Source organism: Rosa chinensis, chromosome 6, assembly GCF_002994745.2.
Source record: "Rosa chinensis cultivar Old Blush chromosome 6, RchiOBHm-V2, whole genome shotgun sequence".
NCBI lineage: Eukaryota > Viridiplantae > Streptophyta > Magnoliopsida > Rosales > Rosaceae > Rosa > Rosa chinensis.
The window spans coordinates 37,317,429-37,389,517 of NC_037093.1; the positions used below are offsets into that span (position 1 = coordinate 37,317,429).

Sequence of the window (72,089 nt, forward strand, 5' to 3'; positions counted from 1 at the left end):
TATCGTACAATTATTTGGATATCTACGAAGATAGCTCCAATAATATCTATAAGACTAACTCTATTACAACTCAGACAAGTAACTAGAGTTTGGGACGGACACACAATTCAGATATACTTGAACAATTATTTATTTATTTATTTTAATCCGAAAGAGCTTATTGAGATTACGTTGTTGACGCATCTTTTGACAGAAAATCTAATTTGGAACTCTTAATTATGTCAGTAATTTTATATTTTCACATATAAAGTACTGTAGGAGTAAAAATTCTTCCAGGTCCACAACAACATGAAAACTGCGAAGTTTCAACAACTTTATACTGTTGTTCGAAGAACTAAAATGACCGACGTACAAATGCGATCAATTTCTTTCGCAAATTATATGTACGATCCTTAAATAGAAAAACAGAACAGTTTTACAAATTAAAGCTGCACGTTAAATGCTTGTCCTTGCATGCATTCTCAGCCCGATTTTCTTGACTAGAGGGCATGCTCTTCACATATCAATGTAAAACATATAAATACCACTTCAGAAAAAACCGTCATATATGGCCTGCATATTACATAATGCACAGATACATAAATACTATATGGTCCCCTGGAATTCAAATAATTCATACGAGTTATTATTACAGTTTCATTCCATTCATATCAATTGTATGTGGTTGGTTTGAAACCTAACCCGTTACAGGTCAATTCTTTCTCTCATAAATGGCTATGCCCTAGCTAGCTAATACCATATATCCAACTTGTTTGTATAATGAGTAATGCTAGTTAATTACATCACTTATAAATTGAGATCATCTTTCAGATGAGGACTTATCTATAGAGATAGGAAAGGTTTTGTCAATATTGGTAGACTTCTGCCTGGTCCTATAGTCTACGTGGCCTAAGGATCGCCAAAAATTTTCTGTAACACAATCTGAGGGTGAACGGGTTGTGTTCATAATGGAAGGCCACTTACACGTTTAATCTTATTGGATTTGATAATTAAGACCTTGGAGGACTCAGCATAAGACTGATTTTGAAACCGGTATTTGCCTATTATACGAAGAAAAACAATAATAATTTTTAATGTTCAAAATTCTAAGATTAAGATTTTGCAATTCACATTGTATAATATGTCTTTTTGGCTTTCAAGCTTGCTTTGGGGGATTTGGATGTGGTGGATCTCCCTCAAACTTGGATTGATTTAATTTTCCCAAATCGTTTCTACTTGATTTGCAAGATTTTTCCTTATGGCGGCCTTAAAGCGTCAATACGAGAAAGTTCTTTTCTTGGTGCAATTTGCTGATCACGGTATTAGGGTAAAAATTATTTTTAGCGGCCCATGATTGTATGAAATAGTGATAGTTCTTACGACGGGAGTAATTATCATCCGATCCGGATTACCAGATGTCCGTGGTTTTATCAATACAAGGCCAACACATGCATGTAAGGAGAAAAAAAAAATGGTTGAACCGATCATTATTTTATTGAGGTTATATGAACCAATCAAATTATCTCAAACTATAGACACTTGGTAATTAATCCGGAACTATTCCTATAGTGGTACCTATATCTCTGGTTTCTCCATGTTCGATTACGTTTGGCCACAACTGTTATCAGAGGTAGATTTCCGAGTGGGTGGTTAGGGTTGAAGATGAAGATCCTGTGAGTGGGTGGCCGACTGTCAACTTGATCGAATTACAGATATCATGATCACAGTGACAGCAATAATTAGGTCATCTTCCCAACAAAATAAATATTTATTAGCTTAATCAGTCTGCATGATTAAGAGGTCAATTTGGGGATAGTTTAGTGATTGCAGGCTCGAACGACCCCCCGCTAAGAGGTAAAAATAGCAATTAGCATGACCGACCTAAACAATAATACGGGGGCCAACTTATTATCCTCTACTCTCGTCACTATCTCTGCTCACAGCTGTTGCCACTATTTCCAGATAGTGTATTATACACCAATCATAATACTATTATTAATTATACACTAGCACTTATGTATTTTATTTTTCATTTTATTACATAGGTTCAATTAGAAGCACTTTTAATAATTAGGGACACATTTCTGCAGAGGGAGTCAGACGATTCTGTGGCGTTTATGTTTTACACTTTTACTAACAACAGAAATAACTGCAGATTCCACAGTGAAAAAAAAAAAAAATACTTTACTAGTGACATTTAAAAATTCACTTCTTCTATGAAATTTATGTTTATAACAATATTTGTATTTTTCTTTTCAATAATATGCTTGTACGGATACAAAAATTATTAATTTGTTTATTAAACCAAAATTTGACGGTAATTATTCTTTATTGATTCTGAAACATAGAATAGTTTGGTTCACGAACTCGCTCGGTTTATTTTTCGTATCACCTCTTGATTGATTAATTATGTTCTGAGTGATTTACCTAAAATTATTTCCACTTCTCGATTAAATTTACATAGCTCGATATGGAGATATTGTGCAATTTAAGTAAATTACGAAGAAAATTAAGTGTAAAATCATTCAGAGGAAGAGAGTATGATTTACTAATGCTGTGAATGAGTTGTGTCGAGTTGGGTTCGTGTAGGGTCAAGGTATTTGTCGTATTGCAAGAGACAAACCCAAACCCAACCCATTTAATAATCGTGTCAAAAATTTAAATCCAAACCTAACATATTTATTAAACGTGCTACCCGTTTCTAACCTGCTTAACTCATTTAATAAATAGATCGTGTCGTGTTAGATAAAATGACTCATTTAAGGGTTAACAATGCGACCTATTTAACTTAAAAATGCATAAATTGATTTAATTCACTAAAAACTCCACAAGACGAAGAATAAAAATAATTATGTATAATTCATAAATAATTAAATCCAATAATTAAAAAGCAAAATATTTCAAATTGACTAATCCTATGATCAAATGCTCCCAACATTCAAAATTTCAAGAAAAAGTATAGCATAATTGGGTTATACGGGTTCACTTCATGTTGGCGGGTTGACCCATGGCAGAACCATTTATTAAATGGGTCATGGCGGGTTGACCCACGGCCGTCCTCCTTTTTAATCGTGCGGGTTCAACCCATTTTATTTTGTGCAGGTTTTGAGTCATATTATCGGGTCGTGTCGGAATTGACAACCCTATGATTTACTACGATGAGAAAATACAATAAAATAAAATACTACTTACATGTAAGAGGGAAAAATACTAAAATAGTGTCTATTTTCTAATGGGAAAGAAAAAAAGGGACTGAGAATGACAGGGAAAACCCACCCATATTCACAGTTAATAATTGTAAAATGATTACAGAGATATTATATAATCTGAGACTCATAAAAACCCAAAAGAATTACACATACACCATTCTCTCTCAGCTGTTGGGGAAACTCAACAAACATGTTAGGGAGCTCCGGCGAAGCCATGATGGTGACAGAACCAGCAGTACTACTTCATGAAGGCAGCAGTACTACTACTGAAACCGCGGCCGCCCTTTTGTCGAATTCAGGTGAAGAAGATCATCACAAGCATACTTCTGGTGACGTTGATCATGAGGGTGGTCATGATGACGACCACCGGAGCTATGGAGGAGGAGGAGGAGGAAACCGGTGGCCGCGCCAAGAAACTTTGTCACTCCTGAAGATAAGGTCTCAAATGGATGCTGCTTTTCGCGACTCCAGTCTCAAAGCTCCATTGTGGGAAGATATTTCAAGGTGAACTATTGTTCTTCAGATCGATCTCTGAAGCTAGTAAACAACTTCATACTCTTCTACCTCTTATTAATCTAATAGTTTTCTTGGTTTTTAGCATATGGATTATGTTATGAATTTTACTAATTTTGTGATAATTAATCAAGCACTAGTGAATATTCTTTGCTACCTTTTACAGTGGCATGCAAACATATATATGAAGATGGATATGTGTTTTCAAACAGATTGATGGTTCCAAATCGTAATTGGTGTAGTTAGTAAATTTGATTCCCCTTGTTGATTTTATTTTGGGGTTTTGGAGTTAGTTAATTTAATTAATTATCTATATTAATATGTGCAGGAAACTAGGGGAGCTTGGTTATTACAGAAGTGCCAAGAAATGCAAGGAGAAATTCGAGAACGTGTACAAGTACCACAGAAGAACCAAAGAAGGCCGATCTGGAAAGCCAGAAGGAAAGACTTATCGGTTTTTTGACGAACTTGAAGCTTTTGATCGTCATCAGAATAGTCATCATCCATCAATAATACCACCAAAACCGCCAGTGGTGCTGTGGACCAACAACAACCACCACCATCCAAACCAAACTGTCCCTCCTGTCGTCACTGTTCCGCAAAACGGCGTCACTCCAGCCACAGATCCAATCATTCATTCATCAACAAACAATTTTTCACGGCCACAGCAAATTCAAGCATCACAAGATAATACTAATGGATTCCGACTATTAAATCCGACCAATCTGCTCTCTAGCTCTACATCTTCTACTACTGCCTCAGACGAAGAGTTTCAGCAACGAAACAAGAGGAAAAGGAAATGGAAATACTTCTTCAGAAGACTGACAAAGCAAGTTCTCGAGAAGCAGGAGAAGCTGCAAGAAACGTTCTTGGAAGCCATTACCAAATGCGATCAAGAACGAATGGTGAAAGAAGAAGCTTTGAGAATGCAAGAGATGGCAAGAATCGATCGGGAACACGAGATTTTAGTCCAAGAGAGATCGACAGCGGCAGCTAAAGACACAGCCCTCATACAATTCTTGCAGAAGGTTTCGTTGCAACATAACTCGAATGATAATCGATCACTCGAAATCACTGATGCCGCAATACTAGTAGTACCACCAACAAATGTGCCTCGGCCATTGCCAGCACTACCGGTGTCTTGGGCAACGGACCAACGTGGCCTCACTACTAGTTCTGATTTAGCACCGAGAACTTTGGAGGCTAAGAAAGTGTATAGTAACGGCGAAAGCAATTCTGTTCTAGCTGCTGTTGGGTCCTCAAGATGGCCGAAAACGGAAGTTCAAGCATTGATAAATCTTAGGACAAGTCTTGATGTCAAGTATCATGAAGCTGGGCCAAAAGGGTCTCTGTGGGAGGAGATATCGGCCGGGATGAGGAGGCTCGGCTACAATCGGAGCTCGAAGAGGTGCAAGGAGAAATGGGAGAACATCAACAAATACTTCAAGAAGGTCAAGGAGAGCAGCAAAACGAGACCCGAAGATTCAAAAACATGTCCTTACTTTCACCAGCTTGAAGCCTTGTACAAAAAGAAGAACAAGAAGATTGAATATCACAAGTCGTGCATTGACGATCGTAGTGTTGAGAAGCTCCAAATAATGCAGCCACTGAGGGAAAATGTGGATCCAAATCAAGAGGAAGATGAACATGATCATGGTGAAGATGGAGAAAGTACGGAGGAAGATCAAGAACATGATCATGATCATGGCCAGGTATATAGGGATAGTAACAAATTACAAACCGTAATCAATGGACATGGTTGAGTCATGAAGAGTGATCGGGACAGCCAAGACAACGATAACGAATTAAGTTTCTTAGTTTTCATCATCAGATCCAGTTGACGTAAAATGTCAATTCCAAAAATGTCCCAACACATGACTGTAAACTGTAAAGGCATATAAAAATGGATATGTATTATTTCAGGTTCAACTCTGACTCTCTCTCCCCCCTCTTTCACAAATGATATTTATTACAAAGTTTTTTTTATTTTGGAATCAAAAGAGGTTAGCCAATTTTATATTTCAGCAAGCATTCCAAGCAATACCAAAAACGACACACCCCTGAGGGGCCGACAGAAAGAGCCGTCCTTTAAGACATACAAAGGACCTATTATAAAAAATAAAACCTCGCACTCCCGGATACACTCACATTTTAAGGAAGTTTATGCACCTTTATTCTAACAAAACCTAGAAACTCAGAAGCAAGTTAAATAAATGAAACAACCGAGCAAACTCAATTTTGCGACCCAAAAGAAAATTAAAAATTACTAGTTGAGGATGCTGCACCTACATCCCCAACATCTCCACCAAGAGTTAGGCAACTTCCACCCCTAAAAAGCCCTAAGCCCCAACCAAGAGCCCAAAAACCATAACCTGAAAAACGCTTGACAACCGCAGACCTTGCAAAGCCGCCACCACCGACCTCACCTCCTTGGTCAATTCCAGCAGCAAATCCGGCATGACAACCGACTCCCACATCCATAACAGCCCAGTTGGAAGCCCAATTAGGTAAAACCCTAGTAGATGACAATGTATAGCCGCCGTCGAATTTCTTGCTGCATCCGCTAGCAACCTTACCTCCACCGGCGACCACCTTAGTAATCCGAGACCAGCCCACAACATCAATCCCAGAAGGCCCAATCAAGTCTTCACTTCCACCACTAGTTCTCCAAATCATGACACAATCATGAACCCGAATCAGACATGCAGATTTGATCCTGCTAATCTCGATCCCGACCCTAACATACCAGCCGTCAAGGACAGAAGTCACTTCTGAACCCAAAGTCGACAGTTGGAGTCGATCCCGATCCGATGCTCAAGAGACGATCCCAATCCCAAACCCGACATCGGGGATAAGGACTTCGCCGTGGTGGTCCTTTGACCCGAAACTGAATCAATAATACATCTATCTACCCCCACCCTAGTAACTAAAGAAGACAGCTTCTGAACCGGCATCGGAAGCAAAGTAGCCCATCCAGAGATTAGTGCAACACCGAACAAGAGGAACAAATAGTACCAATAATTCAAGAAAACACGTCGATAGAAAACACCACCGCCACAGTCCTCAGGCCAACTAGAAAAGATAAAGGAGAAGATCTCTGCTCTCCTAGCCGCAAATCACCAAGAGCCGTGATGAAGAATTTGTCGAAGACGGAAGTCGTTGAGTAAACCCTAGCAGAGATAGGTCAAGAGACATTTTTTTTTTTTATTTATTACAAAAGTTAAATTTAAAGAATCCCAATCAAACTTAAATTGAGAATGGTAAAGAATTCCATGCTTCCATTCTCCTTGCCATTTCAAGTAGGATTGCTTCAAGTAATATAATACTTGTAGGCTAAGTGTTTTTTTTGGTTACTTTTTAGGTCGCTTTATTCAGTACAATTTAGTTGTTGAGATGAAATATGTCCTACTAATTATGTAAAAAAATCAAAAATGTGGAGATATAGTTGGGTATATTAATGTAAATAGGAGAATGGAGAAAACGGAAATAGAAGAACAAGTTTAAATTATGATTTGAATCATTTCCTTAAAGTGTTATTTTCCCCCATGCCACTAGATGAGTTTGCTAAAGGTTTTTTGGCAAATCACTTCCAGGATACAATAGAGTTTGGAATTTGCAATATATCAAAATTGAAGATGTCCCTTAGAAATGCTAGAAGGAAATTGTATGGTTATAAGAGAAGAATGGGAGAACAAAGGAGTTGATTGCAGAATGTTTTCGATGATTAAACTGGGAAAGTTTCAATTCATACATCTAAAATTAGCATTTGGACCTTCCTATTTTTCCAAGTTATAGTTGACTTTGTCAACTCATGTTAAATTACCAATAAGGACACGAGAGAGAGAGAGAGAGAGAGAGAGAGAGAGAGAGAGAGAGAGAGAGAGAGAGAGAAGCATCTTCTTACCTCAACGAACAGTACGTAGTCCTTAGCTTGGAGAAAACCTTCTCCTCGAACATAAAACCTAAAATATTCATCAAACTCTGTGAAAGAAAGTGATGATTCAGTAATTGAGCAAAGCACCATTTTGGAGTCTTCATACAAGGCATGGGTTTAGAAGTAAATGACTGTTATCTGGGACAACACCACACATGACTATTATTTTTGAGTTACCACCAATTTATTCCTGAAGTAAATGTGTTAAGCAAGAAGACTAGTAAGATGCATCTTCAGATTTTCAAGAATGAAGTGCTTTTGCCAGAGTATTTACCAAAAGTCTACACCAAATTAACATCAACCATTAAAAAGTCACATCAATGGCCTAAGGGTAACTGATCTCAGCAAAGTCTATATATACTTTGATATATTAGAATGTACAATTGATCAAAGAAATTGTTTCTCTCGTATCTTCTTTAAAAATGCATCTCTCATATCATATCAATACCACCGCAAGTTGTCTACAATCTGGCATTTGATGGAATCAGTATCAAATACAATGGTTATAGAATCTTACCAAAACCGTGACAAGGACTTCTTTACATATTTGCCTTTCCTTTCAGATTGTCTGCCCACGTCCTTGTCTATATTCATTTCCAAACCAGCAAGATCAACAAAGCTTATTCTGCTTGTTTTTGAACTACCAAAACACTTGGGATAAGGTCTCCCGTGGAATCAAGTAATAAATCACTGAATGAAGAGACAGGCAAAAAAATCATACAACTATTAAACCACCTTCTATCCTAGAAAAATTAATATTCATAGTAAACATTACTACTTAAGACAACAATAAAATATATATATATATATATATATATATATATATATAAAGTCCAACTATCTATTTTGGAGATATGAATAGAACCTTAAAACAAAAAAAACAAAAAAAAGGTTTTTATTGATTTTATTAGACGATGGGTATTGTGGAAAAATTAGGGAGGTGTAGATAGCAAATTGGTTATTTGTGAAAGTAATTAAGTTGGAGATCTATTAAATGGGGAGGCTCAAATGCAAATTTTAGATATATGAATAGAAACTTCCTTAAACTAGTAGCATGTATTGGTGTTTATGTAGAGATGAAGAGGTGCCATATGCACCCTTTCAATATAAACACAATTGTTCAATATTAACTATTATTATATAGTTAGCCTTTCTCTAAGAGGTATGTACATTTTCATAGACAAAGAACAAGTTTTATCTCTTTAACACATGTTTGTTTACTATAATCATAAATCTGATTATGTATAATTCAACAAAAAGGCAAAACCTTCTCTGAGCAACATCACTGCTCATGTACCTCTTCAAGAAAAAGAACGTGCCTTGCGCATGGTAGCATTAGAAGCCTAGGGTTTCTTGCAGGCGGTGGTGTCATGTTTGAGCAGCGATAGTCATGTTTCCCGGTGGTGCATGGTAGAATGTTGGGCGAGGTGTTTAGGTGCTCTCCTCCTCAGATTGGCCTCGTCTTGGCAAGGTTGGTTTGGTGGAAACAGTTTCGGCGGTGATTGATCGCTGTGATCTTAAGATCCCGGTGGCTCGATGTTGGTGAAGTTGTTCAGCGATTTGTGGATGAAGGTTGCTTGCACCTGCTTTGATCGGTTAAGGCTCGTCAGTGCGGAGGCGGTTTCAAAAAAGATAGAGGCTTCACTCCTCCTTGCAGATGGGGGTTTAGGTGTTGTGGTAGCGGGTTTAGAAGCCATGTTTTCTCAATTGGGGAGGCCATCGGATTGAGTCGGCGGCTGCAGTAGCTCCGGCGAATTCACTAGGGATCTAGTTCATGTTGGTCTGGGTGTAGGGATGAGAGTAGTGGGAGTGGGCTAAGGTTTTGGCTGCAGCCCATTTTCCTTCATCTCTCTTGCTTGGGTTGGGCTTCTTGGTGAGCTCATTGTGGGTTGGACTCAACATGATTCTAATTGAGGCTATTCATTGCAGTGACTGGTGGAGGGGTATATAACAAGAGGGTCGTTAGACACCAAGCTAGTTAAGGCAGATGCAGAGAGTTAGAGTTGTGTAAGAATAAATTTATTTGTAGTTGTTCTTCCTTGCATTTTTCTTTCGGATTTTAGTTTTTGCATTCTCCTTTTAGATTTTAGTCTGAATAGTTGAGCAGCGAATGTAATGTGAGGAGACTTCTCTTGCTTGACTTAGTATGGTTGTATGATTATTATCCATGGAATTATCTTCTGTTCCCCTTAAAAAAAAAAATCGCACCTCTTTAATCAATTATGTAATATATATTATATAAATATATTTATATATTTGAAATCTCAAACAAATATGAGTTCGAATCTCACTAGTATATGAGGATGGGTAAATGAGAAAAAAAAAAAAAAAGGTGTGTAGCCTAGTTTAGATGGTTTGAAGGGTATTATTTTAATTTAGACTCTCTTCCAGTTAGGCCAAATGTGACATAAGCAAATTATTGCTTCTGGAGCTTAGACTCTAGCATACGTAACACTTTGACATTGATCTAGAACATTCATTTGAATATACATTTAGAGAAGTTTTAATACACTTTACACTGTGACGTACTCGGTGCTAGTGAGGTTGTTAGAAAGAGACAATAATCAGTACCATTGAACAATTTTCTTCTTTTTATTTATTTGAAGATGAACTAAGAATTATAAAATTAATAAATTGTATACAATCTATTTTTAAAACGTGTAAAATGATAAAATCCTAAATAAGGTTCTTGGTGAATCTAAGTTTGCTGCTCCAAACATTACCAAACTAGTACGTACATGTATCATTTAGTAACTCAAGTGCTTTTGTTGATACAATTAAATCCCATAGTAAAAATCCTAGTTGTTGCATGCATGCGTTCCCTTATGTGAGAGAGGCAAAACCCTAGTTTTTTCTACACTAGTTTTCTGAGATCATGGATGCCATAGACGAGATGGCTGTGAGGTTGGGATTGGTTGATGGTAGGAAGCCAGTTGACTTTTGGCCATCGGGAGGATAAGGTGTACGGTGTTCACAGACGTATCTGGTAGGTAAGCTGCTGAAAATTAGGGCTATTAACAAACAGTTGTTCACAGGAATATTCCGTCACGCTTGGAGATTGAATGGCAGGTACACGGTGCAGGATCATGATGATCGCTTCCTTTTTACATTATCGGACCCTTTGGATCAAAACCGTATACTCCGTGGAGGTCCTTAAGGTTTTGACCTAGCACTGGTAGTATTGGTGTCATATGATGGGGTTGGCCAAATAAGTGTTGTGCCTTTGAATATATACTCTTGTTTTCTGCATGAAGGTCAAATGATGCAGAATGGATGGCAGCCCAATTCGAAGAACAGTTAGATCGTGCTAAAGGAGGAAAACGAAAAGTGACTAGTAGACACGAAATAGCTTGGTGTCCGATATGGACGTACCTTACCTTTCCGAAAAGGGAATCACGCCAGAAACAAGATTCATTGCCTAGCTATGAGCTGTGGCCTTTTTCGGGCTTTCAGAGTCGTTTAGGGCCTCAAAACTGCATTTTTCTATTTTCGGAGTTTTGGTTTTCCTAGTTATTTTTGGGTTGTTTTCGTTTTACCCATGGGCTTTAGGGTTTCATTGTTAGTCGCCCTAGGGTTACTTTTCTCTTATTTAAGCAGCTGCAAGCGGTTGTAGAACCTATCTTTTCAACTTTTAATCAATGAAATAGAGAATTTTCTCTTTTATCTCTGGTGGACTCCATAACCCTTTTGTTAGGTTTATTACTGGTAAACCTAGTTATCAATCCGATTGTGTCATCAAAGGTCTTCCTCCTGCCTTTTCATTTGAACTGGTGTCTCAGTCGTCTTAGCTGCGCCCTAGGGCGGTATTAACAGAGCACACGGTAGAGTTTGAGGCGGACCGGATCCGGATCAAAGTAGAGATGGACTTGATGCAACCAATGTCGTATAGGCGGTGTTTCACTGTGGAAGATGGGTTAGATGTCGATTTGGACTTCTTTTATAAGAACATGTAAGGCCGGTGCCGTGATTATGGAAGACTTACCTATGTCAGACTGCCATACTAGGGTCTACAGCTAGCGGAGGCTTTAAGCGATTCAGTCTCTCCGACATGGCGTAACCTAGAGCGATTCTTGGCTAGGGTCGATAACACACCTACTGCTGGTCCATCAATGATTTTTAAAGCATAGATGGGACGGGACGGTTAGACTGGGTTAACTTGGTTCATGCCTACGGCGACGCGAAAGCCCCAGGCTCTTTGGATTATCCATTTAAGGAATACAACAACTAGATAGGGCACTTCTGACAATACTGCAAGGATTGAGGTGAATAGCGAGGCTGGCCAAGATGATGTCAGTTCTTTTGAAGGGTTGGAGTCCAGTGGAGAAGGCTGTAGTTTTGCGCTATCCTCCGGTGAGGAGATTCTAGAAAATGGAACATCACAGGTCGTTGGTTTGCGGAGGAAGCAAATAATGTGGTCGGGGTCTCCATGAAGATACCGAGCTTAGCCTAGTGGTGGGCAGAACTGATCTTAAAAATGTGACCATGGGGCTGGTAGTCCTGGACTCATCACAGGAGGGTGCCAAGAAACGAGGTCATCCTCTAGATGCCAAGAACAATCAAGGCAGATTGTAAAGTGGTGAAGACCTCTCCTATGAAATGAAGCAAGAGTTCCAAGAAAGTGGAAAAGTTGGTGAATGGACTTCATGAGTTCACTTTGCATGTGAAAGTAGGTACCCCAAAATCCTCCAAAGGGAAAGAGGAAGCCTTTGTTTAATTTGTTTTTGTTAAATAAGGTATATGCTAGTAGAAGCTTTTATAGAAGTCTTTGTGGAAGTATCATGCTCTCTCATATCATAATGGTGTACTTGGCGTAGTAGGATTAGATAGAATAATTTGCCTATAAGGCAAGTTGATTTTGTTAGCATACACTAGTTGGAGCTTACATCGTCTATCTAGACTAGTCTATTTTGTACTATTTTTTAACCAAGATCAAGGTTTATATTAATTTATGTACTCTTTACCTCAAAAAAAATATGTAAATCTTGTAGTGGATAATATATATATATATATATATATATTCAAATCTGTAATCGACTCTATAGCTTCTTCAGTAAAAATTTGGTTCTTTGATCAAGCTTTGAATGACTTTTGAGTGATATCATTCCCACAATTTAGATATGAAGTCTCATGCATTCGAAGGTTTAGACAAAGGTGGAATTTAGATATTGGGCCCTTATTGTATCTCGTACATATTTTGATCAATTCCACTTATTGAGTGAAGCTTAATATATTTATTTTAAGATCAATGAGTCATATGCTTGACGATATTGATTCCAATAAAGTTTTGAAATTGAAAATCAAAACAAAAATAATTTCTCAGATCCTAAAATTTTAAACTAGCTCTTAATTTTATAGAATTGTACTTACAATGTTAATATGTCTTCTTCTTCTTTTTGTATCAAGGGAAGACAACAATAGACTGAAGATTACACATGATGTCATATCTTTTTTGAGTCATGATAATAAAATTCATCACTTAAGTAACTTCAACTATTCTCTAATGAGTCTAATACATGAGTCATGTTCACCTACTCAATTAATTACATGCTTAGTTATGCTTAATTGTCGTCTGATCTAAGTCACATGGTGGATAATAATAAGGTGGTTGGAATTCATTTATTTTCCTCAATATCCTATCCTCCATAGTTAGATCAAACGGCAATTGAGCACAACTGAGTAAGTGAAATTATATAGAAGATCTAGAACCCTAATACTATTGTTGTCACTTGACTTAATAGTTGGTTCTAGCTTTAGATGCAAGAGTTTTCTTCTTTCTAGCTTCTATAGTTGGTTCACCTTTCTTCTCTTCCCTGTGCCTACCATGATACCTTAATTTTAACAAAGGATTTTAACCCAAAGTCAAATCCTCTAAGAGTAAGAACTGGTACCGATAACTTAAGCTAAAAGAAAATGTTTCGTCATAAGGCAAGGATTGGTGTTAGTAGCTTGAGCCCAAAGGAAAAGATTCATCCAAGATTAAGGATCGATGCCAGAAAGTGACTCTCACACCAGCAAAGACACCTGCCTCCAGACCTTTATCACTATAGATAGGAAACTAGCAATGTTGGGTCTAAACCTTAGAAAGTGCCATTTTAAAATCAGTCATTGAAGCACCTTGTCAAGGTTTCTTCTTAGATGATTCACCCTTATAGATTCAAGCCTCGAAACCTTATATAAGTCTATTAGTAGTAGAGTCGCCACCACCATATCTACCAACAGTCAATTTGCAAACTACACCCTTAAAACCTTCGAATCGCTCGAATGATCAAGCCTCTAGTTAAACAACTCTCTTATCCACCAAGGTCACTACTGTTACATCTCGTACCTCAATTTACCCATTTACTGGTCATTCGAATGTCAAATGATAATTACTTTCACTTTTAGCTTCATTTCGAGACTTTTAAGGACACCAAAAAGTTTACTTTTGTTTCGTTCCTTATTTGAGAAAATTTTCTTCATGAAAGTTGTAGAGCACATCAAACCAAGTTCGTGGACATGCGGCACGCTCAAATTGGAGTTTGTATGTGAAAGTGATGGTGAGAAAACTAAAGTTACTGTTTTGAAAAACTTACTATAAATAGCCAACTACCTTTGGTAATTTCCATTTCCGGAAAAATTACTGCAACCTTAACTTACCTAATTCTCTCCAGCCGCCTAGGTTTTCTCGTCCATACCCGAAACAAAACCCGGCGGGTTCTGCCGCCTGACCAGTCGCTTTCGGCGCGCCTCTCCACTCAATCACCAACTTCAATTCGCACGAAGAAGGAAGAATCGACGATCAGAAGGAATTTTTGGGATTTTTGGGTTTCGAGGTAATTTATGAGCTATACACCTAAAATTGATCAATGTTGTAGTTTAGAAAGTTGTTGTGGATGTTTTAAGGAACATTTCAATGTAGGTGGTACCCCACGCGCCACCACTATTGGTGGCACGTGGAGGTGTGTAGGGCCGATTCTGGCCTCCTAATTTGGTTGGTTGGGTTCCTTGTATCGTGTAGAACTTGTAGGTATGAGTTTGGTGGAAATTGGAGGAACTTTAGTAATGATTGGGAATTTACAAAGTTTTAGAGTTTCAGGTGTTGATTTCTAGAGATCTGACCGTTGGATTTCCTTCGTTTCTATTCTGCAATGCTAGAATTGATGAAACAATGTTGTTGGTGAAGTTTGGTTTGATTATGAGGAGTTTTGAACTTTTAGGTTTCGGAGGGTTGGCGACATCAAGTTTTCGGCGTAATTATAGTACTTTATTATGAAACTTCTGTTCCGTTATTTAAGATGTATTGTTGTGTATAGGACGGCGTATCGAGCCACTGCTCGATGAGGAAATTCTTACACGTGATCGCCTAAGTCGTATTGTGACTGGACTTTTGATTTCAAATGATACATGCAATTATTTTTCAAAATCAATGATTTATTTAATTATTGTTTTGTTTATTGAGCATTTGATTGGTTTCGGATATTACTTGGTTTGGATTATATTTCGAGCGTATGATTTGATTTCAGAATTTGATTTTGATTTATCTCATGAATTGCTTTAGATGATGATTTCAAAGAATTAATTGTGATTTATTTCGATGTTGACTTTCGGGAAAGATTTTGCTTTACCATTTGTTTGACTTTGAGCTTTCGATGATTTATCTCCGATAAGTGATTATTATTTGAATTTATGATTTGTAATTTGATCTCTCTATTTATTATAGATATTAATTTATTTTAACACGTGGGACACGTCGTTGATTTATTTGAATTATGACACGGCTAAGAGCAAGCGCGCAATTTAACCTTATAAAATGTAGTTGTCAGTAGAGAATAAGTAGGGATCGTTCAAGCCGGGGATTGAGGGTACACTTGTAATTGCAAAAATAAATAAAGAATTAAAATAAGTAAAAAGTATTATTGACAAAAAAAAAACAAAGAATAGAAATATACGAGTAAACACAAATAGGGGGATTTAGATTTTAAAATTTAAAAAAAAATTAAAAGAAACAAAAATAAAAATGTAAAATACATATACAAGGGGTGAAACGCAAGGAATAAAGATCAAAACCACAATCATATGCATGAAATCCAATTACAATTCCTATAGTTGATTATCTTTGTCATGAGAAAAAAGTTGACCATGTGAAACGTTAGTAAGCAAACGATTTCCCATATTTTACTTTCCTTGAATAATTGATCTACATGAAAGCACCTAAATCAATCCTATTGAACATGCAATCATAGTCTAGAAAGCTAACTACTCAAAAACACATTCAACGCATGAAGAACAAAGAAAGGATGTCAACCAAAGTGCACAACCTAGTATGAGAAAGTTCATCTATTTGCAATCCTCCTTAATTGATTTTGACTTCTGTCCAAAGCCTTTACTACTTATGAAATAGGTTCACAAAACTATTAGGTGAATTGTTTACCTAAATCTAGCTCCAATTACATGCATATATCCTAAGTTGGCCACCAAAGAACACATACATATAAAAGTTTTCTATAATCCAAAATCAATTAAGCAATCTCACATAAGCAACATAGAAATCACAACTTTATTTCAAAACATGTAAACGGGCTTTAAACTTTGCCCTTAACGTCATGTTAACTAGAATTCATAACTCTACGAATTAAACAAAGGAAAACAAAAGAAAGTATGAAATACACCGTGAAAGATAGATGACAAGCCTTGAGACAAAGAACTTGAAGATCCTTGAAAGCAAGCAATCTTCTAGGGACGACACAAGGGTGGATGGCGGCTAGGATCTTGATGTATTGCATGACTTCTTCTCCTCCTTGGTTAAAGACACAGAGCTTCTGAAGACTAAAGAATGGAGAGAATTTTTGGTGTTTAGAATTGTGGGAGAAGTAGTGTGTTGTGGTGCGGTCCTTGGCTTCAAGAATTGCTGCTATTTATAGTGGAATCCTCCTCTCTTGTGATGCAATCATAGCCAATCATCTAGAGGTGATTTCTCCTCCAAATTTCCTTGATTTTCTCATGATAGAGTCTTGAATTTTCTGATCTCTTTTCCCCTTAATGACTCATGGTATATTCCTTGAATAGTGACCAGATACATCCCTTATTCCTCTCCTTTGAATTGCACTAATTTGTTGCAAGATTTATGCTCACAATGAACTCCTATAATCAAGAAAAATCAGAAATTAATTGGAGTCTATAATCAATAAGAAATAAGATAATTAGGAATAAATATTAACTATGAACACTCCCCTTTTATCTCCACAAAATAAGAAGAATTTATGTGAATGAAAACTCCTTGATTTCCTCTTTATTTTTGTGCTTCATCTTATCCTTTATGTTTCCTTGATTTCTGTTGACACCCAAATTTCCAGCTAACTAGCCCAATTCATGCTTTAAGCTCAACTCATATTTCGAGGCAAATTACACCCGCAAACATCACGCCACGCACGTGGACCCAAGCCACATTCATGCACTTGGGACTTACAAGAATGGGTGTGGTGTGGAAGGTAACGGAATTGCATGAGGCTCGTTATTAGTTTTAGGCATGTTGATAATTTTGGACTTGAGACCAAAATTCATGCCCAACAGCCTAACTCTTAATACGGGTAAGTGAAGAAGAGAGAGAGTCCAAAAACCCAAGCCCAAATCCTTTAGAACCAAACAAAATAGTAAATGCTAAACATAGGATTCTTGATCCTAGCCGCATAACATAATCCCATAATCCCAGCAGCACATAATCCCAGCAACACAGCAGAAATCTTGGGATTGCAATCCCAGCAGCAGATTTCACGGCAAAAAATCTGCCAAACCTATTCCATAATCTTCTTTAGACAAAACCTGACAGATCAAGAGGCAATACAAAATCCAGTACATGCATTTAACCCAAGCCATCTCTTTACCCAGCAGTAGAAAACTTCCACCGAGATTCCTTTGGCTGTTGGAATTGCATATAAATAGCTACTGCTATAACCAAGGGGGGAGATCAGAATGGGGTATGCTAGCAAGCTCTCTAGCATTCTTCTTCTGCCATGCTTCATCTCTCCCAAATCCACCTTTAGTTTTCCATCCTTTCCAATTCATATCCTACCCAAATCTCTTATTCTATCTACCTAAACCAATATGCCATCACTGCTAAGATCTCTTCTTCTGAAACTCATGCTTTTCTAGCTCCCACGCCACATGAATCTTGCCAAGCCTCTTTTGAAATGATCAACTCACTGCCGTGCATATACAAGGAGCTGCCGGGAAGAACGCAACAGCAAGCTTCCTAGGATTCTCAGGCCTTTCGAAGTTTGTTGGGCCTAGTCTTCGCTAACTCAAACAAAGGGGACAAGATTTTAGGTTCGGCCATGGTGATTTCACTGCCGTACAGCCTTGATCAAAAATGCCCCTATATTTTTGGCGACTCCGCTGGGGACTAGGCTGTGTTTCCACCTCAGCTTCCTTAACAGCAGCATTTTTCTCTAGAAATTTACCATGCTCACTTCAAACCAGTCATGCTTTATCACTGACAATATGTATCAGATGCAATCAAGGGGAGCTCTCTTGATGAACATGCCAATACTCATTGAAACACAAGCTTGTTGCTTATTGTATTGAATATGAGACTTCAATCCATGAGTTTCTGTAACAGGAATCATGAAAGCTGTCAAAATCAAATTTATTCACTCATTATTCAAGCTTCAATATTGAGTGAACAAATTAAGAGTCCTATTATAAAAGCTATCTCACCTTGAGACTTCAACAAAACCAAACAAGCCACCACAAATAACCTCATCACCAGTTGATGCATTTCTTCTAGATCTGATAAGGTTTGAACCTTCTGCCTGGAAATTAGGCCATGATTCCAGCAGCTAACTTCTTCCTTGCTGAACATATGTCACGCCGGATCTTGAGTACCACTGCTGGGAGCGATATATAAACATCCTGCAAGCATCACAACCATCAATGCCACAAAACTACCTTACCTTTGTTTAGCCATTTTTCAAGCATTTTGAGCCTATTTACCAGGTTTTTCATAAACTTTCCCAACAACATGAAAACAAAAAAAATATCAGTCCTTATTTGTGTCAATACCATGTCTAAATCAACTCAGTATACTCAAACTCAAAGCTATCCTTTTTCTACACAAGTAATTTCATGTATCATGCAAGAATACTTGGGGCTTTGCTTAATGAATTTCAAAAAAACATGTTGTGATTTAACCATGGCTCCTTCCATTTCATAGCAGTGCTGTATGCTTCAAAAAAAAAAAATCATGCTCTTATTCCATGGTAGGATGACAATTTTCTTCAAACTATCTATGCTTTTGTTGTCACAACACAGCCAGATACAGTCAAGCAAAACAGCAACAAAGTTCAAAGTGATGCAAACAAACTTATGGCCGTAAGCACAAGCCCCTCACTTCTCAAGCGATATTCATTGCCGGAGAACATGCAAGCAAAACTTAAATCTTGTACTTTTAATCAAGCTACTGCACTTGGGGGCTGATGATTTGGTTTATGTTGATTACCTTAACAACAGCTCATCCATCCTGAACTTTTGAGCCTCATATTCATGCATCAAGTAGATCCATCTGAAAGCAAAAATATTCAAATCAGGCAAAATCATTCCCTTTACATACCATAACCAGCACCAAATTACATTGATATCCAAATCTTGACAACACCTCAAGCAAATCCACTCCACAATTAGTCATACCATTTCAATTTATTGTATAACTCAAGCGTACTGATTTAAAACAGAATCAATACATCACCAAACCAACCAACAACAAACAAGTTTGAAGAAAAGAAGAACTACTATATTATTGACGGATCTCATGCATATTCGTATCAGGCACACACTTTCAAAATTTACAATCTTATTTTGAAAATAAAGTCTTTCAAGCATACAGAAGAAGTGAAAAGAAACTTCAAGCGCAACATTCATTCTGTTCAAAAAAAAAAAAATTCATGCATGAAGACGGGAGCAACCACGCAAAATGGATTGAGCATCATGCAACTCAAGCAATGTCCCAAGAAATTTAAGCTGTTCAAGGTGCTCAAATGCCCTGACAACTTCAAGAGAAAAAGAAAGTTCATTACTGTAACGTTGCTTATTCATGATCAAGTTGCTAGTAAATCATGCAAGTCACCACTCACCGCCATGCTAAAAGGAGCTCGGAAAAAAAAAAAAAAACAAGCCATTATAACTCAAATATTCTAAGCTGTTCCAGTGCCGATATTAAGGTATTCACTACCTTGCAGGCCCGAATCTCTGAGATCAACAACTCGACCCATTTTACTGCTGGGAATAAAGATGACGTTCAAATACATCCACGAAGAAACTGAACTTTTAGCATGCTAATCCTATCTGACCACAGAAGAAAAACAATTCAATTCAAAGAATTTGAGCAAGCAAGGTATCATTCAAACTCAAAGATCAACAAGCACTTATTCAAGATTCAAGCTTCCATGTGCTACTGATTTCAGACGATCAAGCATACATGCATACTCTTAAAACCAAACTTTGCACCACAATCCTTTCAATATCTGAGTCTACCCCCTGACTAAAATGCCATCCCCTTCATTTTCTTAGATGAAGAAAATAAACACTTCTAACCATTTTTTCATCACCCATTGTCTTAATTCCCTCTAAGACAAAACAGCTTATCATCGTAATCAACCAAGCATACACACAAGTCATTAAAGCTGTACTAAAGCAATTCCAACAAAAGTTCATGCAGTGGCTGCAATTCCTACTAAATCCTGATTCAACAATTCCAAGCCATGCCAAACCAGCGATTATTCAACAAGTGATAGACATGAGAGTATAGTCGGAACATGCTAGCTATATCAAATTAGACCTGAGCTTAAAATATCTATTATGTAACTCAAGCATGAATCACGACCTGCGAGCAAACATGACAGCCTTTATGCATGCATATCTGTGGTATTGTGTCACTGCTGTGTTACATGCAAAAAATTGGTTTTGCTGGAAGTAAGGTATACTTGGGGGCTTCATGATGAAAAGCACAGGCCTATAGTCTATTGATTCATTGGAAAATACAAACTAGAATTTAAGGCTTCCAAGCACGCTACTGCTGGATCAGTTCTAATCACTTTCTGCCCATTCAAGGCATCATGACTTTGAAAAGAAAAAAGAAAAAACAGAAAGAGTCAAAGTTCTTATGATGTTCGAATAATCAAAAATTCATCTACACAATGCCAAACTCATGCCCATGCCACTCATACATCATGCCAAACTCATGCCCATGCCACTCATACATCATGCCAAACTTATGCTCATGCCAAGCTTATTGTCAAGCCAAGCGGATCCATGACCAAGAGTAAAAAGCCAATACTTAAACAAGCCTATGCCAAGCAAAAATATTTTTCAAGCATATAAGCATAGAAACACCAATCATGCCAAGCTTCTCTCTGAGGTCGTGCATCCAACAACGAACTAACATGCATACAAAGGCAAGTCATTCCAAGCTCGTATCTTGCAAGATCCTATATGCATCGAAAACCAAGTGAGAATCACGCCAAGCCATTACATCCAAGCACATGCTTTCCAACACTAATGCACTCTCATTTGACCATTGAAGAAACTTGAGGAAGTCACAAGCTTATACCATCAAGCACATGCCTACGACGTGCCCAAGCATAATGGTCACTAATTGAATCTATTCAAACCAAAACAAGCAAGGCAAACATCATACAAGCTCATGCTCTTACCAAGCCAAATTCCTTACATGATAGCAAATTAATCAAGACATGTATACTTGGAGAGTCAAGCAAGACAATGCGAAAAACCAAATTGCCAAACGCTGCTGTAAAAGCAACACGAACCACTGCCATGCCATATAATTCAAATCAATAGTTTTGTCCAAACCATTTTGTGATAATCTTACTTCGTTAAACCAACATGCTAACCTATTTTTAACCTTATCCATACCAAATTTTTTCTAAACAATCTCTTGCTGTTGTGACAACCTCTTATCATGCTAGCTAGACCAAATCTCGATTCTTCACCAGACTTAGTTTAATAACCAAAAGCACCTTCCTATCAAGCAACAAATACTTCTAACCCTTTAAACAACCATCATGCCAACCTAATACCTAGAACACCTCATGCATATGTCAATCAGATCATAACCAAGACAGCCATGCCAAGCATACAAACTTCTCTCTTTCAAACGAGTGCGTCCACCAAGTAACCATGTGAGAACCATGCAAAACAACTGAACTCATTCTTTTCAATGCCAATGTGCTCTCCCTTGATATATAACTGAAATAATCATGCATCTGCTAGCTCAAGCCATCAAAAGCTCATGCCTAGAATATGCCCAAGCATGACTATCACAAGTTCAATTGAAACAAAAGTCAAGCCAAGCAAAGATATTTTTTGTTTTACAATATCAAAGCTAATCAAGCAAGACCATGCCATGCAAACCAACGCAAATTCAAGCCAAGCAAATTACTGATATAAGTGTCAGTAACATGATCAGGCCAAGCTAAGAAAGTTACATATACCAAGCCAAGCAACGCTAAGCTATATCATTCATTTTCACAATTATAGCAGCAAAATAGGAAAGGCTCTCAAACGGCTAGCAAAAAAGGGCTTACAAATGCAGGTTACATCACAATCCCAGCAACAAAACAAAGTATGTTATGTGATAACTGCAACAATTAAAACAAGCCACAGCAAAACATGCCATGCAAATTCATGCTATATCACTGTTAACTTCAATTCTTGACAAGCAATATCCATATTCATATACTATCAATCAATCGTTGTGATTATTGAGCAAATTCAAATCCCAACAGCAAGCATAAAGAGTTCACCACCAGAGAAAAGATCGACCGATGTTTCAATTGCATTCAAGAATACAACTTCGAATAATCAAATGCAAGCATATTTCACGAGAAGATTCTTGTATTGATGCTCACCTAGATATCGTGACGACCACAATGCAGTGATTTAGCCCAGTAAGCTAATTCCCAGCAGCCAATCAAAGCAACGACAAAGCTAGCACCACAGCAATTAAGTCGTGGTTGTGTGTGGTTAATGTGTTACCATAGCTACCATAAGTCATACAAATCCACAGAGAGCATGCTGAAATAAGTAAGCAAGCCAAAGCCAAGCCACAAAGAAATCCTATACAAATGAAAATCTTACATGAAAGCATTTATTGATCTAGAAGATAACACCAAGCAAGATATAGCAAAAAGAATGTATATGACTCAGATATGCTAGTCAAGCACATGATCATGCAAATCTGTGACAATGAAGGAAAAGCAAGCTAAGCAATTCAAGCAAAAAACAAATTCAGTTACCTTGATCAAGTTAAAGCTCACTTCATTGCTGTGTTCAAAGCTTCCACCGTTTACTGACATCTAGTTTATCATCGGAATTGATACTCTCATATCTTGTGTCATTGGCCTCTACTACTCTACTGCTGAAACAAAAGCTGTCGTAATCAATTTTGTAAAGTCAGAGTTCAAGCACAGGGTATCTTATCTGAAGCAAAAAATGTGGAGAAGTCATAAGCGCAAGCATTTACGGTCCAGCAAGCATTATACAAACTTTCACAAGCAATTTTTTCAACATCAGATCCAAATATTGCTACCCATACAAAATTCAGCAACCAAAGTCATACTTTAAGCCTTCATTACTCTACACAAGCATCTACAGCCATACTTTAAGCCTTTATTACTCTACACAAGCATTTACATATCTGGTCTATCACCAAATTTAGTGCCCATTCTTCACATCAAATATTACCATTTAAATGTCCAGTACATGTTTTGATTAAAGGCCGAAAATCTTGAATCCAAGCTGTTAATTTCTCCCTCAAAGCATCACGGAGAAAATCATACCTGATTTTCTAGAAGAAAAATCATTGTTGAGATGGATCTATAAGGTGTAGAGGCAAACAAGAAATCAATGAACTCTGGCCCAAATATGTTTAAACCCTATATAAGGTGGCAATCACGAGAAATTTCATGCTTAATACATGGCATATTAGCCTAACTCTATGAACAAATATATCATGCCAAGTCCATGCTAATGCCAAGCTTGTGCTCACGCCACTCAAACATCATGCCAAGCACTTGCTCATGCTCAAGCCAAGCAGATACACGACCAAGAGAAACACGCCAATACTTAAACAAGCTTATGCTAAGAAAAAGTAATTGTAAGCATACAAGCATTAGACATACATACACAAGCCATGCCACGCTCCTCTCTTAAGGTCGTGCATCTACCATGGAACATATGAGGGCCATGCCAAGCAATCAAGCTCATTATTTTTTTTAATAGTGATTCCCTCTCAAAATGCTTAAGATGGCCACAAGCTCAAGGTACCAAAGCACACACCCCAAGCAAAGCTACTACATGCCAAGCTACATGTCGTTCACACTCCAAGCAAGGAACCAAGCAAAACTAAAACCAACATGGTCAATCCAAGCTAACAGGTGCAATTCACATGATGAACTAAACTATATGATACCAAGCTACATCATGTTCCATTGCAATCACAGCAGTAAAAACTCCACGCATAATGCAAAAAGAAAAGAATCCAAGCTACTCCACGCTCAACCAATCCATAATCACATGCCGAGCAAGGGACTAAGCTAAAATTGAAACTATTGAATCCACATAGCCCAGCCAAGCTAATAGAAGCAACTTACATGATGAACCAAATAGACTAACAGCAAGCTCCATCATGTTTAATTGCAATTACAGCAATAAAAAGAAAACTCCACGCATAACACAGAGAAGAAATAGTCCAAGCCACTCATGCCGAATCAATCTATTATCACGCATCAAGCAAAGAATTAAGCAAAAAAAATTAAGGCCATTGAGCCCAAGCTGAGAAGACACATCCAATAATACCCTGATGTATCAATCCCGTCGCTATCATGGCAGTAAAAGAAAAAATGGGGACGCGTTATGAATGGGAGGAAATACTTACAGGTTGGGTACCTTCCAAAACACGTGGTAGCAAATCAATGCTGATAGCAAAATTGATCACATCAGTAGCAGATCAGTCACAGCAACGAACCAGCATGGCTAAGGCGACAAGCAATTACAGCAGCAGAATTGATAACGCCAGAACAAAGCACGCGACATGCAACGGATTAATCACGGCAGCAAATCGGCAATGTCACTGAGCAATAGTTAATCGCGTTAGCAAATTGATATTGCGTGAACCAATATAAGGCTGCAATATGAGCAAATGTAGAATCAAGAAGAAGAAACAGAGAAGCAAAGGACACAGATAATAGAGGATGGAGATTATCACACCGAGCAAAAGAGGATGCAGTCGGCCAAGCTTACCAAGCACAGAAGGAATCACAAATCGGCTCTACGATGAGCCCGACACACTCGATTTGTTCTGTAAAAGAGTAAGGGAGTGGAGATGGAGTCTCTCAAGCCAAAGAAATTTGAAAGGAGAAGAGCCTTCTTTCCTTAGATCGAGGGTCTAACTCTTGAGAAGAAAGGCATCTTGTGCAAATCAAAATATGGAAGGAAAAGAAGAGAAAAGAAGAAGACTTTACACGCCATTGCCGTTTCCCTAGAAGGAAAATAACCAAAAAGTATGACTCCTTTCTTCTAACTAGTAGTCCAATGATGACGAGAATCTGTTGTCACGTGAGAAGCTTGATAAGCCATAGTTCGTATAGGTAAAATACGCAAGCCAATGAAAAAAAAAATTGTTATCACTCAGTAAGTCTCTGGATTTTTGATTATGTAGCCCGAGACACGGTCACGCGACCTACATAATCAAGGGGGCTAATGTTGACACCCAAATTTCCAGCTAACAAGCCCAATTCATGCTTTAAGCCCAACTCATATTTCGAGGCAAATTACACCCGCAAACATCATGCCACGCACGTGGACCCAAGCCACATTCATACACTTGGGGCTTACAAGAATTGATGTGGTGTGGAAGGTAACGGAATTGCATGAGGCTCATTATTAGTATTAGGCTTGTTGATAATTTTGGACTTGGTACCAAAATTCATGCCCGACACCCTAACTCTTAATACGGGTAAGTGAAGAAGAGAGAGAGCCCAAAAACCCAAGCCCAAATCCTTTAGAACCAAACAAAATAGTAAATGCTAAACATAGGATTCTTGATCCTAGCCGCATAACATAATCCCATAATCCCAACAGCACATAATCCCAGCAGCAGATTTCACGGCAAAAAATCTGCCAAACCTATTCCATAATCTTCTTTAGACAAAACCTGACAGATCAAGAGGCAATACAAAATCCAGTACATGCATTTAACCCAAGCCATCTCTTTACCCAGCAGTAGAAACCTTCCACCGAGATTCCTTTGGCTGCTGGAATTGCATATAAATAGCTACTGCTATAACCAAGGGGGGAGATCAGAATGGAGTATGCTAGCAAGCTCTCTAGCATTCTTCTTCTGCCATGCTTCATCTCTCCCAAATCCACCTTTAGTTTTCCATCCTTTCCAATTAATATCCTACCCAAATCTCTTATTCTATCTACCTAAACTAATATGCCATCACTACTGAGATCTCTTCTTCTGAAACTCATGTTTTTCTAGCTCCCACGCCACATGCATCTTGCCAAGCCTCTTTTGAAATGATCAACTCACTGCCGTGCATATACAAGGAGCTGCCGGGAAGAACGCAACACCAAGCTTCCTAGGATTCTCAGGCCCTTCGAAGTTTGTTTGGCCTAGTCTTCGCTAATTCAGACAAAGGGGACAAGATTTTAGGTTCGGCCATGGTGATTTCACTGCCGTACAGCTTGATAAAAAATGCCCCTACAATTTCATCACTTAAGAGTTCTTAATGGGATGGACTCCTAAATTCCCTCTTTAAAACAAGAAAATCAGAAATAGGAAAGTTTAAAGGAAGAAAGTTCCCTAAAACAAAATAGGAAATATTTCCTAAAATGAAAGACAAAAGTTTCTAAAATGACTTATCCTTCATTTACGCTCATTTATGCTCTTTTTACCTCTTCTCTCCTATGTACCTAGAAAATATGAACTAAATTAAAAATGATTAAGTAAAGGAAATAACTAAACAAAATATGGGGAGTGAAATATTAAAATGTCGCATTAAAACGCTCCTATCAAATTATCATGAGATTCTCTTAGTGTAGTTGGGAATTGTACTTGTGATTTCATTTGTGAAATTTTTGGGGAAACTTTATGGATTTTATGGATTTACTGGCTTTTGAATGTTTTTATTCACCATACTTGGGTTGCTTTATTTTGGTTGTCCTCCTCACATGAGTTGCATCGAGGCTCTTCCTCACTTACTTTATGTTTGTGGGTCGAAATCGAGGATAGAGCCTAGGAGGCTCTTTTGTTGTATGGTGACATTCATCTTCCCCATACTTTATGTTTATACTTAACCAGCGGGGCTGGTCTGTTTTCACGAGATTTCGAGTTTAAAGAAAAATGTTTTCAAAATGTTGCATGCATCGAGGTTTTATAGATAATTCAAACTGTGGGAAAGTATAAATTCTTCCCTCATTTCATTTATTACAATTATTTATTTTTGTTCATTCACACTAACACGTTTTTCAATACTTTTTCCTGGGCCCTTCGGTTTCAAATGCCCAGTTTACAGGCTAAATTAGTTGAGGTCGGGTGTTCATGGAGTCGATGCATAGTCAACAGCACAGCTTCCGCACATGCATTTTATCTCTGTTTCCTTGTTTACCTTTTTAATTAGAATTTCCTTGATAACCTGTGGGATTGATGTTATTAAGTTGAGAGCTGTACTTGTGAAATGGAAGATGTTGTGATTGGGGAAGCAGGGTGGTTCCAGGAGAATAAGGATGGTTTGTTTAGAAGTGTAAATGTATTTTCTACAGGTTTGGGTAGTCCATTTTAGGGGTGACGCTGCTAAATTTTTGGTACAGTTATTCCTAAGATGGGTCCCGCAGGGCCACTTTGGGTTTCATGGTGAAATGTAGGGTAGGTCCTGTCAACTATTGCTACCACTATTGCCACCTAAGAAGTTAAGACACTTCATTAGACAAACATGTCAACCTTAACACGACAGTGTAACATCGGAGGACATATGGTTGATCACAGTAAAAAAAAAAAATCACAGGGTGCAGAAACTCCAAAGCAAAACCCTACTACCTAAGGAACACAAATCCGAATGAGAATTAGTAGGAAGGAAGAGAGACGAGATCTAGTTACCAGCTCCACTGAAAAAACCACAAGAGAATCATGAGGATTTGCTGTCAAAAACCTCCGCACTTACAATACTTAACCCTAGCAGAATACGGAGGAGATAAAACATAACCTTTATACTATTTACACACACACACACACACACATATTTTCAATAGGAATTGATATCATAGAAATCAAAACCATAAAACAGGCCAGAGTCTAAAATGCACTTACATAAGAAATCCAGCTAGAAAACCAAAAAAACATATCTAAGCCAATACCAAACTCATTAAAGTCTATGGAACACTCGCATGAAGCAAGCCTAATTAACCAAGCAAGAACAACCTCGCTTTCTAAGAAAAATCATTCATCTAGCATCATCTGCCAGCACGCAATTGTGGTATAGAAGTCACTCTCACTTAAAAAAAGGCTTGCAACCAAATGTCTATCATAAAAAATTAAACTAGGGCAAGCTCCTTCCTCTTAGGGTTGGAGCTTGCTCCATCTTCAACAGTTAACAACCTCGGTAACAAGCTGGTCGTTTTGCTCTTGCCTGCATTCTTCTGACTTGGATTGCTATCATCTTTTGAACCTTTCCCTTTTCTTGTCATACTATAAGGCAGTTTATTCAAACTTTTCACAAGACGTCCCCTCTTTCTTTTGGGTTATTCAATAGCAGAAGGTACTACCAACCCCATAGTCACTACATCTAAATTTTTCTTGCCAATAGCTAAGCTCAAATGTAGTTTTCTTTTTCTATTTTTTTTTTTAGAAATAGTTACCTAATTCTCCTCCCTAACTCGTTGCTGAATTCATAATTTCAATTATTTACGAATACTGAAAATGTGAAATTTAATATTTATGACAAAATATTAACCTGAAGTTTTTTTTTTTTTTTTTTGCTTATGATTGTCCGAAACAAAAATAGTTGTCTGGAAAACTTTCAATCATCACAGTAGTTTAACCAAACATGGGATCTGGTGATATACGTTCCATTTGGGATTGCTTCCCTCTTAAAAAAAATCAGCTTTTGTTCAAAATTTTAGATTTTATTGTGTTTGGTAAATAAATAAAAAACAGCTTTAATTGGAAGTTATAGGTCACTGGCAGCAGATTTTGGAAGTAGCCCAGAGGTTGCTTTTAGAAGCTGTTGTAGATCAAAACACACTTTGCACTTGTTTTATGTACTGACAGCACTTTTAAAAATATTATTTACCAAACATGAAACTGTTTTAATTCACAGTTGATTATTCTCACAACACAGCAACAGCAGTTTTTATTAAAAGTCACAGCAATCCCAAACTAGCCCATAGTATGATTATAGTGGGTCAGATTTCAAAGGCATTTTTTTAAGGTTGATAACTTTTAAATCATGCCTAAGAGTAATGGACTGTAATTTTAGTGGGCTTAGAAACGATCAAAAGAAGCGGCTAGTTTTGTATTTATCGCTCTTCATGATAATAGGTGAATGGGGATTGCCGTTGGATATATGTTTATGCAAATGGAGTAATTGTTTGAATGTTTTTCTATTTGAATATATTCAATTTCATAAAATCTGGACTCTTTTGTCTAATCTAACGGTTCTAATAAATGACACATCACTCTTCCATTAATTTTTTTATTTTTTATAACTCCCAGTTAACTTGCAGTTAACTCTAAAATAAATAAAATAAAAATAAAAAAATGAGTTGGGGATTTCTCCTCTGCATCGAGTTCCTTCTTTGTACTTGCTTCCTTTCTATTTCGCTTTGTTTCCATGGTTGTGCTCTATTCATGGAATGACTTTTTGCATTTGTGCTAATCAATAAATGGTCTTCTTATTTCTATTTCTCCCCAAAATGTCACCGATACACTTCCCCCTTTCTCCATTCCCCAACTCCATTTACCGTTTCTGCTTCATTCCTCTCACTAATTCCTGAAATTCCAGGTCCTTAAATCCCCCTCGTTTTCTCTGAGCTTAATTAACCCTAGGGTTTTTGCGAGCAGAGTGAGTGAGTGAGTAGCTTCTGATTTCATGGAGGCTATGGCAGCCGCGCTCAGTGGCTCGATGCCGGCAATGATTCAAGCTTAAACGCACAAGCAGTGGCACGTTGTGTCGAAGCAAACTTACAGATCGACTTGTGATTCAATTCACATAAATTGCAGCAACGATTGAATGGTTAAACAATAGCTTTATCGATTGAAGTTTTGTATTTAGTTAAGCAATAGCAACGATGATCACTCTTAAAACTTCTTGTTTTCCCAGTACAACAATTGGAGGCCTCATTTTTGTCGTGTTCACAATTAAACATGACAGGATATGACATAATCAATTCTACATTTTTCCCAATTCTTAGTTAAGACTTCAGAGTAGAGAGATTACGTACCAAAGAAACAAATCATTGCAAAAAATTGTGGAATAAGGAATGAGGCCAGGCAATTGGCAAAAGACTTGCGATTACGTGTTTTGAACTTCATCAAAGCCCTATTTAGGGTTCTTCTCCTTCCTTTAAGAAACTGTTGATGAAAACAAATAACACAGCATGTAAACAACCACCATATATACATATACTAAACCTTCATATATATATATATATATATATATATATATATATAGGACTAAATACTATTTAGCAAGATTCTAAAAAACGTTAGGCGCTAGTCGGGCGGTGACCCAGGGACTAGCGCCTAAGGGCCTAGGCGGTTTTTTTTTTTAATTTTTGAATTATTTTTATGACATATAATAATATAAATAACAATATTTAAAGTCTAAAAATTAATTATAAATATAAAAATAGTCAAAATATAGAATAAATTAGGGTTTACGACTGCCTAGGCTCCACCTAGAACCGTCTAGCCCGCCTAGGCGGCCGCCTGGAAGCCCAGCTCCTAAGCGAAACGCCTAGGCCAAAATCGGAGCGGTTCCTTGCCGCCTAGGCCATTTTTTAGAACCTTGCTATTTAGTCCTTGAGCTTTTGACCATAAAACACTTCAGTCCCTGACCTTCTAATTTCACACGTTTAGTCCCTGTACTTCAAAATTTCATACTAATAGGTCATTGCTGTCTAAAAGTCGCGGCGAAATGTCTATTATGCCCTCAGTTCTTTTTTTAATAAATTTATTCCTTTCTCTTTTTTTTATTTATTCTTTTTTATTTAATTTAATTTATTTATTCTTTTTTTTCAAATAGAAAGAAAGAAAGGGAAAAAAAATTCATTTTCCAAAAAAAATAATAGACATTTCGCCCCGACTTTTAGACGGCAATGACCTATTGGTCTGAAATTTTGAAGTATAGGGACTAAACGTGTGAAATTAGAAGGTCAGGGACTGAAGTGTTTTATAGTCAAAAGCTCAAGAACTAAATAGTATTTAGTCCATTTATATATATATATATATATATATATATGTATGTATGTATGCATGTATGTACACGTATACCTACATAACATACGTACCTTTTGACGTGGTTAGAAATAAGAAGACCATTTATTGATTAACTTAAATGCGAGAAGTCATTCCATGATTAGGGCATGGAAGAGAAATAGAAAGAAAGCATGTACAAAGAAGGAATTGGACGTAGAGGAGAAATCCTAATTTTTTTAACTAGAGTTAACTGCAAGTTAATTGAGAGTTAGACAAAAAATTAAAAATTAGTTGAAGAGTGATGTGTCATTTATTAGAACCGTTAGACTAGATAAAGAGTTCAGATTTTATGAAATTGAAGTAAATTCATATCCTCCTCACTTTAGAGAAGCCTGATCCTATAAACATCACGTTCAGAATAGACTAATACTTGTCTAGATAGCTTACTTCACTAACATTATGTGTGATTTTATGAGAGTGATAGTATAGTAAGAACATTTTCTATTTAAGGCTTATGATTGGGGTTGCAGAAAATCAAAAAATTAGTGCTCATTACACATATATAAAAGTAAAATGTCTTTGGGACTGTTGAATGAATAGTAATACAGTGATTTACCGGATTTTCCCCCAAAAGAGATAGACATCAATCCTCCAAAAACAGACACATCAATTTGACCAAAAAAAAAAAATTAAAGAAAAGAGTCCTCGCTATATTTCTCTGTCTGGACATACCCAAGACCAAGCATCTCTTTCTGTTTACACCGACCTCCACTGTTACACCCAAATACCCAAATCGTTGATCACAATCGTGTCACTACCGATTCTTCCATGTCTTCCACTGTTGTATAAGTGACATTGAAAGAGTTCGGTTCGTTGCTTTTGATCTGTGAATTTGGATTTGCTTTTTCTCTCTCTGCTCATTATCTCCTTCACGAATCAAATTTGTGTTTGTTTTGGAAAAGGTACATCGCATATTCTTGATTTAGCTATAGGGTTTTGGGGTTACCAGTATATGGTTTTGGGGTTACCAGTGAGTGAATTGGTGCTTTGGAAAGGGAGCATGGAATCCAGGAAAAACTGTTTGGTTATGGTGGTTAATAGAGAGTAGGGATAGCTATTGTCTTTTGTGGTGGAATTGTGTACTAGTTTTGTAGTTGGTTTGTAGGATCAGAAGGTAGTTCAAGTGCAAGCAAAGGTAGTTCTGTACTTAAACTCTTATAAGGGATAATTACTTATTCACAAATTATTACTTATTCACAAATTTTTAACTTCAAGGAGAAATCTATAATGGTTATACGATGGAGTTTGTTCCTTGGAATTAGTTTTCATTTGATTTGGAAATAGGTAGTTACTTTGAGATTAAAAATTAAACTGGAATGCATCCTTTTGATAGTGAAATTATAACTCAGTAAGCAAATGCATGACTATAAATAATACACACAAGCTAAAAGAGTATCCACTTAAGCTTGCGAATGAGAGTAAAAGACATTTAGATAGTGAGCATTAGTAACACTGGAATTATCAGTTGCGTGTGAAAGGATAGACGAGTGCAAGCAAAAAGGAACTCTGAAATGACAAAGTATGGTATTTGTCAAAATATTGTAAGTGTATAAATTAATGTGGTAAGAGTAATGTTGTAACGTCCCGTATCTTAATTTACCCGTTTACTAGTCATTTGGACTGTAAACGACAACTATTTTCACTTTTACTATCGTTTCGGTACTTTTAATGGCCCTAAAAGTTGACTTTTTGTTCGGGTCAAAATTTGAGAAAATTTCCTTCATGAAAGTTGTAGAGGACGTTAAACTGAGCGCGTGCATATGTGGTATGTAAAAATCAGAGTTCGTATGTGAAAGTTATAAGTGAAAAGGTGAATTTACTGTTCATGGTAACTCTCTGTATATGAGGAAACTTACCAAGGTAAGATCCCATTTCAGAACTTACCCTGACCCTCTCTCTCCTCTCCCTCTCCCCCGCGTCGCCCTCCCTTTTTCTTTTTCCGATTTCTTCACCGTCCGGTGTCCGATTGATGTGATTCCAGTTGTCCTTGGACCGTCTCTTCCTCCTCTATACGATGGTATCAGTGGGTATCGGTGATTTGGCCGGAAAGCCCCGAATTTATGCAATCATTTTTACTGTAGCAATTTACTTCTCCGGTGAAATTCTCCAGTTTTCGGCTATCTCCGGCTAGAAAATTGGTTCTATTAGGAGCGCCTCGAGTCACTGATCATCTTCTCTCAAGACTTCTAGCTGAAATTTCCACGTTTGGAAGGTGAATTTGAAGGATTTCCAAATTGGTGGGTTTGGAGATTTCCGGGTTTGTGTTCATCGGCAAAATTGGAGCACTTCAAGGTATTTTCTCACTTGGTCACAGTTATGAAAAATGCTTAGAATGTTGAGATGATTATGTGGTTGAAATTTGGTGGCCGGAGGAGGAGTTGGCCGGCGCATGAACAGTGTCATGCGTGAACAGTGCGGTGCGTGAACAGTGGTGGCGTTTAAACAGTAATTTAAATTCTTTTTAGCTAGTTAAATCCTATAAATTGTGTAGAGCTTGTATGTGAAGTTTGGTAATTTTTGGAGAAACTTGGAATTAATTATGAATTTTTGAAGTTTAGGGTTTCGATTATCGAATTACGAGAATCCGACCGTCGGATATCTCTCGGTTCTGCCTTGGAACCTTTAAATTAACGAATTGGTATTAGTGGTATAATTTGGGCTGAATCCGAAGAGAATGGGAGATGTAATTGTGAGGAATTGATTTTAGGAATCGTATTAAATTGTTGAATAATTATTCACGGAGTATAATTGTGTACAGGATGAAGTACCGAGCTATTGCTCGATGACGGAACTCGAATGCGTGATCGTCGGAATAGTACTGTGAGTGGACTTTTGTTTTTAAATAATGATGCATGCATTTATTTCTTAAAATAATGCTCTAGTTATTAATCATATTACATTTTGAACAAATGAATTGATTTTCGGAATTTGATTTCGGTTTATCTCGTGGTTTTACTTTCAATAATGAGTTTCAAAGGTTGGTTATGATTTATAATATTATTTGACAAATTACTTATTTCCGAGGTAATTTCCGGAATTAAGTATATTTCTAATCGCCGATTTAAGTTCCTGGAAGATTTTCGAGATGAGTTTCGATGGAGTTGGATTTCTCATTTATTTATTGACCTTCGGTTTTGGCATTGGGAATGCCTAATTATTGATTTTGGATTTGGTTTGTTTCTTGGAGATTTTGAGAGGTTTTTGGAAATGGGATTTGCTTATACTAATTTCCGGTTTTGGTTACGGATTTGAGAATATTTTGGCATGCGGGGTCACGTCATTGGAATATATGTTTTTCTCGTGAGAGATTGGGGAAGTCTTTCGGATTTTATGGATTTTGAATGTTTTCCTCACCATACTCGGGTCATTCGATTAGGTCTCCTCCTCACTTACTGTGTTTGTGAGTGGCAGTTGAGGTAGCTTATTCTCCTCCTCACTTACTTTGTGTTTGTGAGTGGTAGTCGAGGTGATTTATTCTCCTCCTCACGTGAGTGGTAGTCGAGGTTATTAGTCTCCTCCTCACACAATCTATGTGTGGGTGGCAGTCGAGGTTAGGGGTTCCTTTAATTACCCATATGGTGACATCTCTTCCCCATATCCTTTTATTTGTTACTTGACTAGCGGGGCTAGTACGATTCTTTTAGCCAGCGGGGACTGGTATGTTTTTACGAGATTTCGAGTTTTAAAGACATATGTTTTATAAATGTTGCATGCATCGAAGTTTTACGAATTTAAATTCATGGGGAAGTAATACAATCCCTTTTCTTTTAATTAATTTATTTAATCGTTTATTTTGTCCACTCACTCTAACATGTTTTTCAATTACTTTCCCCTGGGCCCTTCGGTTTCAAATGGCCAGTTTGCAGGCGAAATTAGTGAGGTCGAGCGTACATTGGAGTTGAGGCATAGTCAACCACATGGCTTCCGCATTTTTATTTGATTTAGGTTTTCCTTGATTACCCTTGCTGTTAGAATTGCTCTGATTACTTGAGGAAATTAAGGTTATTTAAGTTGTGATTTGTGTTATGTGATTTTTGGTTGATGTTGTAATTTGGGGAGCAGGGTGGCTCCAGGAGAATAAGGATGGATGATTTAGAAGTGTAAATGTTTTCCTACAGGTTTTGGGTAGCCTACTTTTAGGGGAAGTTCCGCCAAATTTTTGGTAGAATTTCTTCTAAGGTAGGCCCCGCAGGGCCACTTCGGATTTCGAGGTGAAATCCGGGGCGGGTCCTGTTAAATGTGACAGACAATAGATTGAAACTGCACACTTATTGTTTACTTCATTACTGCAAATACTCTATTTACATGGCAAATTTACCAACTGCGTAGATGCATATACATACACTTTCATCTTATTAGTAACAAGTAAATATTGGCATTTTGTCAGAAAAAAAAAACAATTAAATATTGGCAGTTTTCTTTTTGTAGCAAGCATATATCTTGAGCGTAATTTGAATTCCATAGTTATCTAAAGATTGAACTTTGTTTGTTTATTATTTCAGGGAAACGTTCTAGACGGTTAGAGAGGTACAGTTAAGAGTTTGGAAGACAGGTTGTGCTATTTAGACTTTTGTTGTGCTATCTACAACAACTCAGCTAAAATTTCAAAGGAGCTATCATCTGTTGCAAATGATGAATCCGACTTTGTAGACACATTTGAGGAGCTTATGTAAAATAGTTGGTCGCCACTACAAGCCTAAACCATTTGTCAAGCCTAACCATGTTTGCAATATGTACATAAACACCTACTATGGATAGCATATCTAACTTCGAAATCTGGCTAAGTTACCAGATTTTTGAACATGTAAAATAATATATAAGATATAATGTAGTAATGTAATATAAACAAATGTTACTAAATTCAGTAGCATTGAATCGAACGACATTGAACATGTTCCCGCAGCATCGCGCGGGCGCATTATCTAGTAGCATATAAGAGTAATATATTGAGCTTAGAACGAGGGGGCAATCAGTAAAGGCTTTTCCACTGTCCAGGAGGTGCCTTGTTGCATCAGCTTAATCCCAATACAAGAAGGCCCTACCAACCATGTTGGAGGAATCTTCTTCCAGCATCTCAATTAATTCACAATAATTCTTTCAATTATCAAATGGATCGATCCAAATCTGTTGACCATTCCCCACGTAACAGTTTCAATGATGGCTCTTGAATTGAATCTTCATGCCAACCAACTCATCATTGGATATGAGGATGAACGCGTACATAATATCCTCATAATTTACGCGCAAGGTGAAAATAAGAATAGGAGAAAGTACAAGAGTAAGGAAAAAAAGAGAGAAGAGAAATCTAAACCTAGGTTTCGTGAGCAGTGCGGCGGTGTCTCTCGACTCCGATCTGCAGTAGGGCGCTCCGGCGTCGTTTTCCAGACAAAGGAGGACGAGATTTCGATCTCAGGTTCGACGGTGGTCGAGTCCGGTTTTGGTTCTCTCGGGCTGAGTTGTGGTCGGCATCAGGCTTGTGGGGGAGGATCTTCCTCCATAATCGGTTTTCCACTTGGAGTGAATCGGCGCCGATCTTTGGGCGGCAGGCATCTGGCTTCGGACTTTGAAGCGGGTAGTGTTTTAGCGGCGGCGTCTCTTTTGCAGGCTTAGACCAAAGGCAAGGTCTTTTCCAACTCTCATGATGGGGGAAGGTCGCTGGCGGCGCCTGAGCGGTGATGGGCGAAGGCTGCCGCTCAGAAAGGTCAACTCCTTGTCAACTTGGGTGTGGGAGACGATGGGTTGGGCAGTGGGCTTAGGCCTCTGCCGATCTGGCCTGCTCTGCAGTCTGGAGAACTGGGCCTGTGGTTCAGTTCCCATTTTCTTTTATCCTTGGGTTGGGCTCGGGTTTGGACTTTTTGGGAGGTGGCATGTCTTACTCTTTTACCCCGTACTTGTTCCTACAATGTTGCTATGGCTGGGTTGAGTGTTGCGACGTACTCCAAGAGGGTCTTAGGCGTCAAGATGTTCAGATCAGTGATTCCATCCTAGGATAGTGTAGGGTTAGGGAGTTTTTTAATTCTGTATTTGTTTTCAGCAGTTCCTTTAGGATTTTAGTTTTTTTGGATTTTCTGTTTTGGATTTTAGTACTCTATGAGCTTGCATTGTAATATGAGGGGTGCATGTACCCTTCACGCTTGACCGAGCAAGGTCGTCATGATTTCTGTCAATGGATTAGTTTTCCGTTGTCCTCAAAAAAAAAAAAATAGAGAAGAGAAATCTCATTAATTTGATAGAGACAAGTAAATGAATGATGGAATTATAAATGGGGTCAATTTTACGGCCCTCGATTTATTTATTTTGATTATATGCCTCGTAACCTAGCTTTTTTTATTGTGTTTGAAATGGTGGGACATAATGTGTAATTTTACGCCATCAACATATCCACAGGGCTTATACAATGTTCTCCTTCTTGATTACTTAGAGGATGAGAAGTTCCTTATGTTCATTCACGCATCTTTGTTTACATTCCTATAGTGTCTTAGGAAAACCATTTAGAATCTAGAAACTATTTGAAGTCATTAGTGAAAATCGAAGTCTCCAAATTAATGCAAATAAAATGATCAATGATACCTCAATACAAAGAACTAATTTTAGCTACAACTTAGAGAAATATACAATTGATAAGTAGGTAACGCTTCATTCCATATAGTCATATACCATGACCTAAAAATTGGTCAATGTTCAAGAAATTGGTTCTTCATGAATATCTCGTTCTTCAATCTCAAGTCTTCAAAGTACTTAATGTGAAACAACCTACTAAATGTGATGATATTGGTATTTATGAATAATAAATAATGAAGGGAGTTTCTATTCATACCTCAGAAATTGGCATTTGGATCTCCTCACTTAATAAACCTCCAACTTACTTTTACAAATAACCAATATACTATTTGCACCTCCCTAATTTTCCCACAATGCCCATTGTCTAATAAAATCTATAAAAGCTTCTTTTTTTCTTTTTTTTTGAAAGAGAATAACCTCGAAGTCCATGCTTTTCCATGAATCAAAGTCGCCCACAACAAGCATGTGATCCATGAATTCAAGGACATTGGGTATATATAATTTTCTGTAGTCAGAGCTTCTTGATACGTTTACATACTTTTCTATAGAGAGGGCTTCTCTTCTTCTCCGTCAAATCATTTCTTTCCTCTGCTAGATCTCTGATCTCTTTCTCTAGAACCTTTCCTTTCTTTCCAAAAGTATGATCCAACTCTGCTAGCTTTTCTTCAAGTTTCTAGTCAATAGCATTTGGCTTTTCTAACAGTTTGTCATCTTTCCCCTTTCATGTCATTGAATTCTTCTTGATCATCATCATCAACAGCTCGGATGATTTTTTTTCCTTTTTCAAATCCAGCATCTTCTAGAAGATCAAATGAGGGCTTCAGTTATTCCTAAATGACTCCATAGTTAGCAGGATCATTTGGAACAAAGGCTTCCGAGAAACAAAAACAATCCCATGAGATTTGATAGCTCAAAGCTATTTGCAACAAAAAAAAGTTTATGGGATTTTGCCATTTAAATTAGTTGGTAGAAGGGTTATGGAACTCTTTCAAACCCAAACAACATCACCATAATTCATCAAAATGATATTCTCAGTCAGCTTTCCTATGTGGGATCGTTTTTAGATTTTCATTCTTTTATTGACATTACAAAAAAAAAAATCAAAGCAAGAAAAGATGAGGGGAAATTTTATTTTCTCCCCAAAAAATCTTGGCATCCAATCAAGAAATGTTAATAAACGAAACAAAAACCACTTAATTTGTTTTAAGTTGAAGACTACTGTTGTTCGTAAGAAGAATTTTTTTTCTTTTCTTTCTCTTCTTTTGTGTCTTTATTGGTAATTTAACATGAGTTGACAAAGTCAACTATCACTTGAAAAAATGAAGATGTCCAAATGCTAATTTTAGAGATATGAATAGAACATTCCTTTCGTCAGAATAAAAAAAAAATTGAGTAGAAAAGCCTTGAGGATTACTAGCTAGTTAGTGATCATTGCATCATGCTTTGCATCAGATATGACGGCCATGTCATAATCACTGTAATTTACCATAATTTTAAATATAACAATTATAATAACTTATATGTTCTACATGTTAAAAACTCTTGGGTATTAAATCATTTAATATGATGGATGAGACGAGTCATTTTCACACATCATGCATCTTCATATTTTGTACCAGAGAAAGTAGCCTGTTTTGATCTTATACCACAAAGATGTGGCTCTTCCTCATAAGTTATGCACATAAAGAAATAAGATCAATATATGCCTCAAAGTCATCTGCAATTTAACGTTTATATGCATATGTAAACAATTAGATGCCTCAAAGTCATCAAAGTTCAATTTAAAATTGGTCTAAGCTTCTAGCTGAGTGAACTATATCACTACAAAAGAAGAGAAAATGGCGAGTGTGACACAATGAATTCTTTTTGACGTCCTCTTATTGTTAAAGTGATTATGATAATCTTGATTCTTGAGGCACAGCCATTTTTCAGAACCAAAATTTATGTCGTTTAGTGGTCCAGTGTCTCTTGGATAGCATTAAAACTGAGCTTATGTATGTCAAAAAATTAAGATATGGATTGTCAATTTCATTTGGTCAATCCTCAGTGAAACTTTTTCATAAGATATGGGGTAAAGCTGCCTAAAAATAATCCCTCTGAATGACCCTTTGAATTGAAAAGCATATACATTATCATCATGCGTACAGTCTGGCCTCTTTATTTGACCTCATGCACTAAAATTTTGGAACAAAGTAATATATCACCATACCATTTTATAATGAGAAAACTCTAGAGCTGAAAATGATATGAAGTGAAAGGATTAAGAATGACAATGCCAAAAAGAAATGTCTTAAGACCACGTTTGGTTCGCGAAAAGTAAGCATCTGGAAATGAAACTTGTTCATTTCTTGCATTTGGGATGCAAAAGAAAATGAAATCATTTCCTGAATAAAAAGGAAAATAAGGGGGAAAGTGGTTCCTTCCAAACCCCAAAAGAATCACTTTCCCTCCTTCTTTTCTTGCATTTAGTACTCACAACATATTATTTACAAATTTTTTAATAATTTTCCTGATAACTTTCCTCACGTTACCAAACATCGGAATGGAAAATTGTTAAGGAAATTTCCCTTCCCACGGGAAATACAAATGAATTACTTTCCTTTCCGTGAACTAAACGAGACTTAAGAGTAGGTAATATCCCTATATCCCCACTCAAGCTTTTGTGATTCTTGATTCTTTGCTAACTATGTTTTAATAATTAAACAGTTAAACACCGATGTCTTTTGCAAAAAGGTGTTTTGGAAATAGACTGTTTCTCCTTAGGTGGTGTAGTTATGTCTAGTCGACAAAACTATCTGATAATATGTACACTAAATCGAATTCACTGGTACACACCTATACATGTACATCTCTTCTTATGTTTAAAGTTTGTTCCTCCCTTAAAAAAAATAATGCTTTCTACGAAAAATGAGGCGAACTTAGAATGTGAACTAATTAGGATAACCTTTTCTTGACTTTGAAGACCTTTTTCAGGTAATAGCAGTCACTTTCGATTGCATAAATTATATATATTATCCTCATAGTAGAATATCTTTTTTATATTTCTCATAAATATTTAATAAAATAAACTTGGAACAAAACACCTTAACAAGTGATCATGGAATTTCACTTGAAATTGCAAGTTGCAACGGAGCCTTAGCCAAGTCAGATGGCCAAGCAGCTTTAGTTAGGGTTTTTGTCTATTTACCCCATTTTTAGAGATTTTTTCCCCACTTACCCCATTAAGTTTTTTTAATTCCCTCTTACCCAAAACACTCTAAGGAGGTTTTCCCCAGGGTTCTAAAAATCTGCCTAGGCGGCACTCCAGCGTTCCGATTCATGCCTAATCGATCGAGCTAGGCGTCTGGCCGACTTGCAACCGCCTAGGCAGTCCTGGGCGGTTCTTGCTCGGCGCCAATTAGGCATTCTGAAAATGATTTTTTTTTTCTTTAGTTAAGGGCTTAAGGCTGAGGTTAAAACGAAATCGCCGAAATATGGTACCCAATTCCCAAATCGTGAAACTGCTGCAGCCATCGAAGCAAAACCCTAATCTCCCACCGGTCGCCATCGCCATCGCCACTCCTTCAGTCCATCGTCATCGCCTCTCTCCAAGTCTTCAGTGAGTTCAGTCATCGACTCGTCGCCGTCGCCTCTCTTCAAGTCGTCGTCGACTCATCGCCATAGCAGTCTGAGTTCAAATTTTAAAACGATGAAGTCGCCGCTCTCTAGCTCTGTTTTGCCCCCTCTGGCTCTCCTCTGTCCTCTGACTCCTCTCTAGCTCCAGTTCCAGCCTCGCCTTCGTCCTATTGAGAAGTCTTCAATTTCTAGGTAAGTTGAATTTCTTGGTTTTGATTTTTGAATCGATTTGTTGTGGGTTTTAATTCTCTCCACGATTTCTCACTCTTTCATGAATTTCTGGGTTTTCATTTTGAAGTATCGAGCTCGTCAGCCTCACCTTCAAGTCTTCAACTGGTTGCCTTCGAGTTCTTGGTGCGATTCAGAAATTGAACTGGGTAAGTTACTGCCTTGAATTAGATATATTGAGTTTGGTTGATCAGGCGTGTTGGATTTAATGAATAATGAATATGCTTGATGCTTCTGGGTTTGTCATTCATGAATTAGGCAGTTTTGATGTATTGAGTTTGGTTGTTTTGATGCTTCTGGGTTTGTGATTCATGAATTGCAGTTTGTATATGTGTTTTGACTCTAAATTGCAGACTTGCAGTTTGGCTGAGTTTTGTAGTTTGAGTTTGTGTTTTGAGTCTTTTGACTATGAATTGCAGTTTGGGTTTGATTGTAGTTTAGAGCCTAGGAGAAGTTGTAGACTTCAATAAATTAGAGAACTTCATGAGGAGGATTTTGAATCGGATGAAGAGGAAGAAGATGAGATGAATTTTGAGTTTGAGTCTGATGAGGAGGGAGTACTAGAGGGATATGGAGAAGAAGAATTTGAGGATTAGGCTTGGAAGAATCAAATTTGCAATTTTTTCAGCTTTTTAAGAACTCATTTTTGATTTCTTGTTGAACATTTTATCTATATTTTGAGTATTTTAGCTTTCTAATACATTTTATATTTTTATCTATATAATTATATGTTATAAAAATAAAAATAAAAATGAAAAAAAAAAAAAACCGCCTAGTCCCCGCCTAGGCGGGAGGCGCTTGTCCCCGGCCTTCCGCCCGACTAGCGCCTAGCGTTTTTTAGAACCTTGATCTTCCCTAATACCCCATTAAGATTTTTTTTTTTTAATAACATTTTACCCTCACCCCTTTATTACTTAGAGAGAGAGAGAGAATGGAAGAGAGATAACCCATAGGAGACTTCGCCGGAGCCCGTCACCGGTCTCCGGAATCCCGTCACCGCTCACCGAAAATGTTTACTGCCCCAATAGACATCTACTGCCCCCCAATAGAGGGGCAATCGACATCTATTCCCCCCGATAGACGTCTATTGGGGCAATAGACATCTATTACCCCTAATAGCCATCTATTGTCCCCCAATAGATGTCTATCAAGCCTGTATTCAATAAAACTTTCGGTTGCCAGAATATGAACTAATCTCCCAAAATTTAGACAAATAAAACTTTGTTTAAAGAAAAAAATGAAGAGATTATATTAATTTTAAAACGTCTATTGCCCTCCAATAGACGCCTATTGCTCCCCAAAAAAAAACTGCTCTGGGCACCCAAAAAAATACTCTAGGCACCCAAGTCAAGAGCCCGACCAAGCCACCGGATCGAAGCACCTCTGAAGCTCGCTGCCAACTTCTCTCACCTCTCCGAACCTCCAGTCCTCGTCAGAGTTGCGAAGAGCCGCGCTGCAGGTGAAGCAAGGGAGCGGGCGAGCGGCGCCGAATCTGGGGAACACGCCGGCATGGAGCTGGTGAGGTTGGAATAGTCTGGAAGAACGAAGTAGCCTGAATTAGATTCGATTCGAGCTTATGGTTGCGGCGAAAAAGCCGACGTGGAGCTGGTGAGGTTGCCGGAATTCGTTCATGGTGGTTGAGATAGGAAGTTGAATTGGAGAAGATTGATGGAGGAAGTCGACGAGCTCGTCGGTGAATGAACCTCGATCAACATCTGCTGGATCTGCTTGGAGATTGGGAGTTGAATCGAAGAAGATCGATGGAGGAAATCGGCGATATAGCTCCGGTCAGTCGGCGCCGGAAGTAGAGAGAGAGAGAGAGAGAGAGAGAGAGAGAGAGAGAGAGAGAGAGAGAGAGAGAGAGAGAGAGTCGACGTCTGGGGAGAGAGAGAATGAGTGGCAGTTCTTGTAATTCATTAATTGAGTTAAGGGTACAATGGTCATTTGCTGTCAAATTGTGTATGTGGAAATAAAAATCTGTTGTTGGGGTAAGTGTGATAATTTTTGTTCATTTTGGTGATTTTGGTCAAGAACCCTTATAATTTATATTTCATATGCGATATGATCCTACATTCCAAAAGTTCAGGTAGACTCTTTACAGTACTGCCCACTATAATATACACAACCCTAAAAGCAAAAGGCCTTGATTCAATTGGGTGAGATTCACCCACTTATAAGTTATATTTTATTTGTCACTTTTTCAATATGAGATTTTTTCTCTCCAACACTTGCAGTTAAAATAGCTTTGCAATAACAACTCATCAGTAGCCAAAGAGCATCTTCCAGGAGAAATTAAACCAGCTGTTTGTTCTGATTCTGGTTATCTCATACATTTGTCTCGCATATATATCCAGCACATACAATATAATGGAAACTTTAATTATTACGATCAATATAAATATATGTAAACTTCCACTGTTTCGATTTATCAATGTAATATTGGGTTCCACGTGTGGCTGCATTTATTAGTTCGATCTGCTGGAAAGCTCAGACTTCTTCAACTGTTTGTTACCACTTTTTGAACATGAGAAGACGAAGATCACTAACAAATAAACAAATAATTGTCGAGCAACTCACAATTAAGCTCATGAATATGAACACGTATATCAATGACTGTGAGGCGGCTACATATTTTGTATATATACAGCTCACAAACAACTCACACAAGAGACTCGCATAATAAAAAAAAACTCACACAAAAGACCATAAATCTTTATACTTATTCTATTTATAAGCTCACAGCTGCTATGAATGTAATAGAGAAGAAGAGGAAGAAGGAAGAGAGATGAAGAAATTGCTTCTAAAAAATATGAATGAATGAAAAAATATATAACAAACTGATTAATATCCATAACTAGTAAGCTTGTCGGGGACTGATCAAATCTAATTAGTTCCCAGAATGTATGATATTATTTAAATTGCCTTGGGCTTGAAGATGTCTTGTTTTGAAGTCTTTGTGCCTAGATATATTAGACCAAAACGAACATTATAAGCTTCTGTTTAATTGTAATGTCGAAGAAAAATCAATTGGCATATCTCCAAAGTACCAATAATTAAGTAGGCAAGTACAGTCCGTCCGTATAATCGCTCCAAAAGAGATTATTGCTACCACGTACTATATATAAATTTCATAGCTAGTTTTTTACTCAAAAAAGAAATTCAGAGCTAGGGAAACATACAGCACTTGCTACAGTTCTATGTGATGGAAAGTTAATTACAAAGAGCTTTTATTTCTGACTGTAGCATGTGACAGAATATTTGTCGGTCTGGCCAAACTAATCAATTTGTAGGGTACATCTTTTGTTAGATACCGTAAATTTACTTGGCAAACTAAATAAATTTATGACCAAGGGAAACCCTAAGGCCTACTCCGGTTGGAATTTGTTCTGGTACGGCAGCGCACGGATGTCGGCGCTGGCCTCCAGCCTCGCCGCCGTCATCGGTTTGCTGCCGAACAGGCATTCTAATGCCCATGGGACTGCGCTGGAGGGTCTTACTCAGGTTTTGTCAGAAGTTTTGGCTGGGATGGTGGCAATGGCGGTGGTTGTGCTTCACGGGCCAGTTACCGATTCCCGCTGCTAAGTTTCGTGGATCAACGGTGCCATGGATCTTTGTTGATGGCGGTGTGAGGTTGCGAGGCCTACAGCAGGGATGAGTTTTCTGTGGTGATGAAAGTTGCGGTGGCGTGGGTCAAGACGGTTTGGATCGCTGGGACGAGGGCGTGGCGGTGCGGATCATGGAGACGCGGGTCGGGCGACGAGGTTCGGATGGATCTCGGCCGGACAGTGACGTGCGACGGGGTGATGGGAGGCGCAAGTTGACTGGCCCGAATCTAAATGATGGGCATGGAGTGTGGACTACCTTATTGGCATGGGTTACGAATTGTTGGGCTGGGGTTCTGCCCTTGTCCATTGTTTTGGGCTAGGATTTAGGCCTTTAGCCTAACCCTATGTTTTTAGGTTTGTCTAATTACAATATTTTTTCTTGTATTAGAAACTTAGATATTTAGCGCCTCCGGCATAGTACCAATGGAGGATCCCTGCTACCTCTACATATTTGATGGTATAATGAGTATATCTATTTCTATGTACCACTGTGGGTACTACCACTATCTTCTTGTCTGCCTATGTCCTTAAATGGTAGCGAAAGAGTATGTAACGACCAATTCTACCTTGTGATGAATATATTATTTCGTTCCACGGCTTGACCCAAAAAATAAATAAATAAATAAATTTATCACCACAAAAAATCCTTAAAGATTAATATTTTAATCTCAAATTTTAATATTAAATTAAATAATGAGTGACTACAAAATCATTGATCACCGGTGAGTGGTGACTGTGAGAGCATAACTATAATTTATGAACGGTAAACGATAATGACCTGATATGAATTAGGAATGACATTGTTAATTTTGGTTTTCTCTTTCCTATATTTACTATCTCCTATCTTTTCTTCAAGAACTCAAAAAAAAAAAAAGTACTTTAATTTCAATTCTTGTAAAAATAGAGATATTTACCCACTATTACAATAAGTTAATCAGATGACGGAGATTTGGAGTTGTGTGATGACTAGCCTCACTGTGGTCTAAACGAGTGTTGTGTGATTGAAAAATCACACAACGGTGAATTCACCGTTGTGCAATATTCATTTCCTCAACAGATATTTAGTTCTGTTGTGCGAATTCTGCGCAAGAATGTGCCTGGCATGGCATGCGCGGGGATGCCTTGGCATTGACATGGCCATTCAGACAACAGAAAATGACATTTAGCTGTTGTCTGAGATTCATAACACACAACAATTATATTGTTTATTTGTTGTCTGAGATTCATAACAGACAACAGATAGAATTTTTTCTTTGTTGTCTGAGATAAGTAACAGACAACCCAATGAAATGATATATGTTGTCTGTTGATTGATTCAGACAACAGGGATAATTTTATTTCTGTTGTGTGTTATGAATCTCACACAACGGAATTTTGTTATTTTCTGTTGTTGGTTGTTAGTTCACACAACAACTATATTGTCTTAACTGTGGTGTGAATATTGTAATCGAATTGGCTAACATCTAGTAACTGTTGTACGAGAAGCCCAAATTTTGAATCTTTTTACAATCAGACAACATATTATTTTGCATTATTTTTCCAGAAATAATGCTCAATATATTACTATATAAACAGTTTTATAATCCACATAATTCAAGTATTATCATTCAAACATCTATACATTCAAGTAACGAGATAATGTACCAAACAAGAGCATTCCTAGCTAGTTATACATAAACCAAAAACATTCATATTCTCAATGGCTCTTAGCCTTCAACTGCCTTTGGCTTCAATAAAACCTAGAAGGACCTGCTCCAATTCCTTTATACTTTCTGCATATTTAGGATCATCAGGAATGTGATCAACTTCCTTCATTACACCCAAGGCGTCAGTTTCTCTGTAATATATTTAGAAGAAGTAATTAGCAGAAGAAATGCTTTAAGGAAACGCCAAATCCGCTAGACAGATACTAAGGAAACAATTCTCCACAGTTACAAATGCTTTAAACTCATAAATAAAAGCATGAGTACAAGGGACCATCTAATTCAGTGGACCTTAGACTACTATGATCTATGACAATAACATGAGCCCAAATAAGGACAAGGCAACTGCAGTAACAATGGAGAAATATTTGCTCATGTTTAGATAACAGAACCTAAGAATACACTAGCTATTATATATTCATAAACTAGGCACCATTCAGAAGTTTCTCAAGTAATTTGTTGCATGCTCCACTCATCGATCTATCTGATTACACATTGAATGTTTGAAATTATTGCCACCAAACCAAGTTTATCAGAGGACTGGGAATCATACAAGAAAATGCCTACTGCATTTTTTCCAACAGAAACAATATACCTTCTTTAGCACCACCTTAGGAGGCGGAGGCTTCTGATAAAAGCTTGGCATCAGAGTTGCTCTAAAAGTCAGCTTCTTCCTGACATAAGCAATGAAAATGCAGTAGGACTTTTAAAACTACGGAAAATCACCAAAACCCAAGTCATCACAAAAGGAGTAACAGAAATAATTTTGAAATCCTGGCCAACAAAATAGTAAGATGCATACTTAAACTTGACTGGTCCAGAAACTCGGCAAAAAACCAAATATTACATCGTTTTTTTTTTTTTTTGGTAAAACATTTTTAAGTACGAGAAATTAGATGCAGCATAAGTAAGATGAAGAAACAGTTATCAGTACATATTAGTTGGAAAGAAAGAAAGAAAGAAACCAACAACAAATAAGATAACTTCCAGTATCAAGTTTCATGAGACTTGCCATCAAAAATAACAAAATAATATACAAAGAAAATTAACATTTTGTTTTAAAAACAAAGAAATCAGGACTTACCCCTGAATCTATTGGTTTCAGCAGCAAGTTTTCCAGATATCTCAAATGATGGTTTTTGCTGCAAATCAAGTCACAGAAGAAACAAAAAGTAATATAATTGCTGCCTTCTACCCAAACGAACAAATAATTTGCAATAAAGTAAAGATACTTGGAAGAAGTAGAGATAAAGAATAAGATCCATCCCAGCTTGCAGATGGTCACTGCAATAAGATCCATACCAAGCTATGTGCTACTCACCAATTTTTCTGTGCTTCCAAGGCTTCCTCAGTAGTCCTCATCATAGCTACTGAATCATTCTCATCAATCCTGCTCAAGCAAACAATCAACAGCTTGTCAAAGACATATCCAGGCCTAATAAAAGAGTGCATGGAAAAAGTAAAATGTAACATAGCCCAAAGAATAGTAACCCATATTTGTGTGAAACTAGATTAATAAACTATCGTGCATTCCGTGCTTGAGGGGAGTGCACTGCTGCACTTGGACCCTTGAACATAAAAATGAAATTTTAATCCACAAAGTGGTTCTCTTGGTGTTCCCTATTGCAATGTCTTTGGGAAACAACAATTCATTGATACCCAAACCCTTATGCATGTATGGAGTTTCTTATACAAATTCAATTCAGAAAAGTCCACACTTATTGGTCTTCCACTACTACTATCAGTTGGGCAAAATATTGAATAGACAACCAATATATTTCTGAAAACGATTTGAATTTTAGGGGGAAAAAATGCTACAATTGAGCAAGCAATTTCATAGTACAAAACTATACATTAAAAGAAACACTGAACACCATACTATGCTCAGAGCATTACAAAACTATAAAGGTATTGAGAAAATCTGGTAGATATTTCTTCCAGTGACCATTATCTCTTACTAATCACCAAATTTTTTTTAAAAAAAGTGCACGTTTTATTACTTTTGACAGCATGAAGATTTACTTTGTTAACTAGGCTAGAGCATACTACTTCCACTAACCTCTATCTTTATTTTTTCCAAAACTAAACTAATTTTATTAAAGTGCAATCCAAGGAAAATACATATGATGACCCATAGATTAATCAATTGTTTAAAATGTAAACATAATGTTTGAAAGATCAACTCACCCGTGCTCAGCCTCCCTCGACTCTAGCACCTAGAAAATAGTTACCTACAGTTAGACATTTCAGATAAGAATCAAACAGATGCTATTCACATATGCTTTTCAAACATTATCTGTAAAAACTGCAAAGGAATTGCACATTACCTTGGTTGCCACAGGGATAATTTCATCTTTAAATCTACCAGCAGCAATAACAACAATTGCCTTTCTATGAGAGTCAACCTAACAATATTATGCAATAAAAACAATCAGTAAACAAAAGGAAACTAGGTTATAATAGCACGGTAGCAGAGTTATCAACTTACTGCAGCCTGATCTTGCTCCTGCCTTGAAACAGTAAAACAATGAGCAACATTTTCTGAGGTGACCCCCATAGGAAGAAGGCAATTATGGGTTTGTTTAAAGATCTTTACCTGAACATAATGCAAATTCATGTTAGAATGCTAGAATCTTATTAAAGAAATCAGTTGGAAAAGTGTCCACGTGTCTATGTATATAAGAGGACGCGCCGGGGGGGAGTACCTTAGGATTAATATCCCCTACCTAGCTCCAATACCTATAATAAATAAGAAATAATCCAAAACAAAGAACTGTTAAACCTATGCCACTCATGAGAATATCCTGAGACAGTGAGAATAGTCTGATACACTCACCAATGTCATAACTGATGTAGCTCTTATAGAAGCAGCTATCCTGCATTTGCTAGCTCTTTGAGACCTGGAGCCAACACGGTACTGAGAACAATATCCCCAACTTCCTTGGGATTCAGATTGGTTTTCTCAATCACTGCTTGCAGCAAAGCAATCACCATAACATACAAATGTCATTTTAATTAATTGAGACAAAAATAAGATGAGCTGTAAGAAGTGAATTATGTATGTGTAGCATTGCAACTCAAGCATAATATTTACGCATTAATGTCTTTTGAGATAAAGGCATGAATCAAGGATGAGGATGTTATACATGTATGACACAGCAAAATGAGTTCATGTGTATGTTGCAGCTCAATTAAAAGTCAGCTAGCGTAAGAGGAATCTACATGGTTGTGATACCTTTTCTCAATGACACATGCTCACTTGTGAATAAACTAATCATGATGCTAGTACAGAGAAATGGCAAAAAATGGCATGCTCTTGATATATGGGCATTAATTGCTTGGTTGATCAAGAATGTCGTGCATTTATAGGCATGGTTAAATAACATAAGTAGACATTAACACGTATATAGCTTTCAGTCAATGGATAAGAGAGACTTATCTGTTTGAAGCATCTCCCAATTAATGAACAATAAAGAACTCTGGGGTGCCCAGAGAAGTTCTCGATCAACTCGATCCCGGTTGAGCTTTCAAAAGAAAAAAAAAAGGTAAGGAATGATATAAATATCACATTTGAGCTTCCAAAGCAAATGCAAACACACACAGAATCATTTGCCTATGCATAAACACACACACACACACACTTTTCTCAAATACCAAACAGAACTGCAAGCAACAAAATCAAAATCAAAACCCAAACCCAAAACAAAATACTTCTTCTTTTTCTATGGCCGAAACTGCCTGCACGGCCACCGTGACAAGTCCTTCCTCCTCTGTCAATAGAACGGATGAGGGTGACATGCTTTCTCTGTCTTCCCAAAGAAAGCATGGTAACTCTTATCCATTCTATTGACAGTGGTTCTATATCTTAGACCTCAATCTGCAAAATTCAACAAAATATTCAAAACTTAAGCCACACTATATGAACATGTACTAATTATTCTCATCTGCAGAATGAAAAACACATAATCTACCTGAATGAATGGGAAAAAGGGAAGAAAAGTCATGCCTCTCAAGGCTATCCACAAGCTGCTGAGGCAAGCCTAATTTCGAAAAAGCCAGCTCGTCTTCATTAGCCGCTCAACCACCTCACTCTCCGACTCATATTCCGAATCCGAGTCCAACTCCTCCTTCAAAAAGTCCCCTAGTCCCTTGAAGGCCCCTTCACTGAGCACATAATTGGGCGTCCAATTCCAAACAAAAGTCAAGAAAGACAATAAATCTCAAGTCGAGACAACCCGCAACCCCTAATCTAAGCAGATGTAGAGAGGATGAGACAACCCCCAACCCTTTGTACCAGAATCCAGAACCTTTCAATTTCTGTAAATAAACCTTTGATGGCCGCTTTAGGGTTTGTTAGAGAGGACTGAAATGAACTCGTACCTGGCAGATTTCGCACTTGGGCATGTGGGAAGTGGAAAGAGAGACCCTCAATCTATTGTACTCACAAACCAATCCAATATAGGGTTTGACTAAAACGAAGCCAAAACAAAACCCACCTTCGCCGGAGCAATATTCTTCCCATTCCCACTATGATTTCTAGGGTTTCAAGAAATCCACTGCAAATGGTTTGATTTCTATGCTGAAGAGAAATGAAACGGTGTAAGTGGTTAGCTAGGTTTTGATTTTGAGTATATGGGTTGCTGGTTGGAGAGAGCAATTGGGGCTGTTTTGGAAGAGTAAGAGTGGTCGTCGGTTTGGTGGGAGTAAATGGGGATAAAGGTTTCAATTAAGTTGTTTGGTGGGAAACTTTAATTTATCTCAAGTTTCTCCAACAACAGATAAATAAAGCACTGTTGTGTGAGTACATGATAACAAAGCAGGATGGGAGGGAAAATTTGCCGCCTGTGTCTAATAGATTTCATCAAATTGAAACTTTGCCGCGCTGTGCAATTTGCTTCCATGGTCAGACAACAGAACCATAATAACCTGTTGTACAAATATGTGAATCTTACACTAGGTGTACCAAGTAGGATTTATCAAAGTTCATACAACACTTCGTTATACAACAGATAATGAAAAACTGTTGTGTGATAGTTCAAATTTCATTTTGGTGAGCTCATTCTGGGAGGGAATTATGTGCTCATTTCCCTCCATTCTAGGCCTCACATTTACACAACAAAAAATCCTTAACTCAGTTGTGCAATGTCTTCCTGAAAAAAAAAAGTTTTCAATTTCCTTGCATTCACACAACAGAAACAGATTTGTACCGTTGTATGATAGAGTTTGTGTTAACACAAAATAGCAGATTTTGGTTCTGTTGTGTGATGAGTGTTGTGTGTTTCGATTTTTGTAGTAGTGACCTTTTATTTGTGGGTACATTGCTTTTCTACTCCTGACTCGGAAACAATCGCTCAAAAGGGAACCAAAGTTCGTGATAAGTATGTGCAAGATGGTGCATAGTGGGTTGATTTTGATGTTGGAAATGGTTTTGATTCAAACTGATATAACTAAATCATGTAATATACACTAAGCTAAGCTAAACAAGTTGTTATGAAATGGATGAGACTTAAAGCTTAGGTCTTCCACCATAGCCTCCCTTGTATGCATTAATGTTCAAACTATAAGCGATGCAATCCAAGTACCCAATTACCCTCTTAGCATCCGGTTACGACTATTAAGGCCTAAACTCCTTTGATTTTATCAATACCAACCAGTTAATTCTATAATTAACTATCTAAAAATAAATTCCATTACAGATTAAGTATCAATTCATTGCTCCTATAAGCATAAAAATTAGAGTTTAGATAATCAAGCAAGCAAATCAATCATAGTTCTAGGTGATTTTAACTCACTACCCTCATATGCACACATGGTGTGCATTCATGCTTTCCTTGCTTAAAGGTAAACATTCTCTACACAGAACTTCATGCTCTATGCAAATGTATGCAACTGATCAATGTCCTTCACTGCTTGAAAATGGAGGATGGCAGAGTGCCAATTCCATTGATTTTCAAGGGCAACAAAGGTTAAGGAATGATCCATTCTCAAACACTTAGAATGAGGGTTGGAGAAATCATCCTAACTTCAGATGGAGGGATAACGACAATGTTCAGAATGTCAACGTACTCCTACAACCATGCACCTCTGGGATTCTATCAAGCGAAACTGCAAGCTCAACCACCCCAACCTCAAGCATTATACACTTCAAATGATGAGATGATCAAGGCGCTCCAAGCTTCAACGCAAGCTTTGATTTAAGGTCAACAACAAGGATATAGCTTACCTAAAGAAGTAAATGGGCCAAATTGTTGATTTTATGAGCAAGGGAAGCTACCAAGCAACACCATTTTGAATCCAAAGGTAAACTTTGAAAGTGCCAATGATGTAACCACAAGGAGTGGAAAGAAGCTTGAAAAAGTATCTAAAACATCGAAGAAACCAAGGATGTGCTTAAGGAAGAAGAGAAGCTCACAACCAATAAGGAAGAGCATAATCCAACCACCTCAACAGAGGAGGTTAAGGTCCCAACGTCACCCCCATAAGTGAAGGAACCGAAAACCAAAGGTATGGACTCTAACTCTTCCAATTCGGTTATTGCTAATCCTTCTTCCTCTTGTTTGCGTTTTCGAAACAGATTTGCAAAATCCAAGGAGCAAGAGAACGAGAAGAATATCTTAGACATATTTTGCGATGTCTAAGTCAATATCCCTCTCTTAGATGCCATCAAGCAAGTGCCTAAATACGCCAAATTCCTCAAGGAGATATGCACTAAAAAGAAGAAGTTCAAGAATGAGATTGCAGCTCTTAATAATGAAGTCTCAACTGTGCTTCAACGAAAGCTTCCATCGAAGCTTAAGGATCCCGGGTGTTTCACCATTCCATGCATTTTGGTGCAAAAAGGTTTGATAGTGCTTTACTAGATCTAGGAGCTTGTATAAATTTAATGCGCTACTCTGTGTTTTCAACTCTTAATCTAGGTAAGCTCAAGGAAATGTCGGTGATAATAGAACTTGTTGCTCGCTCATTATTATAACATGTGGGAGTAACTGAGGACGTGCTAGTGCTTATGGATGGATTGATCCTGCTAGCTGACTTCTTTGTTATTGAGATGGAGGAGGCACCTTTATCTATATCATTTCCGTTGATTCTAGGGCGTCCGTTCATGGCCATAGCTCACACCAATATCAATATGTTCCATGACATCTTCAGCATGGAAGTCTTTGGGAAAACGATGATGTTTAAGGTGTTTGAGCCTATGAACCTTTTGTTCAATGAGTGAGAACATTTTGGTGATGATAAAGGAGCAAAAGAAGAAGTTTGGTTTCTCAAAACTTAGAAAGCACCCAAAGTTAAGGCATTAGCTCCCAGTGATTCAGATTTATTTTCAAAATTAAGCAATGGTCATTCTCCACCAATCATTACTACAGAAATTGAATCAGACGACAATTAAAAACTGTCGTCTGATATAGAGGGTGGCTGTCGTCTATCTCGGTGACGTCTGATGAAGGTGCATTTAGAAAACTATATTCTAAATGACTCGGCATCCATGTCGACATGCTGTCGATAGGCTCTCGACAACATTAACTGTTGTGTGAAGTTTACTCAGACAACGGGCAACTTAAGCATCCGTTGTATGTTTCCAATTAAGAAGTCACTTTTTCCTATAGCCGTTGTGTGACTTACATTCAGACAACTGTTTTTTTATAGCATTAGTGATATGTTTTGAATTCAGACGACAGTTTTGTGTTTTGTGGATGTTGTGAACATTCAGTACTCGACACAGTTGTGGTGTAACGCTTTGGACAATGTTTTTGATTCATTCATGTTGTCTGAATTGATATCCATCAATGATATGAGTAACAAATCTACTCATACGATATTTTTTTCTTTTTGTTGTCCTGATTGTATGATTCACATTTAATAATGAAATCAAAAATCACCAAATAAACAGTAATTACCAATATGTATTATATCTAATATTGTTATAATCCACATAGTTGTACCTAAATGGATTAGACAATGCAAAATAAGGAGCATTTCTATAATACTCCAATACCAAAAGATGGAGCACATCTATACTACTCCACTAACAAAATAGGTCCATAAATGTACTTTAAATTGTCACTTCGGAGCACAAATACACATTTCCTCCCTATTTCACTTCAGAGCTTCTACGGCATGAGTAACTACATACTTTACAGCTTGAGGATGTTCTTCACCACATAACTTGCGATCTCATTAGGCACTTCATCAATTTCCACTTGACCATAAACATGGTTGGCTCTCCTAGCCCACTGCACGTAACCGTTTAAAAGTCACAACGAATTAAACTACGACTCATGCCATTTGATAAACTTAAACAAGACTATTCTGAAAGCTAATGGCAAACATGCAGACTTGTCATTTTCAAAGTGAGAACTTTTAGTTACCTTATCTGCAAATGACAAGTTTGTATCATGGATGATATCCCTCATATATCTCATCACAAAATAGCCGCATTGTTTGTTTTTTGGCTGTGATGGAATACCCTAAAAAAGTAGACAGCACACTATCATTCAACAATATATATATATATATATACACACATATACTACTAATTATTGACTAAATTATTATTCGAAAGGAAATAACTATATCGAACACATACTGCCGTGTTCTTCCATTGAACAGAACTTCGTCCTTTCTTGTTACGTTCCCCTTTAAACATTGATATGGCACTATATATAAGCAGACCAACATAAGAACCAACAATATATAAGTTCTCTGACCAATATTAGACCGGACCAACAATGTATAAGAAAACTTCCAGTGAACCAAGGAGTTTTGAGCAACTTACGTGTCAACAATATCTTTCCATTCTCCGCCTGCAAGACGTCTTCTCAATGGATCCATAAAATAGACAATTTCATTGTCCGGATCGATCACAGTCAACATCCAATGAACTCTACAATTCATTTAAATTAATTTAGAGAAATATCCATGTGCATGTAATAGCGGCAATCATATGATAACAAAGGTTTAGTTTAAGCATACACATACGATGCATTGTAAGGCAACAAGAAAATCTGATTTGGAGGAGCACTTATGAGGCAATCTTTTATACTTCGGGACCTCGATGTTGCCCTCCCACACCCTTTCTCACCAGTCATTGCAGGGTCAATGAAACAAACCATGTCTTGCATTTTGGACTCTTTTAATACATCATGCAAGTACCTACAGCATAAGGAACATGCACATGCATATCACATACTAATAAATAACCAAGAAAGGTCCTGAATAAAGCACAAATTTATCTCATCAACCCCATTAAACAAAGCAAGTACAAAGAATGTAATAGCGGATCGATCACAGTCAACATCCAATGAACTCTACAATTCATTTAAATTAATTTAGAGAAATATCCATGTGCATGTAATGGCGGCAATCATATGATAACAAAGGTTTAGTTTAAGCATACACATACGATGCATTGTAAGGCAACAAGAAAATCTGATTTGGAGGAGCACTTATGAGGCAATCTTTTATACTTCGGGACCTCGATGTTGCCCTCCCACACCCTTTCTCACCAGTCATTGCAGGGTCAATGAAACAAACCATGTCTTGCATTTTGGACTCTTTTAATACATCATGCAAGTACCTACAGCATAAGGAACATGCACATGCATATCACATACTAATAAATAACCAAGAAAGGTCCTGAATAAAGCACAAATTTATCTCATCAACCCCATTAAACAAAGCAAGTACAAAGAATCAATTGTAGACTTGAATTGACTAACCTTATTTTGCTATTATAAATTTCCAACAGCTTTTTGAGCTCCCTTTCTCTCTCACCTTTGCAATCACCAATAGTTTCCTGCCAAAATGTAGCAAAACAGGTAAATTAGTACAAAAGTTAAGCAAAACAGAGAGTAAAGCAAGTGTTGGATTCAAATCACATGCACCTTGTTCTATATGAAAATAATTTAACTAAGAAACAATTATCATCAAAAATTCATCCAACCCAGTAAAAGTTTTTCAAGCAAACAATTTTAGATCCATATTAGTAACATAAAAAATTAGACTATTTTCTAGTCTTTTACTGCATAAACCCATCAGTAACAAATATCATGACAAATCGAGTAGAGATCTAAGTCTTGCAAAGTTATGATATTCAAGTTAGAACGTAACATTACCCAAAAAAAAAAGGAGCAGGAGCGGTAGTATCATAAGAAAATAATAAATTATCTTCAAAAGTTGCGCCCTAAAACTTCTCCATCTATACAATAGTATAAATGCAAAACTCTATAGATATATAACTTCTCCATTATACGCAACAAGAAATTTTTACCTATAAAATCATATCCAAATATAAAGAAATCGAAAAATCATCAATTACCATGATATGTTGTAAGAACAGAAAATACAAGGTATGAACACATTACATGTGAACAACAGAAAACCAAGTATGAAAGAAGGGGATTGCCACCCTTATGGTATGTTGTGAGAACAGCAAACAAATGGTTTGTACACTTTTGATTATGTGAACATCAGAACACCAAATATGAAAGAAGGAAACGAAATGGCTACCATCAGCCTCACACCTAACTAAATGGATTTAGGACTGCTGACGCAATAATCAACAATGGTGTTATGCATAAAAGTGCAAGGCTCGTTCATAAAGGATGGGAAGAATCCCTACAATGGTGGGCACAAAATATAGGATTCAAAAGTCAATCACATTATATTTGCTTCACACTATACGCTGAATTCTTAAAACAAAATATAAGGAAGTATCATTTCATTACTGGGGAATTTCAAATCAAATGTTATAATGAAAATAAAGCAATAAAATTATCCACTAACTTTTGAATAAAATAATTTCCAGCAACGGCGCCATTCACTTGGATAGTGGGAAGTATTCCCGCCTGTCACGCTGGTGACCCGGGTTCGATCCCCGGCAACGGCGCCATTGACTTGATACACATTTACGCAAGCGTACGTATCGTTGTCAAGATAGGGAAGTATAATGCCCAAAGTTATCGTACCACGGGGATTAGTGGCTAACCCACAATCCTTGGATAATTAGAAATAAAGACACGTAGCAAACAAATAAAATAAAATAAAACTAATCTAAGGCACCAAGCCTTAGCAATGCTCGGCTTTGATTTTCACTAAAGCCTAATCAAAACTAAGAGCCTAGTGATGGATATGCACAAATGAGTGGAAGGGTTTAGTGTTTGGGGGTTGATTCTAACTTAACAAATAATAATGAAATGTAAAGCAATAAAAAAAGAAAAGTGAAATGTAAACAATAAAAATGAGAATGCCGGGTGTTAGGGAAGTTCCTTCACCCAAATCTCATATGTCGGAAGCTAATCTAATATAGATGCATATTTCCTATTTTGGCGGTAGTCGTATTCAAGGCGGTTCAAGGCTCAAGGACCGAAATTCCCTTTCATGGTATTCCTACTCCGGTTCAAGGGCCGTAGGGACTCACTTGGCATGAATTAGAGCCGGTTCAAGGGTCACTAATTCACATCAAGAGGCGTAGATATTGAGGAATTAGACTACTAAGCAACCCGCCCGCGCAATCATGCAACGGGTGTAAATCACCATGCTTATAACCCCTCGAATACGAAATTGAAGGTTTCTAGCTTAGGAATTAGAGGGGGTCAAGCCTCTAACTTCATCCTAGACATGCTCAAAATACACACCCTAGAGTTGACTAGGCTCCTAGACATGCATTTTAACCCAACAAAAATAGATATAAGCATCCATCATATGAAAATTGCATCATTACATTAAATTAAACATCTTTTACACAAAATTTGGGTTAGGGACACAACCCTAACCCCCAACAAGGAAATTACTCACAACCCATAATCATAGACATCAAAATTACAAAATTCAAATAGAAAAGAGTAGAGAAGTGTAGGAGAAAACAAGAAAAATCATGAATAGCTAAAAAGCTAGCATGACTAGTCTTGAATTACAACTCCCACAAAATACCCAAATATTGAATCATGTAGAGGTTGAGCTCTTTGATAGATTCTTGAAGCTTTGGGTGAGTAAATCCTTGAAATCCCTAAAATAAAACTAAAGAAAAGAGGAAAAATGGAGGAGAAGAAGGAGAGGAGAGAGAGCAGCCCAAAAGGGCTGCCTCTGTTTTTGGTGTGGCTGCGGCTACTGTTGGTTCAGGTCTCTCCCTCTTCAAGCCTTCAATACAATTATATATGGGCTGTTGTGGTGTGCGTCAGGGAAGAGATAAAAAGGTGAACACGTGTATGGTGCAGATTGGCAAAGAAGGAAGAATAATGAAATGGTGAACGGTGAGATGCGGCTGATCCGTGCAAGGATGAAAGAAAGAGCTCAAGGTTGGTTGACACGTGTGGGAAGACTTGCTTAATTAAGCAACCTTAATTAAGGTGCTGCACGTGCATGGCTGATAGACTCCCACAAAACTTGATTAATTAAGTAATTAATCAATTGATTAATTAACTTAATTAATTAAGATGCATTATTTATTTATTTTTCTTTTTTTTCTCTCTTCATTCTTTTTCTTCTTCTTGCAATTCCACACATACTATCGGAGACACTCTTTTAATGGCCTTGACTATTCTTAACCCGCGTAAACTATTTCATCCTTTCATCGAGACTCCAAATTACTCCAACTTTGCTCCATTTTCGCCTTGTTTATTCAATTACGCTTATTTTCTACAAAATAATAAAAATGGATTAATTACATTATAATTGACTTGAGAATTAGCTTAATTCTAGTATTTTAGATATAATTACACATATAAAAATACGTGTAATCAAAGGTAATGCAACTACACCTCAAATGGCTACACAGACAAAATATGCTATCATCATGCAGCTTCGAAAGCACTAGTACCCCAATACCACCAACAATTAATATTAAAACTGGAGGAACAAACACACTACAAAATGTTAACCAGGCTCTTAAGACTTTTCAAATATAAATGTGATCCATAAACAACAAGGAAACAAGCACAAGAAATAAAAACAAACCAAAAAACACCACAGAAACAAACTCTGCACCAGATATCCTATTATTTCCTTCCATCCATACCACCCACCTCACAGCTCACACCACAACCCCAAAGGATTTTTCCCTTTTTCAAAGGTAGTCTTAAGAGACAGCTTGCTCTTTGTTTGAGCTCCTGCACTATCATTAAAACCCACCTAGATTATCACTCTTCTAATTCCTCTTTCTTTGTCTCGTTTCCTCTATATCTTTTCCTTCCTCCTCATAATCCGTCCTTCTACTCTATAATCAGAGCTAGTATTACATGGTTATACCATGTTTTCCCTCAAAACCATCCACACTCTTAAACAATGGATCAATGAGAAGTGTCGATTGAAAATCTACTAAACTACACAATCAAATCAAACAACCCCTTCACAATTCCTTAGTACCTAAGAGCAATTAAGAAACAAAGATTTCAGAAACCTAATCATATGATCCATATCAGACACCCAATAATGAAAAAGAAATAACACAGAACAAGAACGAAACTTTGAATAACAGATCACCAGATTACCAGAAGAGAGAGAGAGAGAGAGAGAGAGAGGATCTGATTGAAGAGATATGATAAAGAAAGCCAAGCTAGCAAGACTAAGGGAGAGAGAGGCACGAGCGACTAGCGATGTGGTGAATTGCTGGGTTTTGGATTGAAGGAGAGAACGACGACTGATTCTGAAGGAGAGACTAAGCCAGAACACTGACAGAGATGGAAAAAAAAAACAAATATATATGATCAAACCCGCCTAGCACTGCCCAAATGCCCTCTGCCCACCTCAAACGATTTGGTATTAATCGCAGCGGAGAGCCACTGACCAGCGCCCGCGTTTTAGAACACTAAGTAAAACCAGAATCCCAATTCAAAAAGAAACACCCTTTCCATGAAAATCATGCAAACCAATTACCCAATAATCAGATTCACATTCAACCCAACATTCACTAGCCATATCCATAGAATATCAACTATCTGAAGACTTCAGAATGAAGAGAGATTGAGAGTTGAGTGGAAAGAGAGGTGATTACCTGAGTGACCCTTTCAATGACCCAAGGCAGGAACCCGAACCCTTGTCTTCCCAAGTACTCGAACCAAATCTCTTAATCATGCTGCAGCTTCTTCAAACCAATGCCAGTGATTCTTCGAGCTCTAACAACAAAAAGGGATTAGTGATAGGGTTTCAATTCAATAAGCAAAAGAATCAATCTAATCTGCAAGATGTATCATACATTTATCAATTCTTGTCAGACCCCCAATTCTTCTCGACATTTCCTTCAACATTTCCTAAATTTTCAAATCCAAGTGAAACTGGCGAAGAACATCACCAGCAACAATTTGGGTATTGGATATTGTTTCTGAGAATGAAAGATGAGATTTCAGGTTTAGGGCTATCTACTGTCAAGCTTTCAATTGCATTTGATTTTGGTTTGGGTTTTGGTGAGGCATGAGTGAAGAGGAGCTAGGTTTTGGTTTTGTGAGACGCGAGTGAAGAGGAGGTTTTGCTAGCTATCGAGAGGAGTGATGAGGTCGGGTTTGTGTCGAGATAGAAGCGCTAGCTGTCGAGGGGAGTGATGAGGTCGGGTTTATGTTGAGAGAGGATTTGGCTTTGCTTTTGGTTTTGTTTTGTTATTTTTTTGTTTAAGTGTTACAGTTTCAAGCCCATTTGAACATGCCCTATCAATTTAGACAATGACTCACACAACAGAAATTAAAAGTAATGTGGTCTGAATGCAGGAGTTTTAAATTTGGGATTTGTCTTGTGTTAACTTGACTTCCCCATTTGGGGAGTTGGGGGAAAATGGTGGTGGGAAATCTCCCTCCCTTTTGTCAAATATTTGATCAAACCACAATTATATTATTTCTCATCGTCTGATCAATACAAGTTGGAGAAAATTTTGGGTTTCATATGGGGTCTGGCACCACTAACAAGGTGGAAAACTTGCCGCTCAATTTTTTTGAGCGTCACACACAACAGTTTTTATCTTAAATGTCGTCTGAACTAATTTTTAAGTCTCTATCACACAACTGCTCTTATAAAAATGACGTCTGAAAAAAAAAAATTCAATCACACGACAGAAAATTGCATACTGTAGTCTAAAAGGTGTTGTCTGATTCAATTTCTGTAGTAGTGAATTGCTGAAAATAGAGCGGTTACTACCATAAACTAGAGCGTTAATGAACCATAGCTGCTCAATGAGCATTGCCATGTCATGTGGGTAAATCCATGATGATTTTGTTCCTTTAACTAATGTGGAGAATGTGCGTGTTGATGACATGTTATATTTACTTCGTGGGAGATCTAAGCCAAATAAGAGCTTACCTTCCAACTAAATCAACATCGTTGTTTGTTTTCACTGAGCCCCTAATGAACGTTACTTGCAGTGGTGATTCTCGATACCCACCGTGTCATGCCCCGAATTTCAATCACAAATAATAATACAATTTCAAACAACACAAGAATCAATACAAAATACCACTAATATTTTTCCTTTAAACAAGGCAACCAACGATGTCCCGAACCCTCAATGTAAATGCAGACTCGTTCTTTAGAGTCACATATTACATAGCATAAAGTTTACAAATTAAGTTGTATTAATAAAATAATAAGTACACACTCCTCAGACCTTACTACATAACGGAAGTCTTAACAACAGTAAAGTGAACAGCTGCTACAAGATCTCAGCTTCAGCCACGATTTCTCTAACCTGTAGGATTAACCCCTACATCATTGAATAGAGCACCAGGTTGCCACATAACAAACCTGGTAAGCTTATGAAACTTTGTATGAGTAAACTCAAAACCACAAATAAGAAACATATGCTTATAAGTAACCTCAACCTAAACAAATGATAAGCATAACTTACAACTACAACCATCAGTTTCATATCTTTCCATATCATGCTTACATAAGTCAACTCGTGACTACAACCACATGCTTTGATGATTCTCAACCTCCCATTCTATTACACAAATTTCAGTCAAATAAAACCACCTCAAGTAATGTTTGAAAATCATTTTTTAACGCACAACGGCGAATTGCAAAATCACACTCCTTCCTACCAACCGGAAGCCTTTGTCATCAACGTGACATCAAATGTGAAAATCAATAAATCACTTTTCGATCCTCACCATAGAGAACAATCGTCGCCACTATGACCCTTCAAATCAATCAAACCCTCAACTCAACTTTAAAGAATAAAACAAAGTAATCACAATTAAACAAAGTAAATCAGTTCATAGTAACTCCCGCTTATAGTTTATTTCAGAAGGTTACATGAAAACAATTAATTCAAATCACAGTAATTATCACAAGTCCATGCCTTCACATCTGTAGGTAGCTCTGATCATCACAGTTACCATCTCATTAGTTGTTAACTTAATAACAAACATACCTCCTTCACAGAGAAATCATCACAGCAACCCTCTAGATCGTTGTTAACTTAATAACAATTCAACTCATTTTCAGAGTAATCATCACGCATATTTCACCGGTCATCACACTGATTTTTCGACATTCTTCACACATAAATCATCACAAAGATCATCACACTAATTTCACCAATCACTAAGCAGATATTCCTATACATGCTTCCATAATTTTAAATGACAAATTAAGATGGTCATACTAGACCCATGGTATCTCAATAAATGAAATTCTACAATCACAACTCAATAATTTCACCATTCTTAAACAATAATGATCTCAATTCCAAATATTGTTTGTAATCTCAACAAATGAAATTCTACCATCACAACTCAATACACAATTTCAGCATTCTTAAACAATAATGACTCAATTCCAATTATTGTTTGCATCTCAACAAAACTTGTCACACCTCAAAATTTTGCGGTGAAAACTATACTTCTCTTAAGTCAAAATGATATAAAGAAAAGCTTCAAAATACACTTTAGTTAATTTGAAAATAAAATCTTAAACTAAATAAAAGTAACAAAAGCTCAACTCTAAAGTTTAGAATGATCTTAAACAAGAAACTAAAACTTTTATTCCAGGGGACGCCGACACAACCACTAGCTGCCACCAAGTCTTATAAGCATTCAATTCCTCTTCAGTACCTGGAACCATAACAAATTACTAATGAGATATAAACTCTGTAAGTAACTATAACACATCACGTATAACAAATAGGAAGACATTCCACACTTATATACTACATAGTAAAATGCATAGTACATGGAGTGCACTCAAAACAAATTAAACTGAACTTTCTAGGTCCCTCTAGACACACCATACCAGTGAGACCCAAATTTATCAGAGGTGGGAGACAGACGTCACCCGTCGATGACGAACCCACTATGTAGGCCATATAACAGACAATCCAGAACCTGCAAAGACAGAACAGTGCATAACTTGCACTTACATAATAGATTTCTCCCTAGATAGCCTACTGGTATTGATATGCCAAGAGAGTACCTAGCAGAAATCTCTTTCAAAACTTATCACATTTTGCATGATGCACATGTACTAGTATAAGCCAAAGCAATCACAATAGAAACAAAAATGTTGCACTCAAAGCATAAGCGTATAATAAATATAGTAACATAGCATCCATAATATATTTATCATGGTTCCAGAGCAAACAAAAGTTACTTACCTCAACTACGCAAGCTATGCAAGCAACTGGTACAGCGTCCTAAGCTGCGGTTTCTTGGCCTAAAGCAAGCAAAAACTCAAAATAAGACACAAACCAGAACCTTATAACCTGCACTAAAAGCAATCTGGCAGGACCTACCTCTAAAGGAAAAATCTCACTTGCTACAATCATTAACAAAAACCTTGAAAAATTTACAACATTAAACTAGACATGACCAAGTATCTACAGTAAAAATAGTAAGCCAAAAGAAGACTAAGAACTTGTCCAAATAATTTTCCAAAACCGATATCTATTGCTGCCAGGAAACAAAACCTTCACCAACAATGACTCTTCCAAAAATTCCATGGGATTCAATATGAACTGAAAATCGTTAAAATTTTACAAGTCTATTTAAGGCTCAATATTTAGCATATGATAAAAATTTGGGAATTTATCAATTTTTCCCAGACCCCAAAAGCTGTCTACAAAACAGAACCCAAAATAAGCCTCTCCACCTAAACAGCTAGGTTCAGATTGTTAACGAATTTTATAAAAATAACTACGAATGATAAATTCATTAAACTTTTACCCCAGAAATAAGACACAAAGAGAAACGTTTCAGAAAAATATGACAGCTAAAAAAAAGCATTTGGTTCTTCAAACAATGACTGTAACACGTTCCTAACTTCTGTCAGCAGAAAACCTGTTTCCTCTATGTCAAATTTGAAAAATCACCATAAATTTGATTCTTAATGTTTTTCTGTGAAATCAACGCCAAAATAACCCTTGATAAGTCTAATTTCAAGTAATGAAAGAACCATAATCGTTTAAGTAAAAGTACCATGATCAAAATTGAAACAAAAATACCTGATCTCAGACTTGATACTGTGGTCAGCGCAACCTAACCCATTTTCTCCTTTCTCTATCCTTGCACTCGGACGTTTTTCTCTCTTCTTTTTCTAGCTTAAACATGTCTAAAAGAATTTTCTCCTCTCTCAAAACTCATAGGTTCAGTTAACTTATTAGAAAATATCTGATAAGTTTCAGACTTCTAAGTAAACACAACCTCTTTGTAACTAGCTGTTAAAAATTCCTATTTTCCTTTTTACTAAAATAACTAATTAACCTTAAAAATAACTGTACAAAATAAATAAATAAATAAAGTCTCATAAAAATATAATATGATCCAACAACAAAATATTTCACAATACCAAAATAAATAAGGTCTGCAAACAACAAGGTCACAAAACAAACCAAGTAAATTGGTGGATATCACAAAACCACCAATACATATATATTTCACATAAATACACACACACACACACATACACATAGTCATCCACTCAGGAATGCCACTAATACCAACTATAGTCACAGTTAAACGAACAACTCCATGACAATAAGGTAACTTTGTTCGTAAATGAACATTGTGAGATTTACTCATCTCTGAATCCCTCTGCATCTTCACATGCTAACTAAGGTAAGCACCAATTGCACCAATCCGCTCAACACAACTCTGTCAAGTACCTAATCACATACAGTCTCATCTCAGTACATGCAACACAAATCGATTAAAGTTCGAAACTCCCGTTTGAACTAAAACCCGTAAGTAACACCAATCGAGGCGAAACTTCATCTGAGACCACCCAAAGTCTCCGGAATACTTCTACGATCAATATGTCACAACATCCTTGTTATCGAATGATCTCTGCTTATTCTATACTACTGACTACCAATCTATTACAGGTTTAAATTGTGCACTACTTTTAGCATATCTATCAAAAAATGGGTGAATATAAGTTATCTTTCCCCTTTGAAATCAGCTATGTAGGGGACTAAAAATGCAAGACATCTCTTAACCACAGTCCCAAAAATAGTCCAAAGTACATGCAAAGGTGTAAATGACAAGATGTGGGGAAAATTTTTGAATTTTAAATAGTAGAATTTCCACCACCATGGTCCTCCTTGGCTGGACTAGGGGTTCTCCATGAATGGTGACTTGCTATAAAATCTCACCAGAAAAGTTTGCCCAAAAATCTTATCGGAAAAGTTTGTTGGAAAATATTAACATCTTTCACTTAAATTTCATGCCTTCTTTTTCTAGTTTTGATTCTTCCACTTTCAAGCCATAAATTGGTGGTTTGTCTCTCTTTGCATTGTTTCCTATAAACAAAAGGAAATGGATTAAAGATGACAAAATAGTATGGAAGACGAATCAATTTCCATAGTTTTGGGGCAAAATTACATAAGTAAATTGTGATTTAACATTGAGCGAATTGAGATGTCTAGTGCTGTTTTTAGCCGTCTAAGTTCAAGTTTCATTGTGATAGTACTACAAGAAGTTGTAATTTTTTGGCTTTGGTTGCTTTGTCATAAGTCGTGCAAGGTGGTGCATTACATTGTCGATGTAAGCATATGAAGAGAGTCGGGACCACAGTTTCATGTATGTGTAAGGACATTTGATATGCTTTTCATGAACTAATTGATCATGCAGGCAAGTTCTTATCATCCCACTATGGTATTCTATTCTCAAAAAGAGTGACTGCGGCGACTTCTCTGCTTTTGGTTCCAAAACTATAATTTGGTAGTGGGTTTAGCTGTCGAAGTTATTGGTTTAGCCAATCACATGGTAACAACTCCCTAGATCAACTAGTCATAAAGAAGGGTTGGAGTTAGGCCTTGTTGTTTTCATATCCTTGGTTACATAGTTTAGGCATGTTTTCGCAAAATATAGGGTGTGAGTTATCAATATATTATCCTTATTAGACACGTGTCTATGTAGGTATTTTTGGTCTCTCATACCACAAGTGCCTCTAGATTTGTTAATAGCTGCATGGGTCATTATCAAGCTGCTCTGCATATTGTAGACTAACCAACCTGTAAATAATCAGTAGTTGCAACCTCCTTCACCTTAGGGTTTGAGTTATTAGAACCTTTAGGAAAAGAGAATAGGGGAAAACCATCCTCCAACATACTAGCTTTGTTCTTCAAGTTTTTACGTTTCTCATGTGAGGTTTTAGCCTTTATTGGACTTGATGAACTACCAGCAGCATTCTTGGTAGAAACTTTGTTCTTACTTCCTCTAGGGTGTCATATCTTTTTCTTCGACTTTCGCACAAGAACTAAAACAAGTCTAGTACTAGCAACGTCCAAGTTAGACGTGCCCACTGCAAGGCTCATCCTGGATTTCTTTGGTGAACACTCTTTATGCTCCTGTCTTGGGTGACGTTGCTCACTCAGACTGGTTTAAGACGACTCACCAACTTCAATCTCTTGGATTATTACACGATTCTTCTACTTGGGAGTTGAGAATATAAAACCATCAAAAGTCATCGCCGCTAGCGAGGAAAGCACTACAAGAGGTAGCTTGGCCTTGAAAACCGAAGTACGACCAGATGTAGTAGCAATAGACGTCATCAAGGTTGGAGTTGTGACCTGCATTAGCGCCTAGTTCAGATTGCAACACACCATCTCTAAAATGTCCTGCAACTCGGCGAGTAGTGGCAACCCCGCATAGGGCAGTTTCACATGCATCAGAAATCCGCAAGTCCGACATCTCCCAACCAAGTTTCAAAGAAAAAATTCAGATTAAGCACAATCCCATCCTCCACTGTAAAACTATGCTTGAAGACGATCGGCTATCTCAGATCAACCATGATTTGAATCCAAATCCAATCAGCAAATAGCCCTCTTTCATCCTTGTTAATGAACTTACCTAAGGAGCTTCCAATTAACTTGGCGGATGTATCCATCTAAAAGGTAAGAGTAATGCCTCTAACCCCAATGTAAAACCCGAGATTGGTTAGGGCCACAATATCAACTAGCGCAACACTACCGTAAGCGGCCAGCAACACTGAAGCATGCTAGAAACCCTACAGACCTTCCTTTGAAAAGCAGACCCAATCAGATTGCTCTGTGAACGTGAATAGGTAACAATCCCAGTGTTCTTGAATTTGGTAACCATCAGAAAGACATCATGCAAGTTTGAACATGCCCTTAAAGGAACCCTTGCTATATGCACTGGTAGTAAGCATTTTTCTAACCAACAAAGCTTGGGAACTATTGAGACCGGATCCTTTGGAAGACTGCATATCAATTGGGCTCTTCCCATTAGCCAGAGCAAGGGATGACGCAAGCCAGATATTCATTTCATCGATGGACGACATCAAAAAAGTAGGTGGAACCAAGATGTTTGAGATATTATAGGGCTTGCTGCAACCAAAGTACCAAACGCAATGACTAGGGTTTTTTCTTCAACTAGAGTCTAGTTTTGTTGTTAGACAATAAGTTCTTTTTATACTATGATATTTATTTGTGTTTGCTTAAATTATTTTTATATTGCTTATATTAAAAACATATAAATGCAGGTTAGGGACTCCATGTATAGTCTCACCATATGTCATTATGAGTCTTGAAATTATTAATTTTTATGAAAATGACGAAATATTTTATTGGTAGCAAAAAAAGGGTAAAAATTATCAATGGTCTGTATGATTTGGGGTGATGCTCAACATTAACCAACTGGTTTCGAAAATATTTAATTTTACCCTTGTAATTTGCGAAGTCAACTAATATTGGTCTAAAAGCTAATTTTGACAAAAACTTTCTAATATGAAAATTATGTGTAAGGATAAGTTTGTCATTTCAATTAAAAAATAAAACAAAAGAAAATTACATTATAAAACTTATGGAAAGATAAAAGGTTTTTTTTCTTTTTCATTTTTAAGAAGACATATAATATAATATCTTTTATTTTTTAAAATTCATATGCCAAACTTATCCATGCATATGAACCGCACATGAGAGAGTTTTTGTCAAAAATAGTATTTGGACCAACACTGATTAATTTTTCAAGCCACATGGGTAAATTAAACATTTTGAAACCACAAATTAATTTTGAGCGTCAATCCAAACCATACGAGCTATATCTAACTTTTAACATAAAGAAAATTGCAATGGTAAGTATAGTGAGTTGCATCATTATAAAACGGCATCACATTAGTGACATTGACAAATGAATAATTCCAGTTATATATGATTTTACAAATTGATGCCTTCCAAGAAATAAATAACACTTCCATCCAAATGAATTCCATATGCTATCATGTTTGGCCAAAATATATATGGCCATTAAAAAAGCAAGAATCATAAAACCAAATTCGTAACCTAAAAAAATCGCAAAAGAAAAACCAAATTCAAAACATAGATGAACTGAATCCCTAGCCCGAAAACTCAAGAAAAAACCACCTAGTCCAAACCCAGATCTAAAATCCAAACCCAGCCTAGACATAGACATATCTAAACATGACTCGAAGTACAAGACCATATCCAAATTGAAACCAAATCTAAGTCTTCCAACAACACTTCATTCCCAACACCAACACACCTTCATGACTTAATCGACCAAGCCACCTATAGGCATGACCACACTGAGACAAAAATACCAGCCATAACCAATCATCATCACAACACAAACCACCTCTATCACTAAGAGGTGACACAAAATCGATAGCAGGTCGAATAGGCGAGGAAGCAAAACTTTTTTCTATAATTGGATCAGACTACTACTATATATAAAGATCTTACTAGTTTTATATCATTAACCTTTGTGCTGGGACTACTAGGTCATATATGTCACCGCTGTATTAGCTCAAACACCTATTTTTGCCTAGAGTTGTTGTTTGTGCAATCAAACTTCACTATCTATATTTAGCTGCCTTTAGCAACTTGTTTTAATTAAAACGTTTTGTCATTGTTTTTGGTTAACAAATTTTTTGGGATCTGTCCGGTGAGGGTTTTTTTTTTTTTATTCAGAATCTATCTTAATAAATAGATTGTCGTCTTCCGGTCAAAAAGAAAAAATACCTTAAAGTGCGTTGTATTTCAAGCATAGGGATATAGAGCAATAAATATAAATTTTATTTTGGAATGATAAACTCCATCTTAGTCTAGTAAATGATAAATAAGTTCAAAGTTATTCATTATGTTAAAGCAGTCCATAAGCTTATGACTTGATGTGAAAACAGTCCATAAGCTTATGACTCGATGCTAAATAAGTCCACTTAATGATATATTTTATTCTGATTCTACCCTTAAAGCCAGTCCCTTGGCTAGTGACTTGAGGTTAACAATGACCTGGCCAATGGCTTGAGGTTAACAGTGACATGATTCTATCCTTGAAGCCAGTGACTTAGCCAATGACTTGAGATTAACAGTGACCTGATTAGTGACTTAACATTTGTTATTGAGAAAATCGTCCGTACGGTTTCTCACATTTTGCTCCTTGTAAATTTTGGTACCTCACATTTAAAAAATATCAGAACGGTATATGAGATTCTGACCCCGACTGAACATTAGTACCTAAAGCTGTTAGTTCCATTACGGAGGTTGCCAGCTGGCAATTTTTAAAGGGTATTATCGTCTCTTCAGGGTTTAATCCATTATTTTTTTTTTCTCTACATATATTTTTCCTCTCTCGGTAATAAAAAAATAAAAATTGTTCTCTTCTTCTTCCTCTAAGACCTTCACCGAAATGAGACTTAGATTTAGCCATTCAAGTTCTTGTTCAAAAACCCTACTCTATTGGAAGGCTTAGTTGATACAATTGCATAGCTTGTTTGCTAGTGGTGGTTATGATGGCACTCTCTCTACCTCACTCACTGCCTCGCTCTTCTCCTCTGCAGTTAAACCCACTGAGAATCGTTCCCTCATTTCATCGTGATGGTGGTGGCTCTGTCGGTCCATCTCCTGCTTGATTTGCCTTGAAGTTGTCGCTGATAATAGGGATAGATCTTGGGCCACACTGCAATTTGGCCATTAATTTCATCTAGATAAGTTAGAATTGAATGTAACTGGAATTAGAACTTTGGATTTTTCGGACTGCAATTTGAGAGATTTGGGTTCAATTTTGTTACAGATAAAACCAACACCACCACTCTCTCTTATATTATCTCAAAATCGAAAAGGTTGGACTAAAACCATTTATATCATAGACCCAATTGAAGAAATTTGAAGCCCTTGGTTGGTCTTTACCCAGTTTCTTCAAACAATCTCTCTCATCTGTTCTCTGACAATCTCTCTCATGTGGTCTTTATCAAAACTAGAGAGGATACGATTTATAGTCATTGATCCAGATGAGTTTGTTGCTAAGTTTCAAAGTCTCCAGAGAAGTGCACCAAGAGAGATGAAGAGAAATGGGTTGGTAAAAGATTGGGAAGTTCACATACTAAGATGAGATTTTGAAGATCGTAGCTTTGGTGGATGAGAAAAGTTATAGAGAGTACTGAAGATGTGGTGCTGCAAGTAATTCTAATTCAATTACAATGATGGGTCTCAGAGGTGTTGGACAAAGTTGAGAGAAAGTTTCTCTCTTTGGTTTGGATACGATTATAGAGATTGAAGGAGCCAATAAAGTATTGTTGAAGAAAATTAGGGAGGGTACTAGTTTATGTTCTACAACTACTAAAGCTTCTCTATCATGTGTTTAGTTTCATGAGCAAGTAACAAAATCAAATCAAGATTTGTGGAATTGGGTTTGGTTTATTTGTTGTTCAAGATACTTGTTCCTAGGTTTGATGCATTAGAACAAAAGAATCTTATGAATTCAGAGAGATGATGACCTTGATTTGTATGATTGTATTCATGCTCAATTTTTGCTTAGT

At 37.1% G+C, this 72,089-nt stretch overlaps 3 protein-coding genes and 1 long non-coding RNA gene across 11 annotated transcripts; 1 reads left to right on the top strand and 3 right to left on the bottom strand.

The window, feature by feature from the left end:
- Window positions 1-3,308: 3,308 nt before the first annotated feature.
- LOC112173860 (trihelix transcription factor DF1) lies at window positions 3,309-5,655 on the top strand. Its single transcript, XM_024311544.2, has 2 exons — window positions 3,309-3,692; window positions 4,030-5,655. Exons 1-2 carry the CDS (start codon window positions 3,379-3,381, stop codon window positions 5,462-5,464), a joined length of 1,749 nt encoding a protein of 582 aa, XP_024167312.1. The 5' UTR covers window positions 3,309-3,378; the 3' UTR covers window positions 5,465-5,655.
- Window positions 5,656-46,761: 41,106 nt separating this feature from the next.
- Window positions 46,762-48,290, bottom strand: LOC112169009. The gene is made up of 4 exons (XR_002924486.2): window positions 48,196-48,290; window positions 47,959-48,016; window positions 47,470-47,548; window positions 46,762-47,008 (listed from the first exon to the last, which is right to left on the bottom strand). It is a non-coding gene; the product is annotated as an uncharacterized LOC112169009 (long non-coding RNA).
- Window positions 48,291-48,931: 641 nt separating this feature from the next.
- LOC112169042 (3-ketoacyl-CoA thiolase 1, peroxisomal-like) lies at window positions 48,932-51,554 on the bottom strand. Of its 4 annotated transcripts, XR_005802122.1 has the most exons (4): window positions 51,255-51,554; window positions 49,711-50,398; window positions 49,363-49,470; window positions 49,139-49,279 (listed from the first exon to the last, which is right to left on the bottom strand). XR_005802122.1 is itself a non-coding variant. In XM_040509327.1 (3 exons), exons 1-3 carry the CDS (start codon window positions 49,717-49,719, stop codon window positions 49,160-49,162), a joined length of 237 nt encoding a protein of 78 aa, XP_040365261.1. In that variant the 5' UTR covers window positions 49,720-50,503; the 3' UTR covers window positions 49,139-49,159. The 4 variants fall into 4 exon arrangements, 1 of the variants encoding a protein (XP_040365261.1); XR_005802124.1 differs by lacking the exons at window positions 49,139-49,279; window positions 51,255-51,554 and adding an exon at window positions 48,932-49,090 and having other exon boundaries at window positions 49,711-50,503; XR_005802123.1 differs by lacking the exons at window positions 49,139-49,279; window positions 51,255-51,554 and adding an exon at window positions 48,932-49,105 and having other exon boundaries at window positions 49,711-50,503.
- A 3,234-nt stretch (window positions 51,555-54,788) lies between these two features.
- LOC112168778 lies at window positions 54,789-58,972 on the bottom strand. Of its 5 annotated transcripts, none has more exons than XM_040509744.1 (8): window positions 58,806-58,972; window positions 56,594-56,670; window positions 56,278-56,451; window positions 55,854-56,027; window positions 55,651-55,758; window positions 55,462-55,531; window positions 55,244-55,342; window positions 54,789-55,108 (listed from the first exon to the last, which is right to left on the bottom strand). In XM_040509744.1, exons 3-8 carry the CDS (start codon window positions 56,418-56,420, stop codon window positions 55,010-55,012), a joined length of 693 nt encoding a protein of 230 aa, XP_040365678.1. In that variant the 5' UTR covers window positions 56,421-56,451; window positions 56,594-56,670; window positions 58,806-58,972; the 3' UTR covers window positions 54,789-55,009. The 5 variants fall into 5 exon arrangements, with proteins under 5 accessions (XP_040365678.1, XP_024161465.1, XP_040365677.1 ...); XM_024305697.2 differs by lacking the exon at window positions 58,806-58,972 and adding an exon at window positions 57,660-58,159; XM_040509743.1 differs by lacking the exon at window positions 58,806-58,972 and adding an exon at window positions 57,398-58,159.
- Between the last annotated feature and the right edge of the window lie 13,117 nt (window positions 58,973-72,089).

Excerpts from the sequence above, each read along its gene's own strand:
- LOC112173860 (XM_024311544.2), top strand. The coding sequence starts at position 3,379 with ATGTTAGGGAGCTCCGGCGAAGCCATGATGGTGACAGAACCAGCAGTA. Across the intron at positions 3,693-4,029 it reads TTGTGGGAAGATATTTCAAG|GAAACTAGGGGAGCTTGGTT; the intron begins GTGAACTATTGT and ends TAATATGTGCAG.
- LOC112169042 (XM_040509327.1), bottom strand. Across the intron at positions 49,280-49,362 it reads AGGAGCAAGATCAGGCTGCA|GTTGACTCTCATAGAAAGGC; the intron begins GTAAGTTGATAA and ends TAATATTGTTAG.
- LOC112168778 (XM_040509744.1), bottom strand. The coding sequence starts at position 56,420 with ATGCAAGACATGGTTTGTTTCATTGACCCTGCAATGACTGGTGAGAAA. Across the intron at positions 55,759-55,853 it reads TTGTTGCCTTACAATGCATC|AGTTCATTGGATGTTGACTG; the intron begins GTATGTGTATGC and ends AATGAATTGTAG. Across the intron at positions 55,343-55,461 it reads TTCAATGGAAGAACACGGCA|GGTATTCCATCACAGCCAAA; the intron begins GTATGTGTTCGA and ends CTACTTTTTTAG.